General features: G+C 35.5%; 8 protein-coding genes and 1 pseudogene across 11 annotated transcripts; 7 read left to right on the top strand and 2 right to left on the bottom strand.

Annotated features, from left to right (window-relative positions):
* The first annotated feature begins 121 nt into the window (after positions 1-121).
* Positions 122-5,162, top strand: LOC108557199. The gene is given in 12 exon segments (XM_017913638.1): positions 122-312; positions 373-2,130; positions 2,498-2,670; positions 2,729-3,015; positions 3,180-3,418; positions 3,474-3,626; positions 3,685-4,015; positions 4,065-4,234; positions 4,292-4,370; positions 4,373-4,477; positions 4,538-4,729; positions 4,836-5,162. Coding segments are annotated over 12 exon segments (3,864 nt in total). The 5' UTR covers positions 122-243; the 3' UTR covers positions 5,144-5,162.
* On the bottom strand, positions 4,795-9,882 carry LOC108557200 (apyrase-like). Of its 2 annotated transcripts, none has more exons than XM_017913640.1 (9): positions 9,604-9,737; positions 9,336-9,549; positions 6,639-6,836; positions 6,367-6,574; positions 6,105-6,305; positions 5,885-6,042; positions 5,743-5,830; positions 5,533-5,691; positions 4,795-5,473 (listed from the first exon to the last, which is right to left on the bottom strand). In XM_017913640.1, the coding sequence occupies exons 1-9, from the start codon at positions 9,696-9,698 to the stop codon at positions 5,136-5,138; spliced, it is 1,659 nt and encodes a 552-aa protein (XP_017769129.1). In that variant the 5' UTR covers positions 9,699-9,737; the 3' UTR covers positions 4,795-5,135. The 2 variants fall into 2 exon arrangements, with proteins under 2 accessions (XP_017769129.1, XP_017769128.1); XM_017913639.1 differs by lacking the exons at positions 4,795-5,473; positions 5,533-5,691; positions 5,743-5,830; ... (2 more) ...; positions 6,367-6,574; positions 6,639-6,836 and adding exons at positions 7,431-7,764; positions 7,826-7,984; positions 8,210-8,288; ... (2 more) ...; positions 8,811-9,018; positions 9,075-9,272 and having other exon boundaries at positions 9,604-9,882.
* A 1,340-nt stretch (positions 9,883-11,222) lies between these two features.
* Positions 11,223-14,731, top strand: LOC108557201 (annotated as a pseudogene).
* A 794-nt stretch (positions 14,732-15,525) lies between these two features.
* LOC108557202 (uncharacterized protein CG3556) lies at positions 15,526-18,370 on the top strand. Of its 2 annotated transcripts, none has more exons than XM_017913641.1 (7): positions 15,526-15,785; positions 16,135-16,360; positions 16,421-16,987; positions 17,038-17,198; positions 17,372-17,573; positions 17,640-17,990; positions 18,103-18,370. In XM_017913641.1, exons 2-7 carry the CDS (start codon positions 16,249-16,251, stop codon positions 18,162-18,164), a joined length of 1,455 nt encoding a protein of 484 aa, XP_017769130.1. In that variant the 5' UTR covers positions 15,526-15,785; positions 16,135-16,248; the 3' UTR covers positions 18,165-18,370. The 2 variants fall into 2 exon arrangements, with proteins under 2 accessions (XP_017769130.1, XP_017769131.1); XM_017913642.1 differs by having other exon boundaries at positions 15,533-15,785; positions 16,135-16,351.
* A 1,867-nt stretch (positions 18,371-20,237) lies between these two features.
* On the bottom strand, positions 20,238-25,177 carry LOC108557197 (probable chitinase 2). Its single transcript, XM_017913636.1, has 7 exons — positions 25,070-25,177; positions 21,865-22,289; positions 21,631-21,795; positions 21,365-21,560; positions 20,996-21,302; positions 20,729-20,932; positions 20,238-20,666 (listed from the first exon to the last, which is right to left on the bottom strand). Exons 2-7 carry the CDS (start codon positions 21,938-21,940, stop codon positions 20,238-20,240), a joined length of 1,377 nt encoding a protein of 458 aa, XP_017769125.1. The 5' UTR covers positions 21,941-22,289; positions 25,070-25,177.
* On the top strand, positions 22,970-25,061 carry LOC108557203 (protein tamozhennic). Of its 2 annotated transcripts, XM_017913644.1 has the most exons (5): positions 22,970-23,104; positions 23,195-23,404; positions 23,469-23,668; positions 23,734-23,913; positions 23,970-25,061. In XM_017913644.1, exons 2-5 carry the CDS (start codon positions 23,275-23,277, stop codon positions 24,990-24,992), a joined length of 1,533 nt encoding a protein of 510 aa, XP_017769133.1. In that variant the 5' UTR covers positions 22,970-23,104; positions 23,195-23,274; the 3' UTR covers positions 24,993-25,061. The 2 variants fall into 2 exon arrangements, with proteins under 2 accessions (XP_017769133.1, XP_017769132.1); XM_017913643.1 differs by lacking the exon at positions 22,970-23,104 and having other exon boundaries at positions 23,111-23,404.
* A 52-nt stretch (positions 25,178-25,229) lies between the features above and the next one.
* LOC108557205 (glutathione S-transferase 1-like) lies at positions 25,230-26,224 on the top strand. The gene is made up of 4 exons (XM_017913646.1): positions 25,230-25,457; positions 25,523-25,723; positions 25,787-25,954; positions 26,024-26,224. The coding sequence occupies exons 1-4, from the start codon at positions 25,317-25,319 to the stop codon at positions 26,174-26,176; spliced, it is 663 nt and encodes a 220-aa protein (XP_017769135.1). The 5' UTR covers positions 25,230-25,316; the 3' UTR covers positions 26,177-26,224.
* Positions 26,225-26,950: 726 nt separating this feature from the next.
* On the top strand, positions 26,951-28,776 carry LOC108557204 (solute carrier family 35 member F5). Its single transcript, XM_017913645.1, has 6 exons — positions 26,951-27,064; positions 27,122-27,259; positions 27,314-27,370; positions 27,434-27,703; positions 27,763-27,945; positions 27,997-28,776. Exons 1-6 carry the CDS (start codon positions 26,951-26,953, stop codon positions 28,624-28,626), a joined length of 1,392 nt encoding a protein of 463 aa, XP_017769134.1. The 3' UTR covers positions 28,627-28,776.
* Positions 28,777-52,591: 23,815 nt separating this feature from the next.
* Positions 52,592-53,343, top strand: LOC108557198 (larval cuticle protein A3A-like). The gene is made up of 4 exons (XM_017913637.1): positions 52,592-52,597; positions 52,767-52,946; positions 53,047-53,133; positions 53,197-53,343. The coding sequence occupies exons 1-4, from the start codon at positions 52,592-52,594 to the stop codon at positions 53,341-53,343; spliced, it is 420 nt and encodes a 139-aa protein (XP_017769126.1).
* Positions 53,344-71,282: the final 17,939 nt, after the last annotated feature.

The raw sequence follows: 71,282 nt of genomic DNA on the forward strand, positions 1-71,282 counted from the left end.
AATATTTCTTGAAAAATTGTTTTTCTAGATAATAATTGCGTTTTGAAATATGCGAATTGTTAGTGTTTACATTTATAGAAGATGCAAGTGTTTACGATGATTAGTAGGACGGGACCTTTCGACCCGTTCTTTCCTCGAAACAGATAAGATTACCACTTATAATTGTGTCTTTTCAGTTACACCAGCAGATAGAGATTTATGCACGAAGAGGAAGCAATGCGAAACACTCATTAGAAGTTGTCGATGATCATGATCAAAATGATCTTGTCGATTCTCTTCGTTTTAACGTTGACAACCATCCAGATCTCATGCGTAAGTTAATAGTTGTTAACAGTGTTTGTTTGCATGAAGGTATAATTTGTTGATTCTCAGGTTTACGTGCCAAACGAAGGATCTGGAAAGTCGGCTTACGTGGTCAAGACTTCTCCAATTATACATCAGAACTACAGCAGCGTGAGGAAGCAGCAGTTCGAAAACGCTAACAACGTGGAGAGCATCCGCAGAGGTGGTAAACGTTTGGAGGAGGTGAAAGGGCATTACATCACGAAGATCAAAGTGGAGAAGCGGCCGAAACCGCAGAACTATTACGGAAATCCTCACGCGAATCAGATCCAGCACGATTTCTACAGGGTTTACTCGAAGTGTCCGGAAGGTGAGAGCGGACAGTTCATCTACGAATTCGCTTGCAATCAGTTCTTGAACTGCTGGACGGGAAGAGGTCTGGTGGAGAACTGTCCGGCCGGGACGCTCTTCAATCCTAACTCGTTGGAATGCGATCACGCTGACAAAGTCAAGTGCATTACTGGTCCGAAGAACCATAATCTCAGGTTCATCGATGAGGAGAAATCTGCGACGACCGAGGCGAAATGTCCGAGAGGTTTTTCGGGGATTATACCGCATTACGGAGATTGCGCAAAGTTCGTGAAATGCGGTAACGGCATTGCTCATGAGATGGATTGTCCTCCTGGTACCTTCTTCGATATCAAGACGAATATGTGCGATTATCCGCAGAAGGTGGACTGCTTCAATGGGCAGAATCTGAAGGAGTGCACTGATTGCAATACAAAGGCGAAGAGCGACGGCACCGGGCAGAATATGACCAAGTACGGTTCGTCTTCATCCTCCAACGTCTTGCAACAACAGCATCATCACGGAGCCAGCCCCAAGTGTTCACCAGGTTACAGCGGTTTGGAGAAGCACCCAGCAGACTGCGCGAAGTTCTTGAACTGCGCCAACGGTATAACTTACGTCCAAGATTGCGCGCCTGGTACACTCTTCAATCCCAACTCCAAAATCTGCGATTTCCCTTATAAAGTACGATGCGAATCCGGAAACAGCCAGGAAGATAATCACCAACACAACCATCAACATCAGCACCACGGACATCACCAACATCATGGAAATGATTATAACCAAGGTAGCAATCAAAACCATGGTAACTATCAAAATCAATACAATGGTAATAATCAAAACGGTGGTAGAAACCATGGTAACAATCAACATTCTGGATATGATTGGAACCAGTATTACGGACACAATCACCATGACTACGATCAGCAGAGGCACCACGATCATAGCGCGGGATTCCACGAGAATACTGGATATCAGCATCAAAATCAAAACCAGCATCAAAATCAAAACGAAATGACGGGAACGATAATCAGAAGCAACAGGACCTACGGAAACGCATGGAAACCGATGTACAATTACACGTACTCAATCGGACAGAACGGCGGCAGGATGAACTTCAGCAGACGTTACGGATCCGAAGACAATCAAAATCGGAACGGATATTTTCCTCACAGCGAACACTACGAGGTGACAACCACAGCCAGACCAACCTACAGACCAGCACCGGTCTACGTTCCACCTAAATCGACGACACCGAGGAGCTCTTGGATTCCCTATACGGAAAGAAGGACTGTCGAAGCGACGACGCCGAAGACGAAGCATTGGCCTCCACCGTTTCCATCCACCGACCCGAACGCCGATTACGTCTTCGAGTACGAGGATCTGGATACGACGGTTGACAAATCCAGAGACGTGCAGAACTGGTGCAACGACAACAAAGGATTCGAATGCGGGAACAAACTTTGCATTCCGCCTCATCAAGTGTGCGACGGAAAAAAGGTGAGCTAATCAATCATCAACTGGAAACCAATTAAAATAATGATTTGCATTCAATTTTTGTAATGCAAATCATTATTGATTACATTGAAATCATCAATAACAAATATACGCATAAATTTCAATAACATTTACTTGAGCAAATTCAACATAATTATGCAAGTTGGGTTGTATACGTTTTACTAAGCTTGTTTAATGCGAAAACAAAAGAGATTATCGGAAAGAGTAGGATGCGGTGAAAAACAAAATTTGTTTAGACATCAGTTAATAATAATTTCTTCATTGTCGTTTATCTGCTTAGGTAATTATTTCATTTAATTATTATTGAATATTTATATGTAAATTAATAGTTTAAAATTTGGTTTTTAAGCAATGCTTGAATGGTTGGGACGAGGTGGACTGCGGCTCGTACTTGCAGCAATTCCAGCTCACCGGTGGCACCAAATTGGCTGTAAGGGAAACGGAGAAGCACACGAACATCACGCTCAAATGGTGCTCCAAGATCTGCGCGCTGAAGAGCAATTGCAAGGCATTCAATTACAGGTGATTTTTCAATTGAAGATTTAATTTCTGTTTTATTATTAATTGTTGTTGTTGCCAGGACTTTGGATGGTTCCTGCTTCATCTTGAACAGTAACGTCGGTCAATCGGGAGCTCTGATATTGCTACCAAACCACGACTACTACGAAGCCAAGAAATATTCCATCAATTGTAATGGAGGCTACGAGTGCAGAAACAAGAAGTGCTTGAGCACTGCGCAACTCTGCGATGGTCACAACGATTGCGGAGACGGCGCCGACGAGAAGAACTGCAAGGCTGAAGCGTTTGGCTACAACCTGAACATCGTAGGTTTCCAAGAGAAGAACGCCGGGCTTTTAGAAGTTGAAGGTAAATCAATGGAGTTTAACTTATTTGATTATCGATGTCTACACAATTTAAATCACTGATAGTGAATCTATTTTTTAATCAATGGAACTGTTTATCAGTACGCTTTACTCCAGATAACAGATGATAATGTGACGTTTTTTTTATTGTTGTTGTTATTGTTTTAGCGTTCGGGAAGCGCGGATACGTTTGCGATGATATGTTCGGATTGCGCAACGCCGATGTCGCGTGCAGAGAGCTCGGATTTCCTCTGGGAGCGCTCGAGGTTAAGGGCAACTCGATGCTGGCGCCGAAGGCGAACACCTCCTTCTACATGATGGACGACGTGAGCTGCTTGGGAAACGAGACGTCCCTCAGGGACTGCGATTTCGCCGGCTGGGGTGTACACAATTGCGGCCCTTCGGAAGTACGGTAAAACGAACGCGATTACGTGATGGCAACTGAGCTTTTATAATTTTCAGGCTGTTGGGATCGTGTGTAAAACCCCGTTGGAGGTGTGCCCTAAAGGTCACTGGCAATGCAAAGGCGGCAAAGAGTGCGTTTCGTTGAAATTCATCTGCGATGGTGTTTACGATTGCTCCGATTATTCCGATGAAGATGATTCTCTTTGCGATGTATGTATTTCACTGGGAGTAGTAGTCTTTACGTTATGAAATTGTTATTTAATTCAAGGCTCCGGTGACGTTGCGTTTGGTGAATGGTACCAGCAGAAATGAAGGAAGGGTGGAGATCAAGTACCATGGGACGTGGGGAACCATCTGCGACGATGATTTCAATGACGATGCTGCGAAGATTGTTTGCAGGGAGCTGGGCTACAGGGGGTCGGCTTTTGTGGTGAAAGACGCTTACTTTGGGATGGGATCAGGACCTATATGGTTAGATCAGGTCTTCTGCAAGGGCAACGAAACGCAGCTCTCCGAATGCAGTCATTGGGACTGGGGAGAGCACAACTGCGAACACTCTGAGGATGTTGGCGTGATCTGCACTAACGAAAATTCGCCAGGTTAATATCACTGAAATCTTCCTACAGACGTATACTTATTTATTGGTAGTTCCAGGTACTGCTAGGCATTCCAACTTGCAGCCCAGCGAAATGGCTACAAGCGATTTACCAGAAAAGTGCGGATTAAGATCGGACGCTATATTTCAGGATGAGTTCTCCGATGTTCATTTTAGGGTTGTTAGGGGAAGCTTAGCTCGACCCGGAGAATATCCTTGGCAGGTAATTCGATAATATAATTTCGTAACTACAACTTTAAATTAATTGTATGATTTCTAGGCGAGTATTAGAGTGAAAGGTAAATTGAAGCCGACCCATTGGTGCGGAGCTATCGTGATCTCCTCATCATTTGTGCTGACTGCGCCCATTGTCTGGAGGGATTTACGAAAGGGGCTTACTTTGTAGTGGCAGGCGATTATAATGTGAATAGGAACGAAGGGACTGAACAGGAGGCGTATATCGAAGGTATTAATTATTGATTTTTATATGAAATTCCACTCTTCTTCATTTCATCGCCCTTTATAGATTTCATTCTGCATGAGGACTTTAAGAAGGTGAATAAAATGAATAACGATATCGCGTTGATAAAGCTGAAGGGTCGTGGCTTCAAATTGAACAAGGACGTGCAGGCCATTTGCCTGCCCGACTCCGATTTGGAATACGATAGGAGAAACTGCACGATTTCGGGCTTCGGATCGATAGAAACTGGAAAATCCAGTAAGTACTACAATTTTAGTTTAGTTTAGGTTATTAATGTTAAAAAAAAAATAATGAATTCGAAATAGTTTGCAAGATGTAAATAATAGTTTATTTTGTTTGCCAGAAGCCTCGCACGACCTTAGGGCAGGTTGGTTACCGATCCTACCGATGGACGTATGCAATATGGCCCACATCTACGGGTCAGCAATAACGCAGGGGATGTTCTGCGCGGGCAGTTTGGATGAGGGTGTGGACGCTTGCGACGGCGATAGCGGCGGACCTCTGGCATGTCTGAAGGACGGCGTGTACACCTTGTACGGCATCACCTCCTGGGGACAGCACTGCGGTCACGCCAATAAGCCCGGCGTTTACGTGAAGGTGTCGCATTACAAGGCTTGGATTGAGAGTACTATGAAGAAGATGATTAAATAAAGTAATTTATGTTGCGGTAGAGAATGGGTTTCTGGAAACGACCCTCGAACACCATCCTACCCTCCTTCCTTGTGGTCACGGGCGATTCGTTCTTCAGGTAGTGGGTGTAAACGTCCATGTCCACCGGTCCCACCTGCACGTTCCTCAAGTTTTCCGAGATCACTTTGAAGCCGTCCCCGCCCTTAGTGATGAAACTCGCAGTGATCAATTTGTAATCTTTGCTCGGATCAAGATCATGGTATTCCGGTTCCGGGCAATCGTTGCACAAGACTTTGATGGACTTGACGCGGCTTCCAATCGGATTGTTCAAGTTGTAGACAATTTTGAAACCTACAATTGAAAGGAAATCAGCAATGATTTACGACGAATTGAAGAAGTCATGGTAAAACCAGAATTTTGCAAGAGATTGACGTTTCTGCTGGATTCCTTGAAGTAGTAAGGAATGGCTGTTTGCTCGAAGAAGGCTTTAATGAAGTGGCCGCTGATGACGCTCACATCTATGGTATTCTCGAAAGGCTGACAGTTCGCCATATCGTTATAGGTAATATCTAAAATAACTCAAATTATCGAACTTCATCAGTTCTAAACGAAAAACTCACTTCCAATTGGAATCGAGGTGCGTATTCCGCCCACGTTGAAGATGGCCAATTTCGAAGAAGATCCACCAGTTTCCGACTTGTCCTTGTACTAGAAATACGAACCATTAGACTAAAGGAACGAAGATCGACGAGTGATACTTACGTAATATACCATGGCATCGGTTATGAAATTGCCGATGTTGCATTCACTGTATCTGCAATCGGATTGGTCCAAAAAGACTTTGGTCTCGCCCAAAACCTGGTTGCCTTTGGCAACAACGGCATCCTTGTAAGGTTGCATCTTCTTATTAACCGTTTCATCTGAAAAATGGAGATATGAATGGATATTTTCATACTTCCAATAAGTGACAAAAATTGTGTACCTTCAGGGATAGTGTGATCCAAGTAAATTGGATTCCCTTCGAACGATTCGACTTCTCCCAGATCATCATACTTGACTACAAGATCTCCTAAGTATTTGGTGTAGGAGGAAGCCTGCACCACCAAGACTTTTCCATCGTCGATTTCCCTTTTGATAACAGTCGGGTAAGGTCCTAAAGCTTTTGAACCATCAGGTGGAGTTCCTGGAAGTTATAACAATTAGTTAAACTATTTGTTTTCTTCTTCTGAAATATTATAACAAACCGGTGTAGAGTAAGGTGTGACTGTGAGCACCGACGATCAGTCCGATTCCTTTGACTGCTTTCTTCGCGATTTCCATCTCCTTATCGTAACCGCAATGCGAAATAACGATGACGGTGAAAACTTGTTCTTCGTGCAGCAACCGCAAAGCTTCGTTATTAACTGACTCAACCTCATCTAGGAATTTCAAATTTTCGGTATTTGATATTTGCTGCAAAGATTATAATTATCGTTTTACATTTACAAGGATTAGGGTTTTCGCTTGAAAACTTTACATTCGTAGTTGATAGAATCACTCCGACAATACCGATCCTTTTTCCTTCGACTTCAACAACGATGCTTTTGTTGTATAGGTTCTGCAGTTCCGGTACTTGAGAGTCGTCCAAGTTGGATACGACCAGTGGAGCCTTCATGGTTTTGATGAAAGGAACCACACCGGCTATTCCATCGTCGAATTCGTGATTGCCCAGCGTCTGAAAACATTCCAAAAATCTTTTGGTAACATCCATGAAGGTGAGTGAGTAAGTTTTACATATGCGGTAAATGGGAGTAAATTCATGAACTTCTGGACTGTCCTCCACTTGAACATATTGTACCAGAGAGTGCCTTGGAAGTTGTCGCCGCAATTCAACAGCAACGGATTCCTCCTCGTCTCCAGAAGCTCGGTAATCTTCGTGTACATCCTAGAAAATCCGCCGTGGCACAAACCGGCTTCCGGTTTGCAAACACCCGACGTTTTTGACTGCTCTTCGAACCTGCACATTATTAATTATACCAATATTCAATATAGTTTATCTTCACTTACCTAGCATGGAAATCGTTCATGTGAATTACGGATAACTCGAGGCAATCCGCCGCGACGAACGCGATGCCCACCAGTAAAAACACGATCTTCATGACAGCAACAACAGCTTTACACCCATCCACCTTTCCGTCAACTCCGTTTTATAATCGGTGACCTATCTTATCTGCCTATCGACAATATCTGTCTCTGTTTAATTAGTGTATGTTTATTTTGGGATCATTTTCTTTACGAAGTGCATTGCAATATTTTTATCGATAAGGACAAAACTTTAAACGCTTTTATTTCGACAAGAAACAAATAACAAAACTTTTATCACTCGAACACCAATCGACCCTCCTTGCCGATCCTCACTGGAGATGATGTACCTCTTAGATAATCGGCAACGACGTCCACGTCTACAGAACCCTTCTCAGTATTCCTCAGGTTATCCGTGATCACCTGAAACCCATCTCCGCCGCGCGTCACGTAGCTAGCCGTGATCACCTTATACTCCTTGCTGGAATCTAATTCTTCGTATTTCCCATCACCTCTCAACACCTGGATTGATTTCACACGATTCCCTATCGGATTCTTCAGATTGTAAACGACTTTGCAACCTGCAAACGATTTCTATTACATTATTTTTAAAACGCGATAATTAAGGCGAGAAGAGGTCACCGGATACTTGTACCAGGTTGACGTTCGGCGAGGTGACGCTCTTGTAGTGCGGAATCGTAGTTTGCTCGAAGAAGGATTTAATGAATTCTCCGCGGACGTCGCTCAGATCGAAAGTATTGCTGAACGGAAGAGTACCTATCAAATCGTTGTACGTGATGTCTGCATGAAAACATTAAATTCTCTCTGTTAGATCTACAATTCATTGCAAATACTATCAATATCTATTTTTGATAATTCATATTTAAATTTATTTTTAAATTGACCATCCGCCGCTTACAATATAAACTAGATTAGATTAGATTTCGCAAGTACTTTTAAGCACTATTCTTTAAACTGATATAGTTTTATAAATTCATTAGGAAAATTTTTATTGTAAATGCTTACTTCCTATTGGAATCGAAGTTCTTAATCCGCCCACGTGCATCAAAGACAAAGCTCCGTAAATGTTCGAGCAGTTTTTGCACTGGAAAATGAAAGTAGAATATCTTGTAGTTAATGTAATTAGTGAGGTTTACGTGATGGAGCATTGCATCAGCGATGAAATTTCCGATGTTGCATTCGGCGTATCGACAATCGGAAATGTCGAGGTGAACTTCGGTTGAACCAACGATTACTTCGCCTTTAGCAGCAACTAACTCTTTGTACGGTCTCAATAGGTCATCCACTGCTTTATCTGACAATTGCATACAATACAAAATAGGTTTTAGCGAAGTTAATGAAATCACCTTTTGGCAATGAATGGTCTAAATATATTGAATTTCCTTTGTAGGTGGTGATTCCTCCGAAATCATCGTAGTTAACTACGAGATCTCCTATATACTTGGTGTAACATGAAGATTGAACTACCAGCACTGTTCCATTATCAACTTCCCTATTAATTACAGTCGGATAAGGTCCTCTGGCTGTTGTGTTGTCTGGAGGAATTCCTGTAAGAATCTACTTGCATTAATTGAGAAGATCAATTTGGAGGTGATGTTTAAATAACCGTTGTACAGTAAGGAATGGCTGTGTCCACCGACGATGACGCTGATTCCTTTGGCTGCTTTCTTCGCGATTTCCATCTCCTTCTCGTAACCGGAATGAGAAAGAACGATAACAGAAAACACGCCTTCCTTTTCCATCAACCTTTCCGCCTCGGCGTTCACAGATTCTATCTCATCCAAGAATTTCAGTTTTTCAGTGAGAGACATTTTCTGAAAATTAACAAAAACATTATGGGAAAGTCAATTGAAGCGAAGCTGAAATGCACGTTTGCTGTGGATAAGATGACACCGATGACGCCAATCCGTTTGCCTTCCACCTCGACGATGATGCTTTTGTTGTATAAAGCCTGGAAATCAGGTTCCAAAGAATCGTCGACGTTTGCTAGGACAAGTGGAGCTTTCATGGTCTTGATGAAGGGCACCACACCGGCAATTCCATCATCGAACTCGTGGTTTCCCAACGTCTGCAGTAAACAGAGTGTTTTATCAACAGATATTTTTTTGTTGGTATCGTTAAAGTAAGTTACGTAAGCGGTGAACGGAAGGAGATTCATGAAACGTTGAGTGACGTTCCATTTGTGAATGCTGTACCAAAGAGTTCCTTTGAAGTTATCGCCGGCGTTCAGGAGAAGAGGATTCTTCCTGGTCTTCATCAAATCCTGGATTTTCGAGTACATCCTCGAGAAACCTCCGTGGCATCTGTTCCTGCATATTCCCGAAGTTTCCGATTGCTCTTCGAATCTACGACGATCAATTCCAAGTTACGTTTGTTTCAAGAAGATGATGTAATCTCACCGATCGTGGAAATCGTTGATGTGTATGATGGAAATCTCGAGGCAATCGATCGCTAAAAACGCGATTGCCGTTAACACGAAGACACACTTCTTCATTTCCTGACGAAAATCGCGCTACTAATAATAATCGATTATCGCATATTTCACATACGCGTTGATAAACTATCAACTTTCCTGAAAAATAATCCATATCCGAAGGTCAAGTATCAAGATCATAAAACAGATGGTTTTCGTGGAAATGGAGTAAAGTGGGGAAAATACGAAATGTCGCGTTTAATGGATCGCGAAAACCGGTGACATTTTATTTTGCCCGGAAAATGTCACCTCCAAAGGTCAATATTCTTTTGTTGTTGTAAATATTTCACGTGCAGGAAAGTGCAGATTAACGCAATTCATCGATACGAAAAAAAAAGGAAAATTTGAATATAATGGAATATCGGTGGGAGTTCCGAGTGCATTGTACATAGAAATATGCATAACCTCTCGTGCTCATGAATTATGCACGACGAAACATGTAGATTTGTGCGCAAAAATAACGCAGATTACAACAATTAAAACGATAGAAATTAGAAGGAGAACACAAGGAGAAAAGACGAGAACGTCAAAGCAATCAATTTAATGTGTAACATTAAGTTGTCTTTACGCAGGCAAAGCTTGATGAAATGCAGTTTGAATTGTCTGCTGTGTCAAAGGTTCTGACTCGATCCAACAGCTCAGTTGCATTGTATTTGAAGCCAGAAACTTGAAACAATGAAGAGAAAACGAATGGGAAACAACAGAGAGAAGACAACAGCAAAAAAAATCAACCTTCGGAACGTTTTTCATTTATTCATGTATCTTTCTAGAATCGAGATGTGTCGAATGTAATAACGTTTGTCTGGTGATGACGATTCGTTTTCCAAATCGTGATTGTGCAAATCGAACCTGCTGACTGCTGTTTCGGCCGATCGGGTCTTTACTCTTTCCCCGTACCAAAGGTTACTAATTGAAAATCATTACATATGTGTTTGTTTTACAGCATGAACCTTGACGTCTGCACTTAATGATTTATAATTTTTTTTTCCTCCTTTATTCATAGGAATATTGACAATAACAAAAATTTAAACGTTTCAATTAAAAAAAAAAACGTAAATAATTAAATTAAATGCTGAGCAATTCTCAGAGGAAGAAGAAAAAAATATAAATTAAATGCTGAGCAATTTTCAGAGGAAGAAGAAAAAAATCTAAATTAAATGCGGAGCAATTTTCAGAGGAAGAAGAAAAAAATCTAAATTAAATGCGGAGCAATTTTCAGAGGAAGAAGAAAAAAATTTAAACTGAATTGAGATTTCTCAAGATTGATTTCTGTAAATGTTGTTGATGATGATGAATAATGGTAATTAGTGATGTGATCTATGCTTTTCGATGCTCTTCGAAGACGTTACCGTGGTAACGGCATTCGTTGGGGCAATGGCAGCAGCAACAGTTGCCATAGAGATAAGTAGGATATGACGTCGAGCGTTTGCGCAATTGGTCACCAGGTGTATACTGTTATTTTGTTTATATATATATATAGATAAATAGTAATAACAAATTAAAAGGTGCATAATATTGAAATAAACTCATTGGTATTTGTTGCAGACTACAACGTGGAAACGTGCGCAGCGAGGACAGTGTGCTGATGTTTATGGTTCTCCTCTTCTGTGCGAATTAAGTTTCAAAGTGCTGCATGTGAGTGAGTAGTGAATAGGAATAAGTAACATCGCATATGAATAACAAAGCAAAACACAATTGTTTTTGAAAGCGAAATCGAAAACAGAACTAAGAACAAAGGAAGAGCCCGTTCCAGAAAAATAAAAAGTGGACAGACACTGTTATGTTTATGAGACAGAGACGGTAGAAGTAGAAACTTGCTGCGGATTGCGCAACGGTTTCTTTTGCAAATAATCAACTGAATATTGGCTGACATCTCGTCACCAGTATTTCCTTTCTTCGTCGTTTTCGTATCCCACGCGCGGCTCGTGGAACGTAACAAACATTTAGCGGCGACGATTGTCGTCCGCGGAAACGGCTTAAACTTAAACGCGTCCGTAATTTACATACACAATCAGTTCACCTTTGCCGACCAAACGGACAAGTTCAAAGAATCGTCTCCTTTGATCTTCACACACTTCGCTGCTACAGTTAACAGCAACCTTTGGTATAGATTTTTTGGATTACCACGAGGCTCCGCACTTTGTTTCCCCATTTTTTTATTAATTCCTATTTGCAGAATCATGTCTCTTCTGGATCGAATCGATGAGACTCCAATTCAGAATTTCTACAGGGATTGCAATATCTTCATCACAGGAGGGACCGGATTCCTAGGTAAATAAACAACATTTAAATAATTGTGAGAAGTTGTCTTACTTTGTCGTGTATTTTCAGGAAGGATTCTGATCGAGAAGTTGCTGCGATCATGTCCGGATATTCGCATGATCTATTTGCTGGTCAGGAACAAGAAGGATAAGGGCATCGAGTTGCGGTTGAACGAGCTCTTCGACGATGAGATCTTCAACTGTTTGCGCGAAGCTCGACCGGATTTCCGGAAGAAAGTGCGAGGTGTCGCCGGGGATTGCAGCGAAACCGATATCGGATTGAGCGAAACGGATAAAGAGATACTTTGCAACGAGGTAATTGAGTAAATAATTGGTATTGGTTATCAATAATCTTGCGATTAGATCAACATAGTGTTCCATGTGGCGGCGACGGTGAACTTTGACGAGAAGCTGCAGAAAGCGACGTTCATCAATATCAGAGGTACGAGGGATGTGTTGAAGTTGTGCAGCAGATGAGGAAACTGAAATTCGTGACGCACGTGTCGACGGCGTATGCACATTGCACGTACAAGAAACTGGAGGAGAAGTTCTACGTGGAAAAGTACAGCAGCGAAGCGGTGATCGCTCTGGCCGAGAACCTGCAGGAGGACGCCATGGAGAGCATCAAAGATACGTGAGTCTACACAACTACTTGTATTAGTAATAAGAATGATGATAATGATAACACGTTTTGTTTCTTGTAGATTGATGGAAAAGTTTCCCAACAGCTACGTGTTCACCAAATCGATTTCCGAAGATTTGATCGAAAAGAACAGCGATCTTCCCATCGCTTTGTACAGACCAGCAATCAGTAAGTTTATAATTTCATAGTTCTTCTAGAAATTATAAGAATTTTAGTTGTATGATTGTGACAAGTATGAAACAGCAAGTATTGATCTTGAAAGTTTTAGAAACCCTTCCTTTTTTTTCCCACAGTTCTAGTCTCTTCTGTTCTCTTTTCTTTTCTATACCACCGAATGTGTGTGTAATAAAATTGGGTGCCGGCTGCAAGTAACGCGATTACCGTCTGGGAATGGATCCCATTTCAAGATCATTGCCACGTCACGCCAGGACCGGAATCGAAATTTATCCCATCTCATCCTCCCTTTTTCCACACTTTCCCTTTAAATCCAGCCGCATAAAAAAAAGTTCCCAAGTCCTCCTCATAGGGTAGCTGAAATATTCATGATGCCGTCAGCGTAGATAGAAAGAAGAAAAATAAAGGAACATTCGAAAATGTTTTATCGATATGGAAAATACCTCGTTGCATAGTTTCGCGTCCATTCCAAAACCTTTAGAGAGAAAATTGCACCTATTCTATTTTTATTCCAGTGGAATCTGCAAAATTAGATGATTCATTCGTTCAATTGATCATTTCTTTTTATTGTTTAATGACAGGTTGTCAAAGTTAATTAGTATTAATTGCTCGATTAAAACGCACGTACAAACGATAAAATAAAAGTCCAATCGAGTCGAAATTATCTGAAAGAAGAGTAAAAGGGAATCGGAATTGTATTTTACGGCCTTCGAACGAATTGGCTCTACGCTTCTCTTACATATAATTATTATTTTTATGTTTTCTCTCTTAGTTTTTATTGATCATGTAACACGCAAACGTTAATCAAACACTTGTACAAATATTGGTACATATGAAACGTGTGCGGTGTTACATCCTGGTTGGCTGTTGTTGCTTGGAGCAATTCCAATTGGAAATTAAGCGCAAACAGACGAAGGTCGAGATGGTCGTTAATACCCCGAGGATCGGTTCTGCGTCCTAAACATTATTGACGTTTGTTTGTTTGTTGGTTGTAGTCGTTTCGACGTACAAGGAACCGGTGCCCGGTTGGATAAACAATTTCTACGGGCCACAGGGTGTGAGCACCGCGGCGATGATTGGATTGCTGAGAAGTCTCCACTGCGATGAAGATTTGAATGCAAACATAGTCCCGGTGGATATGTGCGTTAACGCTTTGATCACCATCCCCTGGCAAGCTAGACGCAAATACGATGAAGCCCAAGAGAAGAAGAAGGTACGACGATCGAGATGTATAAGTTGTGTAGCAGTGTTTCTAAAGTACGTTTGTAGGAGAGCGTCGAGAAGTACAAACCGCCAATCTACTACTACGAATCCGACACCAATCAGCCAATCGATTGGAAGCTCTTCAAGATATTAACGAAACAGTACGGCATCGAATACATCTCCTCGAAAATGTTGGGCGTCTACTTCTTTCATCTGAGGAAGAACAAGCTCAACCACAATATAGCCATCATTTTCATGCACTATCTGCCCGCTATAGTGCTGGATGGCATCTGCATGATCATCGGAAAGAAACCGATGTAAAATATTGATATTAAGCTGTGCGCGCGTTTTTCAACCACGCTGATGATGTTTGTTTGTTCGATGCAGGTTGTGGAAGGCGTACAACAAGATTCACAGATTCACCGACGTCATATCGTATTTCGCCACCGTCAAATGGCAGTTCTCGTCGGTGAACATGAGGAATCTCTGGACGGAGATGTCGGACAGGGACAAGGATTTGTTCCCGTGCGATTTGGGTCGTCTCGATTGGAACGAGTTCTTCCGGACGTATCTGAAAGGATGCAAGCTTTATCTGCTGAAGGAGAGTCTGGATTCAGTGGAAGAGGCCAAAACGAGGTATTTCAAGCTGCAGGTATACACGGCCATCGGCATCTCCGTTGTCGTCCTACTCTTATTAGGTCTCCTGTGGCTTCTGTGGCGTTTGATCTGTTGAAACGCCAAGAACGAAATAATAAAGGAATTACTATGCTGTGTTTACTCGTTAAGTAAATCCACCCGTCTCCGTCCCTCACTCGACATCCCATCCCGAAATTGAAAATCGGCTTTGAGTCAGCGGTGAGTAATGCATGTTTCCGGTTTCCTTCCGCCGTCGCCCGCTTTATGAATGGACGTGTCTCTGTCGTTGCCAGAGAGGTGGAAAGTGGAATGGAGTGCAGTGTGGGGCGTCAGAACCGCAGCAGTGGGTGTAGTAAGGGGGGGCGGCACAGAAGACCAATCTAGTACACAGCAAATGAGTCAGACTGCTCCTGCCTCCAAATGCTCACTCATACAGATAATCAAGATTAGTAACTATAAATAGGAACAATTGGATTTGTCTCTAATCAATCGTTACTTAACTAGAAAACATTAAATATTGGATGAATACAGTTTAGATAACATTGAAATACATCGGACAATCATTCAATTACTACATTAAATACACGTTGCTTTTTATTTTCAAGTTATCTACTTTGGAACAACTTTAAAATATGTAAATGGACATTAAAATATTCATAGTCTTCATGAATTATTGTTCGAGAACGAAAAAGATAACTAGAGGTTGTGAGAGCCCTTCTTAACATTCATGAAGTTTTCTTATACCGTTATGAATGTATAATTTACAAACAAACAGATTCGCACCAGAGAGCAGAGTCTACGCACTCTACAGAGTGAAGAAGAAAAAGAACAAGCTTAGTTTGGGGGATGGATCGAGTCCTGAATTAATGGTGAGGGGTTTTGTATGTTATAGGAGTAGGAGAAGGTGACTTCAGCTCAGATCGGCGGGTGTCGACTCTGTTCAATGGAGGCAAGCAGCAAGCAAACGGCAGATCGATAGTGGCAGCACGATCGCCCTTCTCCCTTTCCACCCAAAAAGTCCACCCTTTTTCCCCGTCGTCTGCTGCTACTGCTCGACGCGAGAGAGTCCTCAGCTCGAGCCAGTTTCATCCGCCAGAAGCGGAAGAGAGGAGACGCGACGACCGAAGAGGGAACTGATACAACTATCTGCTATATTCAATACCAAAAGGAAAAATAGGAAGAGATTTGCAGGTAAGCATTGACGATTCTAACTTGATTATTGAATTGTTGGATTTGGAAATGGGAAATGAATGGGCGAAACAGAGGAGACGTTGAGAAGACGGAATCAAATGCGGGGTTGTATTATCGACCACCCCCCAACAAAAATTGCTTTAACCTATTTCCTCTTTACTTCTTTTTCTCTCTTGTTTCATTCCATGGTTATATGTTTTATAATAAGCTATCGATTAATGAATGAGAGAGAGTTTGGGTCAATGGATTTCTCTGATTGCGGTTTTGGTTACGCGTTATTTCCTGAACGTGTGGAACTGCTGCAGGAAGCCAATAATAACGATGTTAATTGTTATTTTTTTTTTGTTAGTTTAGTGCGACCAAGGACTTTCTCTCCCGTCATCCTCCTCCTCTCGGTCGTCTCTGCATGCGTGTGTGCGGCATCTTCTCAATTGGCAGTAGCAGTAGAGCGTAAGCAGCGACGATGCTTTACGTCCCGTTGATCGTCGGCTTCTCGCTGGTCGCCTTCGGATACACCCAGGATCTGGAGCTGCAACCGGCCTACAATCAATCAATTGGAACTAAACGTAATACAAGTTGCCCTTCTTTATTACCCTGTTTAGAGAAATCTTATTTCCTTTTTCGCTTTCCCCCAGAGTTGACGACGGAGGCGGCTGCGATGACGCCACCTCAGATGATGATGATGATCACCACCACGACAACGACCACCACCGATTTCAATTTCAACACATCCGCACCCGTCGAATACGAAACGAGCATGCAGCGTGCGCTAGCTTGGTTGGTGACCCAAAGGAATCAGGATTACGGCTGGAACAACGATACGGCCAAGGTGCTGATGGCGCTGCAGCTGGTGCAGCTCGAGGAGGCGACCATTGCTTCCATCGTGCCCGCGCAGCTCGAGATGCAGCTCTCCATGAAACAGCTGGAAGTGGAGATCGTCATCCTTCTGTGGAGGCACCACGAGATTCCTATCACACCGCCGAAGTTGGCGCAGTACACGTTGGCGTTGAACAGCCTCTGCCAAGATCCGAGGCAGTTCCACGGGCACGATCTTATCGGTACGCTGCAGCACCACGAACCTCCTCACGACCTGGACTTTGCGTACGCCACTTTGGCGGCGTGCTCCTCGAAGGCGCACGTCCGCAAGAAGCAGATCCGCAGGTTGCTGGACATCGCAAACACCGCTAACGATCACAACATTGGTAATACTTGCAGTATAAAAATGTGAAAGCGATAATTATTTCTCTTACAGATACTGTATCAATGACGATAATCGCTCTGAAATGCATCGTGAAGGATCACAGACATCGTAACCTGCAGCATTCCATTCGAAGGCCGTGCATCAGCTTGGGAAGGCAACAGATGCCCGACGGCGGTTTCGGAAACGTCTACAATACGGCCCTGGCTTTGCAGGTACAGTTACTTTATACAAATCCTGTAGATTCCTTTATATAGGTCATTCCACTTTTGTTTTACAAGATGACCTTTTTTTCTAAATAGGTCACAAGGATAGATGTTTACTCGAATGCAATTATAGCTGAATCTGTAATGAATCTAATAGTTTTCAATTGATGTACTTTTCGTAGGCGCTGCAGGATGTCTCCGATATTGGAGCTTATTGGAACAGGACAGCTGCGATCCTTTATTTGGAGAGCAAACAGGATCCAGATGGAGCGTTCACCGATGCAGGACTTACGGCCGACGTGGTTCTGGCTCTCAACTCGAAGGGTTTGGGAAACATCCGCAGTTTGGAGTGTGATGGACACGAGTCGGACCTGGAGAATCACGGTTGGTGGTTTTTGATTGATTGTTGCTGAAAGAGTCAACAATGATGATCGTCGTGTTGTGTTTCAGTGGAATTGGATGGCATCACCAAATCTATAGCCTCGCACATGTACAACGACTCCGACCCGAGGAACATCACCGTCTCTTACACCCTCTGGGTGGGCACCAACGTCTCGGAGAACTACACCGTCTGGTTGACAGCCCTCAGGAACACCTCCTTCTACAGCATCATGCAGATGGCAGCCGACGCGGATCCCCATTACAACTTCGAAGCATCCGAATGGCCCAACGGTCACTACGTGCACACCCTGGCCGGATACAAGGAGGAACCCATGGGATATCATTACTGGTTGCTGTACAGGCTGCCCGAACTACCCGACCCCCAGACGCCACCTGCCAATCAACTCGTTGCTCCAGTCGGTAAGTACACCTCACCTCCCACAACAAACCACCAACCTTTGCCCCACCTCACACATTAAAATATCCGCAAATATTAACAACAACCCTAACACTGTAACCTGTTATTTCTCAGGAGTGGACGATCTGCTAATCGAAGAAGGCGACCACTACCTCTTTTGGTACAAGAAGTTGTAAACGCAAGCAACGGCACTAAAGAAACGAATAGCTGCTTCTAAAAATAATCGCAAACCGCAAAAAAAAACAACTTTAAAATACCAAAAAAAATAATTAAACAGCTCTAACGCAAAATGCACACAAGGAGGCATTGAAAACCGGAAGCGGAAAGGCATTTTGTTTCCACTTCACGTTCTAGAGTATTCGCTTCGAACCTAACTAACTTTTAAAAAAAAACGGCCTTTTTCTCCGACTCAATAATCAATCAATCTCGATCTTCTCTTCGGAACGATTTCGTTTCCTTCTCCGAGGATAATTAATCATCAATCACTGTGATTCAACTGTTGTTCAGTATTTGCGGAAATGGGGAGGGATAATCATTACAGAAACACACACACGCAAACACCACATCTCTGCCAAGGAAGAGAGAGAAAGAGGAGATGTATGTAGAATGAGAGAGAGATTCACAAAAGTTGCGTAAGGTTTACTTTATTACTTACGCACATTTACAACAGCAAGAATTATGTTTTTCGTGTGCGTGCGTGTATATATAATATATATACGATATTTAAAAAGAAAACAAAAAAAAAGCATATTTATAATGATAATAATATATAATAAAAAAAGAAAACTATATTACGTATACATATATTGATTACATATGTATAAAATATGTATAGTGACAGGTTTTCAGGCAATCTGTAAACAATCACCATCATCAGACCTGTAAATCCGTCACTATAGCAACAAAACCAAAATGAAACAAAGAAAGGAAGGTATCCATGTATAAATAATAACAACAACAACAACAAAAGAAAAAAAGCAAAGCGTGTATTATTTTGTATGTATACATTATTTTTTAAGAAATGTTTTTTCATGAATGCGACAATACGATTTTCTTCTGTTTCGAGTTGTTGTTACGCGAGGCTTCAAAATTTAGTTTTTCGTTTTTCTTTTGTCTTCGAAATAATATTATTAATAATAATATTCGGAGGAGAACAACAAAAATAATGAACAAAAAAAAAGTTATGTTACACGAGAATTGTTACCAAAGTATGAAATAAATAAATAAATGATTAATGATAAAATATGATAAAATATAAGTGAATAACATAACTGAATATTTTTGTTAATATTTGGCTTGAAATAAAATAAAATTGATACAAAAAAAAATAATAATAATATAATATTAATGTTGCGTTGTTCTTTTCACCCCATTTCCAATCCTTTAATTGTTTATTTAATTATTGTTTTGTTCAGGAAATTACATGGAAACCTGAAAAGTTACCTGAAACGATGACGTTAGAAAGTAACGATGGCAACCAAGTGTACACGCTCCATTTTTATTTGGTAAGTATTGAAGAAGTTTAATATTGTACAGGAAGACAGAGATTCGCTGATGAGACTCTTGAATGATTTGGATGAGAAGAAAGAGATGGCTCTTCGATTGGCGTTGTACGTTCAAGTCAAACAGGATTTCGGGTCGATATTCGGGTTGCTGTTGTCAGGATCGTTTGCGTTTCTGGCTCCGCCCATGGGAAAGACGATTATGGATTGGAGGTGCTTGTGAATGTGGGCGGAGTTTGGAAGGACAGTCTGACGGAAATGAGCGGAGATCAACGATTGTTCTCTCGCAAACACTCAGAATATCAGTTTAGATTAGTTATTAATCACAACTACAACAATTTACTTAAGCCTATGTTTCAGTTCATTGTCGTCTCGTTGAAAGAGGAAATGTTCAATAATGCCAATGTACTCTTCAAGACTCGATTCATAGATGGTACTTCGAGCGTCATTGGAACTGTCAAGGCGAATTGAAATATTTGCAACTACAAAAAGTGCAAAGGTAGGTAGTTAGCATAGATAATTACAATCAATAGAAAACACGTAATCAGTATTACTAACAACGTTTTGAAAGTTTCTCAAAAACATAATGAATCAATTCAGAAAGTGTTTTCAAATTAATTTTGGGAAAGAAACTTGTGGATTGGAAGGATAATTAATTATGGTCGTTTTATAATATGACTGTTGTTGTTTTTCGATTAAATTATTATGTAACTAGAAATAGAATTAAAAAATATAAAAACTTGAAACTTAAAAATGAACGACCAGCGACAGAAGAAGCAGGCCTATTGCGGAGAAATCGCGCGTCAATGAGACGGCAGACGAAGTCTTCGTCTTTTTGTCCTCGTTCACTGGAATCTCGTTCTCCTTGTTCCTCTTGATCTCCTCGAGCGTCAGTTCGATGGCCCTGTTTATCGATCGCATCAGCGGGAAGTTCGTGTACCTGCTGGGATTCGTCTGCGGATCATCGGCGCAATCACCTTGGAAGTCGTCGGTGTCCATCGACCAGACCATCGCACCGGCCAGACCCTTCTCCATCGCCAACTTCACCTTCTCCCCAATTGATCTCTCATCGTCGTACGAGATGACGCGATCCTCGCTGACGGCGAACGGAGTACGCGTCTCCTCGTCCCAGTGCTTCTGGTAACCAGCAGAAGAGTTCTTCAGTACCAAGCAGATCTACGCAAAAGATAATGTAGTGTTATATGAACGGCAGACAGGCAGGAGAATGGATAATTCACCTCGTTGTAACCCATGAAACCGTTCTCTTTGGTGAACGGACCACGGAATCCGACCGTTTGCGCGGCTTCGCCCAATTTACGTGTGCGAGCGCCCATCACCGAATCCGGATCTGTCAGCAGGAACGTCCTACCATAGAGCGGAAGACCCACGACCAATTTGTTCGCCGGAGTTCCCAATTTCAACATGTAATCAATTGTGTATTCCTGTAATTCATTCGAGACAATTCAATTTATATATCTAGTTTTCATCCATTTCTATATACTTACGACGTTCAGGACGTCGGCGCTCTTCAGGGGCGCATTAGCTCCGGTCATCTTGTCCCAAGATCCGTGGTAATCGTAGCACATCATGTGCACGTAATCCAAGTAATAGGAGAGTCCGGCCACGTCGTAGGCGATGTCGATCGTATCTTTTCCAGCGCCGAAAGCCGCAGTCAGCAGCAGGTTGAACTTGTTGAAGGCCGCCCGCAGCTCCTTGACGAACAGCAGGAAATTCCTCTTGTCCATCTGGGGATTACCGCCGCGCTTCCCGGGGAACTCCCAATCCAGATCCAGACCATCGAACTTGTACTTTCTGCGCAAAGTAATTGGAAAGAAAGATGAAGAAATTTACAAAAAAAAATAATGAAGACTAACTGTAAAAAGTCGACGGCGTTCGCGATGAATCTGCCGCGTTTTCCTGGATCCGCAACCAGAGTCGAATAGTTCGCGGATCCTTCGTTCCATCCGCCGATGGCCAGAGTCACCTTCAGATGCGGATATCTGTCTTTGAGACCGACGAGACGGCTGTAACCGCCTTTACCGTAATCATCCTTCAAATCCTGCCAAGGATCTGCGAATTATAATAATGATGCGGTCACATTATTATTATTATGGTTTCGAAGGAAAAGAATGTTAATCACCTAAAGACCTAATGGCGTCGTGCGTAACGTTCAGACCAGCGAAAGAGTAGACCAAGTGCGTGCAGACGTTGGGGTCGATGTTCTCAATCGCGAACGATCCTCGGCCCGGCCTGTACACCGCCCATGTTCCCACATAACACACCACGACCTTTCCATGTACGGGACCTATCGTAACACATATTCATCATCATTACCGTCATCATCATCATCAACACAAAGAACCGTTTCACTCACCCGTAAAGTCTCCGGCTTCTGCAAACTGCCAGAGCACCAGGACTCCGGCGAAGAGTCTCAGCAGGAGGCCGCTCATCTTCGCGCTTCTTGCACACGCACACACAAACAGATTGAAAAATACCAGTTTAGGAGCGGAAATTTGGAACGTCGAACGTGGCTGTTGCTGCTGCTGCTTGCGGTCACTCTTTCGCACCTTTCTCTACCGACAACAGGTCAACAGCAAAGGTGGGGGACAACGCGGACCAAGGTGAAACGGTTGTCGCCGCCGCTTCTTTAACAACATACGTACAGACCTATTGGTGAAGGCCGTCTTTCACCTCTGCCCCACTACCACATCACATCCACCGCCACTCGTTCTTTTTGTTGTTATATGGTCATAGAAATGCTCTTTAATTCCGCATTACTCATTCATTTTCACCGGAAACCTACGATAACATAACATTAATTTCATTAAAATATTTGCATCCTCTTACATGCAATAAAATTCAAATTTCTTCCTGACAAGAATCAAAATCAATCGATTATAATATTAATAGGTCATTATATAGTCCTTAGTCATTCATTTTCAGCGGAAATCTAGAAACTCATGTAAAATTTTTCAAACGCTCCTCAAGACTTGCATTCTGGAATGCAACAAAATTGACATCCTACGATTCCTATTGATTACATTTCCAAAATACAACATTTAAAATAGAAATTATATCAAAGTTTGAAACATTTTACACAAATTCGTTTAAACTTGCGGTGATTAAAGTGATAATAGAACATTGAAACAACAGTATTTAAGTAGTCCGAAATGCACTATCTCTATTTATTGATGAAATTTGTTCCATTAATAATGATAAGAATATGAATAATATAAGTTTACAATTAGTCATCGAATTCAAAGTTTTTGCGTGCACATATTTGAAAAACATAGGTGAAGTTTGCCACGGAACGCGTAGAGGCCTAATGTATTATAAACTTTAAATTATCACATTCAGGTCCGAATTGGAACGCTCATTCAACTATAGTAAATGATGTATTAATGCCAGTTGGATTCGTTGCGGTGAGGCTTCATAATTAAATATCTTTTTAGCTAATTATTTATGTAACGGTGACTGTTGTATTAGGCAACAGTGGTCGGTTATTATAAGGAATCTGGTGTAATCATATCTGACAGTTGTTGTTGGCTGAAACTGGTTGAAAACGTTATAACAACAAATAGTTGTTGTTTTTCTTTGTGCAAGTTAATTTCCAGGTTCGTTGACATTGATGTTATTGTTGTTGTTGGCTGCTCGATTGATACAGTGCAGCAGGTGCACAGTTGAAAAATGAAATTTTGTTATAGCTATAAATAGCTTTGACCCCAAGAGGAATTAAGAGTAGCAGTAGCAGAAGTTCTAGGGAAACAGTGTGCTATGATAAATAATGGTAATGGACAAATATTACCAACAAAACCAACTGCACGAGCTGTGGGACAAGATGAGAGCACTGCACCTCAGCTACCTCCAATTGGATGAGTGCCAGCAGAAAGTCGACCAGAGGCACAAGCTTCAAGGTATTTACTCCATCGAGGATTCCATTAATATATAAATATAATGTAATTGATTTATCGTCTGTAGAATGCATCAACAAGTTCCTGTGCCAGGCGCCTCATAATCAGAAATTTTTTATGAAGGAGACGTCGGACGTGCTGCACAGGTCGGCGAGCAGCAAGAAGGATTTCAGCGGATATAAAGCGGCGCTCGGATTCAACGCGATCAGCATGTACGCTGCGAATTTGCTGTCTCAGCCGTGGAGGAGAGAATACAAGCAGATCAAAGTAACTGAATGCATCCGGATGTGTGTGTGTGTGTTTAACTGTGCAGTTATTACTATTTATTGCAGATGTATTCTGGTTATTACAAGCATCAAATTGAATCGAATCTGCTGGGTGCTGAAACGCTCTTTGAAGCGATGGGGTACAGGCAGAACGGGCAAGGGGTGCTTATTTTGGATGAGCCGATTTGCCCCGATCGGCTGTCGAACGTCTCGCAAGATACTTTGGTTGCCTACGTCGAGTGTCAGGTGCGTGCTTGATTTATTTTTTTGAAACAGAGGAAGTATCTTTTTGGTATTTGTAGATCTTGAACACGATTTGGGAGGAGGTTTGCGCCGTCTACAACGTCAAATGGTTGGACGTGCTGAAGTTCCGCGAAGAGTATCTGTGCAGTCCGAAGCAATCGGTGAACGCTCTAATTTACAACTACCATCAGAAGCAGTGGGCGGTCGAACCGTCGTCACCGCTCGAAGCTCCGCCCAAGTATTACTATCATAGGGCGGTGCCAGCACCGTCGTCTCCTCCACCACCCACCTACATCTACGCTGCCCCGCCTCCCGTCTGTTACGCCACCAATTACATGCCGCATCACTACCAAGCCAAGTACGCGCCGCCGCCCCCTGTGCAAATGGTTCAGCCGCAGTACGCCTATAACGGCGTGCCGACAGCGCAACTCATCGAGCTGGACGCATGCAATCAGCCTGTGAATCAGTACTACGATGTGCTCGAGAAGAGGATGAAAACTTTGCACGTTGCGGACGAGAGCAGGAAGACGACGCCGAACGACGACAAGAACTCCGACGTTAATTCGGAGGGTAACGAGAATTGGGATTACGTCTATCGCAATCTGGAGAGCAAAGGTTATTACAACGAGATGCTGCACTCGTCGCAGCCGCCCGTAGAGGACACGAAGAGCCGACGCTCGAGAAACAAGGAAACTTTGCACGCCACGTACAAGGAGAAAGAGAAGAAGCGCGAAAGCTATTACGATAACGTTGCCAGTCCGGAGGTGGCGACCAAGAAGAAGAGCAAGAGCAGCAAAACGACAACGAGTAACGGCAATTACAAGGAGGACACGGTGAAGCCGCAAAAAAAGACCTCTTCGTCGTCGACAACTGCGGGATGGCACTGCACGAGCTGCACCTTCCTGAACAAGAGCGAAGCGACAATTTGCGAGATGTGCAACAAGAGCAGGATGGCGCCCGAACTGGAGGAGATCGCAGTCGGCGGTTCAGAGTGCACGAACTGCACGTACGTGAACGCGAAGGACAAGAAGATTTGCGACGTCTGCGGTTGCAGTCTGGACAATTCACCCACGTACATTTGAACCAACCCATCCATCCATTCACTAATAATAATACATTTGTTAAAGAAAAAGAAAACGAGAAAAAAAAATTAACTTACCTTAACGAAGCTCTTCGTATTTCTTATCCAAAAAACCTACAGAAATGAACAGCATAATTTAATGATTTTAAACGAGTTTTTCGATTAGGTAATATACTTCTTCGGTTCACGGTCAACCGGTTCGTGCGGACATAACGTGCGCCACGTAGAGCAGGTTGCATATGTATTGCGTAATTTCACTGTAAACTCACTTGTTGCCAGATACCGCAGTAGAGTACAGGTGTTTCTGATTTCGATTGAAAAAAAAATGGGTATCACATTGTATCATTTTCCGCCGAGCGCTCCCTCCCGGTGCGCTCTGCTCGTCTGCAAGGCTCTCGGCTTGGACGTAGACGTGCAGATCGTGGACCTCTTCGCCAAGGAGCAACTTAAACCGGACTTCGTGCAGGTTTGAGGTTAATCACAAAAACTATTTCCCCCTATCATCTGTTTACGTTTCCATCGCACGCTTAGATCAACCCTCAGCATTGCGTGCCAACCCTAACCGATGGTGATTGCACGATCTGGGAGAGCCGAGCCATCGCTTCGTATCTGGTCAACGTTTACGGAAAGGACGATAGTCTCTATCCGAAAGACCCCAAGCAGAGAGCCATCGTCGATCAGCGTTTGCACTTCGATTGCGGCACTCTCTACCCTCGCATTCGAGCGATCTGCGTAAACATTACCATCTTAATTTCTTGAAATTTCTCACCTCGCTAACGTTTTATCTGCATACAGTTCCCAGTGTTGTTCTTGGGCGAAGTCGAGATTGACGAGGACAAGAAGGCGTCTCTGGAGGAAGCCATCGGATTCCTGGACATCTTCCTCGAGGGAAACAACTTTATGGCCGGCACCAATTTGACCATCGCCGATATTTCAATTGCAGCCTCACTGTCCAGCATCATCGTAATTTCATCTATCTATTCATAAAGAAAAGAACGGATTAATTGTCTATAATTGCAAACATTCTTTCAGGCTGTTGGTTGGGACATTTCCGCCTACTCTAACGTGGCTGCATGGTTCGCCAAGTGCTCTTTGGAAATCCCTGGATACGTGGAGGCCAATCAAACAGGCGCTGATCAATTTGGAAAGGCCGTCAAGAGCAAATTGGCTCCAGGACAAATTTAAAAATCTTCCATATTCTTTTTGTTACTTTTCAATAAAATTTCAATAGCATTTTGCATTTGCTACTATCATCCGAATAACACTGTTGGTTTGGTTGCATATATAGAAGTTTACGTTGAACTTATGGCAACAGGTCCAATTTTTCAAATGCTGCAAAGTTTTATTACAATGTAGAATGCAATGAAGGAAATGTGTTACAAGTTCATTAAAGCAATTGAATTCAAAGAATTCAGAAAATATTGATTATTAAAGCTGTGAATTAAGTCTAAATTATGGATTTTTAATCATTCATAATTGTTCGACCAATGAACGCAGCTCGCGCTTGACGTTCCGAAGAACTGAGTGGGAGTAAACGTCATCATCATCTGTCAAAACCGTGGCCGGACGACGTGCGCTCTGTGTGTATGGTGGGATGTTCGTTGTTTTGTTTATTTGTTAACGATTGAGAAAGAGAGAAAGAATTTAGGGAAAGGCATGAGGATTACCTTGGATTCGTACGGATGATTAGATCCTAATGAGAATTCTGTTATCGGTTTCTTCCTCCTCCACCTCCTCCTCCTCCTACTCCAACATCATAATCACCAACAACCCTCCCGTTTCGGCCGGCTGTGCAAACAAAACAAAAACAAAATCGTAATCAACAATCCAAAGCACACTCTGTCCCATACGTTCAGTTTAATTTACGCATTCCATTTGTTAGATTCAGCATTAGAATCATTCATAACAAAAAATAATGTTTATGTTGAGTGAAGAAAACTAAGGTTATCCGTGTGAAAGATGGATGGAGAGAGCATAGGCTCGAGCCTGACAAAGCCACAGAGGCTGGTGCTGGGGTGTTTTGTGTTGTTTTTAGTTGACGTGATATGGGTTTCATCATCAGAGCTCACAAAAGTTTGTATATTCAATACTTGCACACTTATCATCATCTGTACTAATGTTATTTTTCAGTACATCTATCACAATGAGCAGTTCGAGAAGCCGTTTTTCTGCACGTACGTTAAAACGTCCATGTTCACAATGTATCTACTCGGATTCTGCTTTTGGCCGCCGTGGAGGGATTACTGCAGCAAACCCAATAACTACATGGTAAACTATACAAACTATAATCATTCAAGTCTTGTTATTTTCGTGTTGTTTTAGTTCATTGACCCTGAGCAGGAGGATGAGAACTTCTACTCTGAAGCCAACACAAGTTTGGTAAAGTTATCCAAAGTTCTTCATGGATTTGTGGATTAATTAATTTTTTTTTTGTTGGATCAGAGCAATCCGGTTTACGTTCCGGTGAAGACGCCCGAACGCGAAACGGTGGATCTGTCGAGCGGCACGGAGAGCGACGACTCCTCGACCAGATCGGTACGATTCAACAAGTTGGCCGAGGTCCGACACATGTCCGAGCTGGAGGCGACGGAAGCGCTGCTGGCGAGGCTCTCGTATCAAGCGAGCGTTAGGGCTGGGGAGATGGCCAAAAGGGCCGCCACCAAATTGCCCGTCTTCAAGGTGGCCAAGGTGGCGTTGATCTTCTGTTTGCTGGTAACTATCATCGATCGTCGTAGCTACGAAAACAAAATCAAACTAACTTTTTCCTTCAGTGGTTCTTCGCCAACTACACGTTTCAGGTGGCTTTGGCGCAGACGGAAGCCGGAATGGTCACAGTCCTTTCCACGATGTCGAGCTTCTTCACGTTGGTTTTGGCCGCGCTCTTTCCTTCCAGCCAGATGGACAAGTTCACGCTTTCCAAACTGCTGGCCATCGTCTTCAGCATCGCCGGAGTGGTATGCAACTTCATCAACATTTTTCTCTTAATTACTTACATCAATTTGCAGATAATGGTGAGCCTCTCGGATATAGGCAAGGAATCCCACGTGCCGCTCGGCGTCGTCCTTTCACTGTTCAGCGCCTTCTTTTACGCGGCGTACATAGTTTTCCTGAAGCGTCACGTCGATCACGAAGACAAAATGGACATCCCACTGTTCTTCGGTTTCGTCGGCTTCTTCAACCTCGTCCTCCTCTGGCCTCTGTTCTTCTTCCTTCACATGCAGCAATGGGAGAAGTTCGAGTGGCCCAGCAAGCACCAGCTCCTCTTCCTGCTGCTGAACGGCCTCCTCGGCACCGTCATCTCCGAGGCGCTGTGGCTGTGGGGCTGCTTCCTCACCTCTTCGTTGCTGGCCACCGTCGCCATCAGTCTGACCATTCCGCTGACGATGCTCGTCGACGTCCTCCTCAAGAAGGTCACCTATCCGTGCATGTTCTACGCGGGCACCTTCCCCATGATCGTCGCGTTCGTCTCGGTGTGCGTGCTCTCGCACTACGAAACCTGGGACCCGGCGCTGGACGCCATCCGGTACGTCTACCACGCCTTCTGCCGGCGAAATCGTTTCCGCTTCCGGTTTCCCGAGATGCAATCGGAACAGACGGAAGCACTCATCGGCATCAACTGCGAGCACGAGGCCTGATCCCCCCCTGCAAATCAAACAAAATCAACATTTATTTTTTTCCAAAACCTACTCAATTCTTTCATTATTATGATTATAATTTTCCATGAGAATTCCGTGAAAGTGGAAACTGTGATTTCGATTCTTTCAGTTATTATTACTAAATAATATTGTGATTTTTATGATTATATATATATACATATACTATTATTACTTGTATAAGAGAAAAAAAGAGAAAAGATAATATTGTGGCCCACATGTTTAATATTTTAATCTATATACATACATTATATATATATACAGAAGAAGTTGATACTATAATCAGAAACTACATGTCTTTCCAATCCACAAAGTCGATGTTCAAAACGTTCCAAGTGTTCTTAAAGGTCTCTTCAAGAAAATATCTACAATTATTTTAATCTAGAGCAGACTGTGTGTGCGTGTATATTTAGGATTTAGTAGCGAAATAGATTGGTGAAAAGATTCTACAATTTCAATTTAAAACCCGTTCCATTAAAAAAAAACAATTAAAACCCTCATTTGAATCCGACAATCAAAACGTCACAAGACAAATTTGATGATAATTGAGTTGCCTATATAACAAATATTGTGATAATTAAGATCAAAGGGAATTTAATGATTATCGTAATTTGCTTCCAACAAGCAAAATATTTAAACAGCAATTTACGCCCGAAACGATAATCAAACTACAATTTCGCTTCGTCAGACAATGAAAACAACGCCGAATTCACCAAATATTGGTGTAAAGATAATTTAATGATTGCATAAGTAAATTTATACAATAAATACTTATGTTGTTTGTATATGGAAAAACGACTGATATTAAATTAAGGAGAATTTAATGAGCGTAAACAAAACTAAATCATTTGTTTTCGTACGCAATAAAATAATTGCGTTTTGCCGTTGCCAATGGAAACGGAAATTTTCATGTGTATCCGGAGGCGGCTGCGACTGGCAGCAGGTTTGAAGCGACACGGCCGTCGGCGCACTCTATGCAATTATTCGACGGTAATGTGTTTTTAATATATTTTGCGAAGTCGCAGATGTTGGTGGCGGCGGCAGCGACCACCCCCGGCGGTGGTGGGCGGATGGCGGCGGCACAGCGGGTTCGAAGCAGCCGCCACCGCCGAACGTGCACAAAAACCGCCGCCTAGATTGAAAGAGACAGCAAAAAACAAAAAGCAACAAACATTGTATAAAACAAAACATATCGTAACATCGACAGCTTGATTCATATCGCGCCTAGTGTGCACGCAGCTTTTTTTTTTCTAAGGGCGCCGTTTTTTGAATGAACAAATTTAACGAGAATTTAGTGAGAGTCTAGGTATACAGTCGTTTGTATGCAAATACGCGCACCTCGTTTAGATTCAAAATGAACCCAAAGATTCTTCGTTTCATTTTATTTTTCCATTATGTATGTTATTTTAATCAAGATCGAATTTTCTCTTTTTCGTTTATGTATTTTATGTATGAAATATATGAAAAAGGAAGGGAGCGAAAAGCATGGAAGCGTTTAAAGGTGGATGAGAAGGGGGCGAAGTCCATTAAAGTTTCATCGGTTCAAGTGTTATCGTATTTATACATCGGAGGCGGCGGTGGCGACGATAAAGGGCGACTGGAACACGACTGAGAGATAGAAACGAATTACGTGATACTTGTCAAGTGGAAACTACGCAACCATGATCAAAACATGATTATAAACAAAAGAACAATACTTGCCAAGTAAAAAGTACTTTATACTATTGTTTATAAAATAAAAACAGTCATACTTGTCAAGTGGAAACTACGCAACTATAATCAAATCATGATTATATAAAAAAAGAGAAATACTTGTCAAGTAAAATGTACTTTATACTATTGTTTATAAAATACTTGTCAAGTGGAAACTACGCAACTATGATCAAATCATGATTATAAAGAAAAGAGCAATACTTGCCAAGTAAAAAGTATTTTATACTATTGTTTATAAAAAACAGTCATACTTGTCAAGTGGAAACTACGCAACTATGATCAAATCATGATTATATAAAAAAAGAGCAATACTTGCCAAGTAAAAAGTACTTTATACTATTGTTTATAAAAAAAAACAGTCATAGTTGTCAAGTGGAAACTACGCAACTATGATCAAATCATGATTATATAAAAAAAAGAGCAATATTTGCCAAGTAAAAAGTACTTTATACTATTGTTCATAAAATAAAAAACAGTCATACTTGTCAAGTGGAAACTACGCAACTATGATCAAATCATGATTATATAAAAAAAGAGCAATATTTGCCAAGTAAAAAGTACGTTATACTATTGTTCATAAAATAAAAAACAGTCATACTTGTCAAGTGGAAACTACGCAACTATGATCAAATAATAATTATATAAAAAAAGAGCAATATTTGCCAAGTAAAAAGTACTTTATACTATTGTTTATAAAAATAAACAAAGCTTTACTTGGTTTTCAATTAATTTTAGTTTTGATGAAAGTCTGGGATGTAGGAAGCAGAAGTGTAGTAAGTAAGTTCTAATAATAAAGTGTACGTAATGAAATGAGAAAATAAGCAAAAATAAAAACGTGAGTTTGGATTTTCAATTTGCGGAGAGAAAACGGGTGGATGGCGGCCCCCCGCTTTTTTTCCCCACCGTCGGTGGCTGGTGGCGGCGAACAAACGAAGCCCGGGCGGCTCCCCTGAAGTTGTTGAAGTTGTCAGCGGCAGGAGAGCGCTTTGTGAGGGCGCCCACCGCTCTTTGAGACATCTAGCGGCTGTCAGCAGCAAAGCGCGGCTGCAATTTGTTTTCCAATATGGCGACCGACGCTACCGCCGCCACCGCCTCCTACGCTTCCACCGACGCTACCGTCGCCTTCAAACGCAGCAGCACGGCCGCCCCCGCTTCACCTCTACCCAAACACTCCTTGTATCCCTTAAAAGGGATCACTCACACGCGTACTCGACAGATGTTAGGAAAACGAAAAAAAAAACAAGATTAAGAAAGGAAAAACAACAACAACAAAGTAGAAGTAGAAAGAAGAAGTGTAAAGAAAAGTATAATTCTAAATAGTCACACATTCAAAAATGAAATTTTGGAAAAATTAACACTCGAATAAAACTAAAAATGAAGTTATAATAGTATTAACACATTTGAGATGAAGATTGCGTTGGGATGTGAGATTTTCGTAAAAGTTTTGCTGGAGATGACGGAATAATGGAGTCTAGACTAATTCAATTTTGGCGCTTTTGTTAAATGTATGTGTGTGTGTATAGGTTTTGGGTTTGACGTGTTCGAGGTGACGGCGGAGGCGACGGTGGCGTGAAGAGGTGATTTTTCACCTGTCACCGCCAGAAGGACCGGAGCACCTCTCGAACGCGTCCTCGAAGGTCCGGCCCGTAGGCCTCGAGGCCCTTCCGAAAAACTCACTTTCATATACACACACACACACACATACAAGTATATCGACGTGGAAAAACCCGCACGCAAAAAAAATTAAAAGTACCCTCATCATTTCGAATCCAAATCTAATATCCTGATTACCGCCTCCAACATTTATCGTTTTGTTTCTACCTCCAGGAAAAACGAAATAAAAATGACACATGTCAAACAAACCATTGACGTTTGACATGTGTCAAATTTGTTTACCCATTCATGAAGAAATTAACAAAATAACACGATTTCAATATTGCCAAATGTCAAAAAAAAAAGTTATTAACAAAAGAACAATAATAACAAATTGTGAATGCGCCGGGTAAATCTTATTTTAACTATAGGAGAAAAAGATGTTGTGTTTTACATAATAATGTAGAATGGTTAATTTTATTTGTAAGTAAAATATTTATACTGTCCATTTAGTTGGGGGATCAATGTAGTACGTATTAGGTATTCATTAACAGTACTTTCGCGTTTCCGATACTAGGGCTCTCCCTCATCGTGAGAACGATATTCTCTCTTGGCCAATTTCCAGATTCGCGTGTGTGCAAAATTTATATTCAATTCAAATTTAATACGAAATCGATAAGTTCGGACTAAGTGGACTAAATTGCACGGAAAGGATTTTTTTCATTTCAAATTGGAAAGAAATCATCAAAAATTGACAGTAATGACGTTTATAATGTCAGCTTGTCAAAGTTAAATTTTACTCTTTCTGTCATTAGTAGTAATAAATGAAGTTTATAATACGATTTTTTTTTCTTGCTTTTGTGCGAATAAAACCAATAGAGTTCATCAATTTTCTCGGCGATCTCAAGAAAAAAAATGTCATCATTATTGACAGTGACGTTTATAGTGTCAATTTCGTCGGTTGTTGCGTGCGGGTTTTTTTCTTTTGTTTTGATCCGCGTTCGTAGATGCGCAGGCGCGCGCTCGTCTGTTTGGTTTGGTGAGGCGTCCCGATGCCGCCGTCGTCATCGTTTCCGCACTGTGTCAAAGGCGCCGCGACGTTGATCGCACGTGCGAGCAGAGACGCGTCCCGACGCTCACCGGAAGAGCATCCGCCGCGTGTTTTCTTCCCTCCACAGAGAGTGAAAAAAAAAACAACGAGAATACAGATAGTTGCCAGAACGAGAGTGTTGCAAACATTCAAAATATATTTGTTGTTGTTCGAAGAATTAGAAGAAATGATGTAACGTGGTGTAAAATAGTAATAGCAAATCAGATGGACGAAGTGCAGACAATAATAACATGTGCCACGATTGTTGTACGTTGATGGGTCGAAGACGAAACTGAATTTTGCACTGGAGAATTCTATTTCCGGCCGGAAGTTAACAGCAAACATTGCACGAATGAAAAGGGTAATTATTTTTTTAAATATACATACAAAAAAAAAATACAAATATTGATCATATAGATTGACTTAGAAACAAAAATCACATTGGGAAAATTTTCAAATTCAATTAAGTGTACTTTTTTTTTTTTTAGCAAGAGCTACAGGTTACACATTGCGTAACAGCTTCACACTTATTAAAAAACAAAAAACGAAATACTCAAAACTTTGTATAAAATAACAAATTTTCGTTTGAAAATAATAATAATTTCATATTGATTATCAATTCTTTTTTGTCTCTAAATTATTTTTATGATATCTCAATGATGTATTTGTTTCTTAGTATTTGTCTTTTCGTAAATAGTATTCTATTATTTGTTGACACCTGTTAAAATTAAAGGTTATAAAAATTGGACATTTATGTGATTTTTTTTTGACACATGTCAAATTAAAAATTGTCCATTTATTTGACGTTCATCGAAACCGTTATTTGTTGACATCTGTCAAATGTGTACATGTACATTTCTTTATCGTTTCTGCGGTTTCTTTCGGTTTTGTTATTGTTGGAAGTCGTTTGTAATTAAACCATTGCGTTTGGGCATCGGTAATCTGTGTGAGCGATGTTCAAAGGTTCAAAGGTTTTCAGGTATATCTATAGATGTATAGCGAGTGTGTGAGTGAGAGTGTGTGTGTAGGGAATGGATGGATGTAGACAGCGAGAAGGGGGATGGTGGGTGCAGGGGGGCGGCGGCAGAAACACCTGGCAAAATTACATCCACCTGCGCGCACTCACCCACACACGTCCACCTAATCCCCTACGGTTGTTCTCCCCCTTCCTTCCTTCCTTCCTTCCACAGCCGCCTCTTACAAACCATCCACCTCCGCCGCCCGCAGCGCGCGTATCGGATTACGGTCAACAAACGATCGTCAATTTTTCTGAAAAAAAAAAAAAACGAACAAGGAACAGAAGAAGAAAGAAAGAAACAGAAGAAAAAAAAACAAAAGAACACGATAAAGATAATTGACGATCGGGCGTGGGAAAACGCGCGGATGATAAAAACAGACGAATGAATGAGTAATGGGTGACGTACGTTTGCGGAGAGGGTTGGAAAGTGGAGGCGGCGGCGGCGTCATAATGGCACACGTAAAGTGATTTGAAAGTTTCACATGATTGCCTAATTATAGTTTTAGTCGGGGGCATTTTCCCCCCTCATCATCAATAAATTATGCAATCACTCTTTCAACGTTCAACATCACGTGAAGATATTCGAAACATCGAAACATGCAGATCGTGAACCGTGTTTACTTTCGCTTCCCTTCGAAATTTCACCGAAAAGGACGGACCACCTGAAAAAACAAGGGCGCCCTTGGCTGAAACAACAACTCTCCCCTCTCTCTCACTCTCTCGCGATTATAAAACAACATCGAAGCGCACCCCCCACACATAATTATCACAAAACGTAACAATCGCACGTGCCTTGACATAAATTTCGATTTTCCTACGCACTAGGGATTTTCGAATAAATTCGTAATAATTATTCAACAACCGAGTTTTTCATAAAATATAAAAATTGAAAACGTAAACGAAATTAGTAAACTTTAATAAAATAGTAAACACACTAATTATTAAGTACTTAATAATAATTAGATAATTTCGAAAACTTCATGAAATGTAAAAATTGAAAACGTAAACGAAATTAGTAAAATTAAATAAAATAGTAAACACACTAATTATTAAGTACTTAATAATAATTAGATAATTGCGAAAACTTGTTTTGATTGGCTATGTCTGTGTCATAACGACGAATCACAGGCTACTATGAAAGTTTAAACAATTCTTATTGGACCACGAAAAGAAAGAAATATAATAAGATAAGAAAGTAATAGAAATTTGGATGATTTCAATAGGAAAACGTTTTTGCGTGTCGATGATAAAAATCAGCAGTTGCAGCTGCAAATCACATCGCTAAATGCTAAACGGGGGATCGGTTATCCCCGTCTCTTTTCGTTCTTAACAATTCTATTGGTTCTAATGATCAGATAGACCCTGCCTGCACAAACTATTGGTGGTTTATCATTAAAAAAAATTTGTTTTATCCAAATCTAAACCAATAATTAATAAGTACTTAATAATAATTAGATAATTTCGAAAAATTGTCTTGATTGGCTATGTCTGTGTCATAACGACGAATCACAGGTTGCTATGAAAGTTTAAACAATTCTTATTGGGCTAAGAAAAGAAAGAAATATAATAAGATAAGAAAGTAATAGAAATTTTGGTCGATTTCTATAGGAAAACGTTTTTGCGTGTCGATGATAAAAAAATCAGCAGTTGCAGCTGCAAATCACCTCGCTAAATGCTGAACGAGGGATCGGTTATCCCCGTCTCTTTTCGTTCTTAACAATTCTATTGGTTCTAATGATCAGATAGGCTCTGCCTGCATAAACTATTGGTGGCGCTCATCACTAAATATTTTTTGTTTCATCCAAATCTAAACCAATCCAAAATGGGCACGCAATTCCTCTTTCAAACTTATCTAAAATTTGTCGAATCCAATTAGTTATGATAAATGCATTACTTGCCAAGTATAATTTACGTGTAGCGATCATACCTACGATAGAGGACGGTAAATACAGAAGCAGAAACTAATTCATATTATAAAATGGAAAATCTAAACATTACTTGAATGAACTAAGGAAAAAGCTAAAAAGTTTGAAAATTATTATTATATAAAATAGTAAATCGAAACTGTCTACTTTTTGCTTTGTTACTGTCGTGTTCCAGGGATGATTTTCTGGACACTGTGGGATATCTTCGTATGTTGTCTGTTGTGGAGCCTTAGGTTTGGTAAATAATGAATTGAACGACTTTTACTTTCGGTTTATTATTAAAATATTCTTCAAAGTGTTTGCTTTATTGTGGTTCTTCACCCAGTAGTTGATTCTTTAGCGTTCTTCCTAAGACTAATTACAAATCCTTACTCTACGTATAAAGTTAACTAAGCAAGGGGTGTGAGTTTGAGGAGTAAGCACAATTTTTATAAGACTGCTCCTATACGAATTTTGCCAATTCTGCATCTGATTGAAAATATGAGCGATGTTCTTTCAGTAGCTGGTCTCCATGAAGGCTACCTTTATGCTGATGTATATATTTATTATGGCGACTAAGAGACACTATAGTAACAATAATAATTGTAATAATAACGGTTGGACACAACAATATAATACACTGTGGTCAATTGCATATTGAAATGGTCCATAATTATTATGAATCTTTTATATGTTCATGATAATTAATTAAAAAAAACATGTGTTGTTGGATTTTTTTGAAGATATAGAAAGTATGAAAATTGTGTCATAATTTTCATCTAAGAACTGGGTGCCGCAATTATTCAGCGCAGAATAACTACCTTTGCTCTAGTATTGTGCTTCATAATTGAATTATTTGAACGACAAAATCAATATCAAAAGGGAGAAGATCGAACAAAAAATGGAACATAGCAAAAGTCGACTATGCTAAAACTGCATTACTATATAAAAGAACTTTATATTTTTATCAAAAAAAATTGGAATAAAATAAATTTTCATCAACTCATAAAAATCTGAAATTGTATTGTATTGCGTATGTATCAAACCTTGTAATAGTCTAGTATTATGCTTCATAATTGCATTATTTGAACGACAAAATCAATATCAAAAGGAAGAAGTTCGAACAAAAAATTGGAACATCGACTATGCAAAAACTGCATTAGTATAGGGTTTCCCAAAATTAACGAAATATTTGAATTTACTGTCATTTGTGCAGAAAAGTATTGGCAACCCCAAAAAATAAACAATTTGGTAGCTGAGAAGTTAAAGTTAGTAAAAATGGCACTGTTTGGTGCGGATTTTGGGCTGGAGGTATCATTGGACCATACTTTTTTGAAAATGAGGCTGGCCAAGCAGTGACTGTTACTGGTGCTCGATATCACGAAATGATAACACACTTGTTTCTGCCCCAGTTGGATGATATTGATATAGAAGACATGTTTCAACTAGATGGTGCCACATGCCATACAGCCCGTGAAACAATTCAATTAATGCATGAGACATTTTCTAGTCGAGTACTTTTTCGTTTCGGTGATCAGAATTGTCCCCCTAGATCTTGTAATTTAACATCATAAGATTTCTTTTTATGGGGTTATTTGAAGTCAAAGGTCTATGTCAACAAGCCCACAACCACCCGTGCATTACAGGAGGAAATTAAACGCTGCATCAACGATATTTAGCCACATTTATTCCAAATGGTCATGGAAATTTTCGATAAAAGAGTGCGTATGTGCCAGCAAAGCTGTGGAGACCATTTACCCGACGTGTTATTCCATAAATAAACCTAACCTATGTATTGTATGATTCAATAAAAATATCACAACTTGAAGACTAAAAACTGTGTCTATTTAATTCAAATCTATCGTTAATTTTGGGGCACCCTTTATATAAAAAAACTTAAAAAATATTTTTTTTATTTAAAAAATATCATTAAAATCAATTTCCACCAACTAATAAAAATTTGAAAGTGAACATTTTTCTAATAAATATGTATTGATTTAAATTTGTATCGATCTTGATTAATTTTATCACAACGGTTAAACCGAAATAGATTGTAAATTAATTAAATATTTGTAATTTATTATTTTTAATAAACAAGTCATCGATTCTGACTAAAATAAATGCAAGGCTCATTGTTTATAATAATTGTTTGATTTTGCTATAAGGAACTATATACAATATACACTAAAAGTCTTTATCATAAATGCAGATCGAAATTACGGTGAACAATTAGAAATTTAAATGAATGTAAATATAGTGAGCGGTCTTTGTACTGAAATTATTGATGTAGCCTTGACTATAAATACTATTGAGGCTATTACAAAACAATTAATAATTAGGGTGGAAAGTCCTTGGTCATAATTGTAGTCATAATTGTAGTCAGTTTAAAGATAAAAAAATAATAATCGTATTACACAGGACGATACATTCATGATCAACAGCCCTTAATTATTTTGTATTTTATACTCATTATATAAATATTTTTGTATGTTTAACTGTTTAGATTTTTTAATAAAATGTTTGCGAAATAATACATCCATTTAATTTTTAATAAATATAATACACTTTTTATTTAAATAAGGCAAAACATATTTTTTTTTATAATTAAAATAATTTTTTATTGATTATTTATGAATTAATCCCATAACAAACATATGTAATTAAATTTCGATTAAATGAAACTATTTTATACAGGATACATATTTATTATTTCCAGTTTATTGGAAAGGTCAACTTAGGTAACGTGTTTTCCTGCACATTGCAAGAAGTAATAAACATTACGAAATTACCATACGTATACCAATATTCTTTACGTTATATCAGCATTATCATAATATTGACTTTTACTGTTTTCATTATCCACATATTTAAATAAGAGCTGAATCCCACGCAAATCTAAATAACAAAAACATTACAAATATATATACTAATAAATTATATAGACGTTCATTATATACATGGAATAGTTACAGGTTCTATTTTTAATGGAAAAATATGTCCCTTATCCCTTATATAAGATTTTATTTGTTTTCTAACTATAAAAAAAAATTATTATATAAAAAATATACTTTTATAACACGGTATCACTCTTAGACTATTCATTAATAAGTGTCCAATAAACTTGCAATCCGTAGTTATTAATAGTTATAATTATCATTATATTATCTTATTATTGTTTTATTTTTGATTTTAGTTAGTGCAATAAGTACTATTATTATTGCATAATTAATTACGTAACGTCTTTCAACAGATTATGTTTGTTAACTAATCACCAAATGTATATTTAAACATACATCTTCTATTGAAAATGATACGAGTTTTTGTAATTGAAATAAATATACACGTTTCTCTTTTTTGAGATTACTTCAATATTTAATTTAACAATAAATTATTTATGATTCTGATCGCAACGAGACGGACTAAAATTCATAAAATGTTTGAGATGTGCTATATTTCGTACATATAACTTGTAGTAAAGTAATTTTCGTAAAACTAGTAACATAAACTTTGGAAACCACTAAATTTCGACATTCATACATTACCTTAGGTTAAATTTGCTTCCAACGTTATTCAATTTTAAATAATAAATATGTCTATTTTAAAATTGCAACTTGTAAAAATTAAACTATTCATTGAACACTTCCTAGTTTGTTTTAATAAAAGTATATAGACTTTATATTTCCTGTATTATGTTTGGGACTATATTAGGAATTTGTAACATGTTAATTAATTAAAGTGGCTATTGTTGTGCATAGTAATTTGGATAATTGCAGCAGCATTGAAAGCGGACAAGAAAATAATTATAAAAAATGTGAAGATAAACACGCAGTTTGAGCGATGAATCAATAATACTAATTAAGCAATAGTTAACACCTAGGAGCACCTGAATAGCGCGCGTGCCGGGACGCATAGATTAACTAAATTGTGTATCAGCTAATAAATTAACCCACGGCCAAATGGATAGTGAGACTAGTCAGGATATGTATGTAGATCAGTCCTAATTCGAGCAACCGGAATCGGTGACACGCATTACCAATTCTCCTCCGCGTCGTATATAAATGCTATTATACCGAGCATATTATATCGTCTGATTGATTCGGCCCATCCTCAAAGTGTTGTACCAATTAATTCCCCATCAAGTATTCCATATGAAATTAGGGACAATATCAAAGGACGGATTTCCAACTAATCAATTCGGCTAAATTCAATTTCGCGCGACTTTGCATATTACATTATGTAATATTGGCCATTTCGTTTACACAGAGCGACGGCTTTGAAAAGGACCAGGAACTGGCGTCGACCAATATCAATTATTATTACGTTTCTGGTATGCCGACACGAAATGTATACATTTGTTTAGAAAATCCGATTGTTCCTCCCACGACGAAGGAGACGACAAGTCGGGTTCATTATATGCCACGGCCTCTCATGCATCCATTATTAATACACGGGATCAGCGACAGCTAATGCCGTTTTACGTAATCGCGCGTTTCGCAAACGCTCATTTTGCGATCGTTTTTGCCATTGATTCCCATTCCGCAATCGTTTCCTAATTTCATACCTAATACCTTATCCACGCGGATTTCTTCTGCGACGTTGCGAAAGTACAAACCTAATTACGTATTCGAAAACTACAAGACAAATGATCAAAAAAATAAATAAAAAATAAACATGGATGGAGAAACGCGTTACATTTTAAAATGCGATTAGTTTCGCTCCAAATTAGGTTCAATTATTATCTCCTTTTAGTTGGAGAATGGATTGTTCGCTCGTAAAAATATATAATGGTTACTTAAAATCAATGTCTGGAATGTAATTATTGCAGCTATCTTAATTAAGTATTTGAAACATTAATTTTATGTAAATTTAATTGCCGTCTTCGAATAATTCCTTGTTTGATCAATAAAGTTTATGCTATCTTATAATTTAAATCTAAAATTTAATTAAATTTATAATCATTTCGTTAGTCTTTTAACTATGCAATCTAATTAGATACCAATATTGAAAAACTTTGAATCCATATTCTTTTTTTCTATCATAATATCATTATTAAAATTATGTGCAATTTATTTTATGCGGTAATGTTCTTTACATTTTTTATTAATGAATAATATAATTAGTAGCAGTAAGTATATCTATATTAGTTATCTTCAATCAACTTATGAAAATTTCATTCATACATTATTATTTTGTTATGACTAATAAACATTGTTTAATAATGAATAAACTGCAGATTTCAAATGTAATATCATTTGTATAATAAACAAAATGATTCAAAACAATAATTGAAGGTAAAAGTAACTCGTATACATTTTCATTTTAATTAACATCAGACTTGAGTCTTTCTACTAAGACCTTTCATTCAATAAGCCTTAGGCGATTAAACGCCGTTCCATGTATTTTACACTAAAAACATTGTAAATCCTAAAATCAGAATCAAACTACTTTCAAGTGAACTGCAAGTGAAAGTATCTGGTTTGGTTGTTACCTCTATATTTTTATAAATTCTGTAAACTTATTTACTCTATCTCCGGAATAAAACTGAAAGAAAACCCGACCGGTAGTTGATTCGAGCACGATATCGGATTTATAATAAAGGATCGTATGTATCTGTAACGAATCGAATGCAATCTTCAGTCGCTATGAGGAGGTTATGAATTGCATCATTGATCCACGAAATTAAACTGAGTATCGAGCTTGCAAAAAATAAAACACAGGAAAGAGGATAATTGGGTTTTGTATACACATATATAGAATGTAATACAAGGAGACATTTGCTTCTTGTTAAAAATTCGTGTTGAATTTCAACCCTTCAGTGGGTGCGAAATGGATAGAGAGAGGTTGTGTGGTGGTGGTGTCACTGGGGGGAGGGAGGCTGAGGTCGAGCGTTTGGAGAGGCTGCATCATATCGTCGTCGGCGCCGGCACCCCATTCAGTCGGGGTGCTGAAATTTGGTCCCAATGAAAACACGACACGACAAGCGCACACATTTAGCACTTCCGGTTTGACCGCAACCCCCCATATAAGTACCCCCGGTGCCGCATTAACCTTTTCACAGACGCACATTCATTGCTGATTAAATCCTTCCAAACCTCATTTACTTATAACATGTATTACAAGCGTTCTTTTTAACATGAATTTCTAATTCAAACATATTATTCTATGTAAAAATATTATTGCATTGTAATGAGAATTTCACTATGATTCTAATTTAATATTTTATTATTATACAATACATTGATAGGTTATAGAAACAACTTTAAAATTACGCTAGAAACATATAAAATTTGATATAGATTGAAATTGTATATACAATTGTTTTAAAATTTGTGACTAATAGAACTTCTGAGTGGGTCGCATCTGTTTAATACTATTTATATCATTTATAAGCCTATAATATTACTAACTAATTGGTTTTTAACTAACGATAGAAAATACCTCGCTTAACGAGTTTAATACGTTCCAAAATTTCCGGATTTTTACTCGTGTAGTGAAATACGTTTTCCCATATAAAATAATGTAAATTACGATAATGCGTTCCATGCCGGAAAAAGAAAGTATAACTTGGTTTCAATCACTTTTTTTCATATATATGGTTCTGTTTATTCGGAGACATGCAAGTGTTATAAAATTTTGCAAAAAAAAAAACACAAATAACATGTCTGAACTTAAGTTTGGAAATTTTATGATCACAAACAACACTAAGATGCAACTATAATGACTACTAACACCAGGAACTGTTTTCCAATTCACACACGGTGAAGTGAGATTATATTGTTTATATTACTTGTATTTATTTGGGGACTTGGTGAAAGTCTCTTTATACTTTTAATATTTGTTTATTTACAAAAAAGCGTATATAGTGTGTTTATATATTATAATAATGGTTGGACACAATACATTTGTGTTTTGCATTAACAGCAAACACAAATTATAATTGCAAATTATAGTCCGCTATAAACAAAGACACCAAGGAAAATCGAAGATGTATACATACACATAATAACGATGTAGAAGGCGCGCAATCCGGGACATCCCTTATCATAGTCACTCGTTATGCGAAACGTTACTCGTTAAGCGAGTCATTTTTCTTACAATTAATTTTGCTCGTTAAGCGAAATGCTCGTTATGCGAGGTGATCGTTAAGCGAGGTTCCACTGTAAATAATTTTATAATTAAAAAATGCTGATATGAATGTTTAAACATAAATAGCATTTAATACCTTAATATAGAACCACATTCATTTCTCTCATATTTAGAGATATTAGTTGTTATTATTACATAATTTGATAATATTAATTAAATTAGCTATTAAGTAGGAATTCTGTCTTACTGAAATGTATTTTATAATAAAAAATGTGAAAAATACATAAGCTTAAAATATATATAAACATTTAAAAAATAGATAGATCATAATATAGGTTTATGTTATTCCATTATAGAAAGGAGTTTGCTATCTAATTATATTGGTAATTGCTTCAATTGAAGATTCAAGAAATAATTAGTTTTATAATTAATAAACACTCTTTAACAAATTGTAATGGAAACTGCAAATACTGAAGAATTTTATGGTCAATAAACAGTTAAGAGTAAAACTCTTAATAAATGAGAATATCATAAAATATAGAATGAGCAAATGGCTTGCAACATTTTTTTCATTATACATCATTGAATTTTTATTATTATTGGTCTTCCATAGTAATTTAAATATTAATTAGTCCAAATATTGCATACATGAAAATAAATTAATATTTATTGTCATGTTTTATTTAATTAAATACATCATAAACTTAAACATACTATGATTTTACTTGAAATGTCGAAATTATGACAGAATATGTGTCGTATGAAATTTAATGTCTAATAGTTAATAGGTAATTTAGCTTTCGAAAAGAAATAATGTTATTAAAAAAATATCAAAAGCAAACTAGAAAAAAACGTATGATGCTCGTGTCCTATGACAAAGTGTAGATACTGATTATCGTGGCATTGAAGTAACACATGTGTATGAGATGACCAGATTTTAATTTTGGTAATGCTAGACAACATTGGGACAAAAGGCAGGATAAAATCTCAACAAAAAACGACTTCTAGCATATTCAATTCTTTGTAGTTTTTACTTTACCATACATGTTCAGTATTTTTTCATTAACTAAGTAAAAAGTTCAAGGCATAAAAATTTAACATTCATATTCCAAATACCTCCGATTTATATTATAAAATAGTATACATTTTTCGTTATCGTTTAGTTCAAAATGAATAGTCTATATTGGATTTATATTGTTATGAAAAAAAATCCATTGAGTTATTGTTCCTCTCAATGCTATTATGAGAATAGTATTTGCTGGCAGTTTGTGGCAGATTGCAAATAAAAATGAAAAAAAATAATCAATATACATTTGAAATTTATTATTAAAAACGCGAGTGAAAGTAACTCATAGTTAAAAATAAATGTATTATGAAATATTGCAAAAATAGCATTTTAATTTAATGAACATAATTTGAATATATTTTTTTTAAAGGTTGAGATTGTTAATTATAATGTCATGAATTTTTTCAATTATATTGTATTACTTAAAGTTTACTCATAATAAGTATTTTATTGTCTCAATACTGTCTCGTCAACCGCCAAAAGAAATCTTAATTGCATGGCAATTTATTGAATGATTTATTCGCTTAGCGTACGGATGTTAGTGTACAAATTAAGTACGTTAACTGAGCGCTGACTATAATTCATTTCCTAAAAAAATATAATTGAAGATAATCGTGAATCAGTTATCTTTCTTTCGTAAAGATGTCTAGAAGAATTATTGTTTGCAAAAAAAAAGAAGATTTTATCTTTGGACAATTAGTGGAGTCTCCAAAGAGAAACTTCTGTTTGCCCGTGGCCGAGATGATTAATTATACCCCTTGGCGCGCAAGTAATTTAATCTTCATAAAATCGCTTTTGTTGTTCAATCAAAGTTTAAAACTATTCCAGCAACAGTAATTTGTATACAGCTCCTCTATTTTGCTGTTGCCTTTCCGCTCATTTTTTCATCTCTCCGCGCTGCAACAGGGAAAGAGTTGCTGATGAGTTTGAGCGGCGGAGGGCTAAATGAAAGAAGGGGCCATGTTTTTGTCCTTGTTGTTTTTTTTTTTGCTTGCACGTGGATAGGTGCCGGCACTAAAACAATGTCGAGTTAATATTTTTATGGCGACGGGAAGTTACATACGTAATAAATTCTAGTCGGCGGTATTTTTTGGTCGAAAAGTTGGAAAGTCGTTTCGGCGTTGGTGGTGGCACGGGAGTATAGGAGTATGGGGACGACGACGAGGAGGGAGACAGTGACTTATTGAACATTCTGTTTAATATAATGGTCCCCGCATAGAAATCCATTTTCGCACATTATGTGCCCGTGGAAATCTGTTTTATCTATACCGCTTGACCCCTGAACAATTTACGATATGCCACCGACAGCACCGTCCTATTCCACCGAAACCTTCCGGTCGTCCACAATATTTCCCCATTCACACACACTCACAACCACACCGAGCCCTGTCCAAAAACAAACAGCTACCAATTATTTCCTCTTTGTTTATTCATTTATTTATTTTTTATACCAAATTTCCCTCTAATTTAATTCAAAATAAAAAAAAACAACCACTAAATGAAATTTATTTCACACAATATAATGATGACATCTTTTTTTTAAATAATTGTTTTAATTAGTAAAAACACTTTATTATTGGATTTCATACTATATAATGATAACTGTTAATTAAAAACCTAGTTGACTATAGTTAAACAACAATTACATGAAAAAAAGAATGAAATTTCTGTCACTCAATATAATGTCATATTTTTAAACAGATGTGTTAATGATACAGTTTTTATTTTTGGATTTAATCAATAACCAATTTTTATAATTTCCTTCTGGATTCAATCAATAATTATTTGATTCAGTTATTTTGTTGAAAATTATCTATATAATATTATAGTTTCTGTAATAAAATGTTTTTATTTTTACAACGTTTGCAAAGTATTCAATACATCAACAAAAAAAAATCAGAAAAATAAAACGATGGTTCACTACAAATCTTTATATTATGTACAATATTTAGTCCCTCTGTACCCAAATAAGTATCCGATTTAGGAATATTATTTGTTCCAAAACAAGTGTCCAATTTCATAAAAAATATGCAGGGATATTTAACGTGTATTTTCATAACTAAACAATAACATAAAATGGAAAACATTTGAAAATTAATACTTATGACTAACATTTGGCAAATTAGTAACTATAGACGGTCAAGTTCCCTGCAAACACAGTTTGTCCTTGCTCATGTGATGAAGCTTATCGTTGCCTCCTTTTTGAAGCATGGTCAATCTTAAACAAATTATCAGCAAGTAAATAACCAAACTAACAATTGTTACAAAATATTACCTCTTTACTACGAGAACTATTCAGACAAATGTCAGACTTTAGACGGCTACTAGAGTCCATTCTTAACTAAAATAAATTACTACTGATTAATTTACTTTTATTATTTCAATAATCCATTAAAAAACTAAAATCGGACACTTATTTTGGAACGGAGTCAGTATTTATTTCTAAAAATTGTAAAATAATATTTGAAAAAAGCTTTGTAATAGATTTTTTTTTAAATATATATAATTAAAGAAATAAGCATGAAAATATTAATAATTAGAGTTAGCATATGTATTTATTTTTAATTAAATTTATAAATTGCACTATTATACATATATAAAAAAATATGTACAGTAGAACCTCGCTTAACAAGCATAATTCGTTCCAGAATCTTACTTCTAACGTGAAACAATTTTTTTCATATAAATTAATGTAAAATACGGTTCATGCCGAAAAAAATACTCAATAAAATTCAAAGAAAATTATATATATATACTTTGTTGAGAAGCATGAATCAGATTCATCTTTTCTTCTATCGCGGAATGAATGCGAATGCGAATTCGATTTCAGAAAACAAAAAATTACACATAATATGTCACAATATAATATTTTTTTTATAATAATCTAATTATATAAATGTTAATAATATTTTTAATACTACACATTTTTATAAAATTTACAGAAAGTTGTATGTTATAATTAATATTAGTTATAATTATTTTTTTTATAATATAATTAAATAAAAACTTCCGGTGAGTTCATCGCCACATGACAAAGCTTGTTTTTTTTCCTAATATGAAATAAAATATTTAAAAAAAAACGATCTGCGCGCTTTCAAACATTTTCTCGAATAAGCCATTTTAATGTAATGTGAAAACTTGCAACGAACACACATATATCGCGTAATGTGTTTTTGACCATTGTCAAATGTAAATGGAAAGTATGTATATATATTTGAATGCGCGAGTTTATTGTGTGATCATGTTATTTATACTTTTACGAAACAAACTTCACGTCGAAATTTATAATTACACACGGTCCTGAACTACAAAACTTTATCTCATTACACGTTTGTCCATTATTATTTGCATAAATAAAACACGACAGAATAAGATACAGATGGAATACATTATAAGTTTTATAAAACAACAAGTTACAAATAATTCTTCATTATTTTTTTGTTGATCTAAAATTAGAAAAACCTTGAAATTGAAGATATAAATATGAAAATATATGTTTACACATTGATATAACAAGAATAAACTTCATAATTGTAAATATTACTGTAGTATTATGTAATAACTGGTTATAATATAAAAATAAATTAGTTTTATACAAGCGTTAGATTTTTAATTTAGAATCTTACATCAATTATCACCATAGACTTCTTACAATAGCTACACAAAACACACACACAAAAATCATAATAATAATTGTAACTATAATCATCTCTCGGTTAACGTTACCTTTGATAAGGAAGCTTCTAAACAAAGATCGCAATTTCAAGCATAGAACTTCAAATATTCTAAATTTAGAGAAAAACCGTCAATCATTTGACAAAATATTATATATATTTTATATGTTATACAAGGAAATAACATAAAAAAATATAAAAAAGTTAAAATTAATAAAGATTTTCCCGAATAAATGTTAAGAAAGCTTTTAAAAGGTGCTAAAAGACAGTGAAATGGTTTTTAAGTGAAAATTATTCAAATTTAGAAAGAAGATAAAAAAAAGCACCAACAACTTATTTAATTAAAAAAATATATGTTCAAACGAAAACAACTCTTTAATAAAGAATGTATTTCCATTCTAACCGTAGTATGTTTATTTCTGAAAACGAAGTTTCATTTGATGAAGAAATTTAATGGAAATACTTTAATCGAAGTACGACTGTATTATTAACTATTGCAAGACTAGACGTCATAAAAGTGTGTTTTGCAATATTTCTAAAGCACGTACGAAAAGTAAATTGCAGTTTGTTTCCCAATACGTACTTTCTTTGCAGACAAAGGAAAAACTTATTGTCTCTTTGTTTCGTGCACTTGAATTACATTAATTTATTATACGGACACGAAGTAATTACAAATTGCAACTCCGAATGATAATGATTCTCGCTTCGATACGTTTAGTCTTGCAATTTGATGTAATAACTTCCTTGTATATGAAAGTCCGAAGAAAGTGCATTTACTCCGTTGCATGTTTTGATGGTGCGGAGATATAATTGTTGCAATTATGCAGATCACTCGTTCGCAGCTCGTTAATCTTATATAACAATTATGTTCGAAGTTATGTACAGTTATAGCATACTATATATTTTGGACTCTCTGCTAAATTAAACAAATTACTGATTTGGTAACTATAATTAAACAATATAAATCAGCACTGTTTTGGAATTTATTCAATTTATACAAAAATTGATATTATGTATTATTTCTAAATATTATTTAATAGATTTAAAAGGTATGAAAATTGTTCAATTTTCTAAAGATCTATGTAAGAAATATTTATATTATAAGTAAAAACAATATATAATATGTTAATCACAAATTATATTTCTAAATAAAAATAACTATTATTATATTTGTATGTAAAAGTAGTTGTAGTTAATTATACTATATTTCCAGGGCTATCTTACCTATTAAGTACAGTGCCTAAGCCCACGGCATTTTGAGGTACCATGAAAAATATTATAATTATGATTTAAGATTTTATATTTTATATTTTCATGTTAGATTATGTAAAAGATGCTAAAGGGTAGGTCTGGTGTCTACGATATTAATTACTTATAAAGTTCTAAACAAGATTTTTATTGTAAGACACTCAAAAAAGTCAATATATTGTTTATTAAAACAAAACAAAAATTAACGAGTATATTTTAATTCATGAAATATTTAATTACTTATATTGTGTTTTATAGGCCTTAAAAATATAAAATTATTGATTCAATAAATTAAAAAAAAAAATATAAAATATTTATTCTTTTTAATCAAAATAAATGACAAATTATATAATAGACCTAATCCTAATATATATTCAATAAATTAGTTGGTAATGATTTATTTATTAAAGAATAGAATATATTCATATTTACTAAGATTTAAATTTTTAACTTTCGTATCGTTAGAGTATCAACATTTATTATAACAACCATAAAATTATATATAAAAGATGCATGCATAAGTTATCGAACAAATTAAAAACTGATATATGTCATTTAACGAATTTAACATATCTATATATAATAGTAAACTATTTCATAATTCGAATTAATGTGACATTTGGCACCTATGGTCAGTAGCCCTTTGCAACAATTTAATTTAGTTCTATTTTTCTTATGTTATTTTGCTAAGGTTGTACTATGGTTGTTGAAATAAATATTATTATGTGATATTGCCATTGATTATTTAAATTACAATGCACTTTCTATTTCCTTGTTATGATATAAATTTGTTTATTATTAATTTATTTTTAATTTTTATCACATTTATTGTATTGACATTAAATTCAATTAAATTTATACTCAGTGGCGCCTGGTAACAATAGAAACAGGGGAAGCTGGGTGCCTCAGACCTTGTATTAAATTGCATTATATAATATTTCTACAAAATGTTATAGTATTTTTTAATAAATAAAATATGTGTTGGAAATATACTTAGGTAGATACGTCCTGGAAAGCCGTAGAAAAAATCAATTATCTTACAAACAAACTTTGTTTTCTGCTTCTATAGTTCTTTAAAAAAAAGTATATCTTTGAAAACTACAATTATTGGGCTAATTATAAAATACTGTAGATACCTGCAGGGCCACATTAATATTGTCATGGGCTCTAGGCATTACTTAAGAAAATGATGACAGGATTTTATCGTAGATCAGCAAATAGTAACGAATTCTAATTCCAATATTTTTCATGGATCCCCAATATTGTCGTTTGTGGATCCTAGGCGTTGTGTGTAGTTTGCCTAATGGATAAGACATTCTTAGATACCAGGCTCCTATATACGAGCCGCCCCTGGTTATACTATGTAGCAATCTTATCTCATCTATCCGATCTATATTACGTAAACGCGCGGTTAAGAGATTCTTTCTAATTGCAAATGTTGAGTGCATAAAGTTTAATGGATACCTTGTGGCAGATCGAAATAATTCCGGGTCCGATTTAAATGTAAATCCAGGCCATTAGCATGCAAAATATATAGATTACATAAATCCGAAACGATTCGAAAATTTTATTAGAGAGAAAGTACGTCGACGGGTTTGCACGCATACAGACACACATTGCATTCGCGTAGCCACAAAACCCTGGATGCATTCAAGTGAAAATTGGATTATTATGAATATTACACGTTCCGCATTTGCATCTGCAAAACGGTATTTATGGCAAAACCTATTTTCCAATCATCGGACTATTAAATTCCCTAACCACTGGCTGCAATCTAATTAACGCGAACCCCAAAAAGTCACCACACACAGGAAAAAAAGGAGAGAGAATCATTTCTCTTCCTGCTGTGCAAACTCTCGCAGCAGTTGCCAAAAATGTGATTGATTATAATGGTCGTCGCTGAAATTCCCATTGGGATTAATCGAACAACAAAACGTAAGAAACAGAACAAAAGGACGGAAAAGGAAGGTCATGGAGAAGACAAAAAAAAAGTACACGATCGAAGAGGAATATTATCACCATCGAACAGTCGTAAAACTTTAATTGGGGAATTAAATTTTCGCACCGAAACCAATAATGACTTAGTTTCATGGGCTAGATTTTTCAACAAAAACGAGAAAAAAACAAACTTTTGGCACTTAAATTAGGGCCGGCCTCCGTTGCCCAAAAGGACATAAAGCTCTATTGCCCGAATAAAAATCGACTTTAAATATTCATTGGCGCGTAATAACAATGGCTTTTGTCGTCGTTTCTGGTGTCACCCGTGCTGACCGAAAACGTAAAAATTGTATTTGCTTTAAAGCGAATGGTGTGGTGTGAGCAGTTTTACAGCACCGGTCGCTCCATAATTGGATCATAAAATTATTATATATTCGCCGTATCCGTAAACACAACAATCTAAAAACCGAATATTTCCTGGATTAATTTTCCTCAAACCACGTGAACTACATACAGTTATTTTAATCTTTTGTAGATTCTAACTACAGTATGATAATAAATACAAACTGATGGTTTAACCCAAAACACTTCTATATAACACACCTAAAACAATCTTTTTTTAACACAACCTTAATATATTAAGGTAAGGTAATGATGAATCTACTAAGTATACAGTTTCTTTATAAGATTTATAAATAAATATATTTTATTACACATATGCTATTTTCTACACATAGTATTATCGACTGAAGTCTTTTTTTTTATCAATATTTATAATAATTATTCAATTAATAATTTTATATAAAAAAAATCCATACTTAAATATATACCAAATATTAAGTTAAAAAAAATAAATAAGCTTTAATTTATCTATAAACATTCCGTAATGGTTATATCATCAAAAACAATAATAACACAATATTCAACATTACATTATTATTGGAAAGTCCTGGTTTCCAATTTTTCTTAGTTACGTAATAAGATTTAATCATTTGGGCGGAAATACCTACTGTCAATAAGTTGTTGCAATAATGCATGTGGTTTGCATACGATTATTCCTAGTATTATATAATAAATATTCTTATACAGAGAAAACGTTTATTCGTTTGTAGAAATTAATGAAATTTCACATCTTTAGATTTGATTAGAATTATTAATTTAGAAAACCGACATTATAAAAGTCTATAATCGTATTACCATTCATTATTTTCTGTTTCATACATAATTAATTTATCAATGTAAAAATATTTACAATACCTTGTATAGTGCGGATTTACTATAGTAGGTATTGAAAGTTTTAAAAGAAACTACAATTTAGTTCAGCAAATTACAAATGTGACACTGCTAATATGCGTCCAGAATCATTTCTAATGAAACATTGATCATTTCTTAAAGTAATAAATCTATATTAAAACGCAAAAAAATATGTTAAATAATGCGTTTTAGTTAAAGTACAATTTTCACATGTAAATAATGAAATGTATAGATAATGATGGTTTAAATTATATTCAAACTTTGAAAATTATTATACAATGTTTTTTACATTTCCATTTTGAATGCATCATTATAAATAAATATATATATTATTTATCTCATACAGCAAATGTTCATTAGCAAATGCATGTATGTATTTATTTTGTTTAAATTTAGATTAATTAACATGCGATATTTCGAAACAATAATCTAGTTTTAATTAAATTTTAATTCAAATGTATTTATTAATTAAAATCGAAATAATGAAAAGGAAATATGACCAGCGGCGTTCATTAATGTGTAATATTCCATTTCGCAGAACGATTCGTCGTACCAGTTCGGTTTCGACGTGAAGGACGACCTCTACACGAACTATCAGAACCGCAAGGAGCAAAGGGAAGGCGGCAAGATATCCGGAAGTTATTCAGTCGTGGATTCGGATGGTTACATCAGGACCGTAACTTACACGGCCGACCCAAAGGACGGTTTCAAAGCTGAGGTAAAATAGCTCTACTTTTCAAACTTTAAGCCGCAATAAATATTTAATAAAGTCTGATGTTCCGCGTTGGTTGCGTAATTAACTTGAATCTGTCTGTCAGGTCGTCAGAGAGCCAACCGATATCGTCGTTAAAGTTCCGAAACCAAGGGTACAAGAAGCTCAGCAACCCCAGCAGCATTACATTCAAGTACGAGACTTATAGAAAAGCAGCGACTCGAAGCATTGACACTTTAATGTTGATTGATTTCAGGATGTTCCGGTGCAACGATACCAGCCACAGCAGCAGCCGATCTTGCAGCAGCAACAGCAGCAACATATCCTGCAGCAGCAACAACATCTCCAACAGCAGCCGCAACAGCAGCAACAGCAACCGAAGATAGTCTATCAATATCAATAAGTGATATTGAATAGATCTAGATATTGCTTTTGTTCCAGTTGGGGATGGAACATAAATTGTCTCAGAAGATTTATGAGATCCGATTCTCTCTCATTGACCCCAAATCGAAATATTTAAATAAAAGTTTTTTTTACGTAAATTTATGTATCATTTCAATATTTACCTATCCATAAATTATTTTTTATTTATTCTTAAATACTTCCTAATTAACACTAATCTACCACGCGGGGTCTAATGACCGTTTTTGAAATTTCATTTAGAATTTCCTACATACAACGTTACTGTAAAATAGTGTAATTTCTAAAAAATGATATTATGCATGCATGTTTGAAAATAAAAGAAAATTGGCTAAAATCTCAATCAATATTAAGATATATGTTTTTTTTGAAGAAGTAATTTGACCGCTCACGGTATTAATAGGTATACATAAAGTATCGGTCGGTTTAGTGTTGAAATATATTTAATTCTTTACAAGATTTTTTAATCAAGCGCTTATAGTGATAAAAATTTAAATCAAAGCTGAATTGACAGCTATATTTGTATACTACAAACATAGTAGTTAGTACGTTTGATATAAATTTATTTTTCATTGTTTTGTTACTTTTTATATACTATAGTAAAAACAATAGCATTTATTTTAACAGAAAAAATAGAACACTAGTACTATTTTTTATATTGTATTGGTTTCAGTTCTGTCAGCTAAAAGACTTTATTGCATTTACATTTTAATTGAATTATTATATTTCCTACTTATTTATTTCTAATTTTAGTATCAAAGTATAAAGTTACTCTTAATAAATAGTAATATTAATTTCTGATATAGTCACCTTAATATGTTTATTAAGTTCATTTTATCCTTATTCGTACTTACCGTAATTTGGATATAATTTAATAATTTTCTGTCAATAGTGCATACCAAAAATATTATAAGTATATATAAATATATAAAAAAAATTATAAAATCAGAATAATTTAAAAATATTTAACTGTTACAGAGGGACAATAAGTATTTATAATACATAATTCTTGCAGACGTGTACACAACAATGATAAATTTAATTGGAGTGCTACAACAAGCAAAGAGCAAATGAAGTATGAGTTTGAAAGGCACAATCGAAGCTCATACATTTTTTTTCTAAAAATATTCTTTATAATGAGATAAAAATATTATAAACGCAATGTTGTTTTATTATCTATATTTTCAAAGCTGGAAAGATCTTAAATGCAAAACAAATATACGAACATTTACCGAATTTACTTCTTTTCTTTGTCCTACATTATTTTAAATTGATTGAATCATATAAAGAATAGCTAATTCCTACCACAAAAAAATCTTCATAAATTAGCGCTCAGTATTTGAAAATATCGTTTATAGCAAATATTTGGGAAGGAACAGAGGAAATTATTAAACTTGACACTATATGACTTATGGAATTACGTCATTAAATACATGCAAATAGCTAATCCTATAGAAAAATAAGACAAAATAAATTTAAATAAAAACTTCCACAAAATACTAAGACTTTACTTATAAATATTTCTATTTAAAAAAAAATATAAATTTGAGAGGAAATTGATGTTGGATGTTTTGTTTACATCGACAGAAGTCTTTCAAATTGGGGTACGTATATATAAGAAACATTTTTTAGAAAAAATGTATTATATAAAACATTTTGGATCATGAGACACAACTCAATACTAATTAAATTACTCTAAGTAAATAAGTTATAAGTAGTTATTACCTAGTTATTCTGTAAAATGTCATTAAGGAATTAGAGAAGTTTATGTACTTAGTAACTAATTAATATAATTTTTGAGGAAGTAATAAAAAATAAATGTGAAATTTTCGTATATAAAATACCAAAGCAAGAGTTTAACTTTTTATTTCACTTCTTTTCATGGTAATATATTATTTATGTATCAAATAAGGAAACTCTTTTATAATTTAAATACTGCAGTATTTTATAAAATAACCTGTAATCTCATAGGTAATATTTGTTATAATAGAATAATGATAGATTAATTGTACTAAATAATTAAATAGATATGTATAGAGAAGCAAGTTTATATTAAATTAATGTTGAAATTGGATTGTTTGTGTGTGCCGTTTTGGTTTACAAACGGGGCACAATTTCTGCAATGTATTTGCAAATAGATTCACAATGCTGTTTGTGCGCATTTTTCTTTCAGACAAATGAACGTTAAATGTTGACAGTTTGGAGTGTGAAATTCTATAAAGACCGCTACAAAGCGCCCTTTCGGACGGTATGCAAAGCAGCAAACAGCGAAATAATCTTTTTGAGGTTTGCAACACTTTAATTTAAACTACTACACTTTGATCTTCTGGCCTAATTGGAATTCATGCAAGACTTTCCACGCATATTCACATACGCTCCCCAAACACATGAGCAGACAGCGTATATTTGTTTTAAATTAATTGCTCTCAAGCTGAAACACATTAAATTTTATTTCATCACATCAACAATTTTATTGAATTGAATGAGTAGATTCTTCGATTTCATCGAACTTGTTGAGAGTTTTTTGTTTTACTTTTTCTACTTGAAAAGTAGTACATTATTCAATGTGCCAACTTTTTATATGTTGATTCCCACATCCATTATTCACGACTAATGTATAAAAGCTCCACGTCCAGAGACAACAATCGACTGGATTCTTTTTTTTTTCTGCTCTTCTCCTTCATCTTCTTGGATATCGTGGAGAAAGGAAATACACATTTCTCAATCAATGAAATTTTCCAAATCATCGGATCGGACAGGAAGATAGAACAACGTTTTATATCGTAACGACAGTATGAAAAACCGCCGTAGTTAACAATCGACAGCGACGATTTGTCACATTGGTGGCTCCTCCTAGAGGCGAAATCGATCCTCGGAACCGCGCTGAAAATAAGATGCAGATTTATATACCGGGGTGATATTTCCACTCCTGCGGGGATGGTTGGAAGATGCGTGCGCGAATTTTTAAGTGCCCAAATTATCAAAGTGCAGTAAAATCTGTCCAAAAAAAATTCACACTACATTTACTCCGTTCCCCGGGCGAGGATCCACCCCTCAATCCGCAAAATGGTGTGACAGCGCCCTTCCGCCACTGTATAAATTTTACCCGAGATTGGTGAAACTTTTCAAACTGTAATGATGTGAGAAGAAGGGAAAGGAAAAAAAATCGACTCGAATTCTATCATATTTCATATTTTTTTTTCTTCAACAACTCTACACGAGAAAATGCGAAGGTGTACGATTTCAGCCAATATTTATTAAATTATTTCCGACGCACTTAACGGAAATGTCAAAACGTCTAGAAAAATAAAACGATTCTCATAATTCTATCTTAAATTATATCACACCATTCAGTGTATATACAATTCATTTTTTCTAAATAAGATATTTAGTTTTATTTTGTTAAGATTCTAAATTCTAATTGGTTCCTATTAGATGAGTCATAATTATTAGTCAATGGACGTTTAAAAATAGAAGTGTAATAAAATATAAAAAATAATTTATTTGAAATATTGTATAGTACGACTTCGATCAGTTCATATTCATTATAGCCCGGTTTGTAAATTTAAAAAAAAATATAATTCAGAAAAACAAAAATAAATTCTAAAAAATTAGTATAAAAAATATTTTTTTATAAAAAAATAATTTATTTATTTCACAATATTTATTGGCTCTTAAATGATTAGTTTTTTCTTTCATTTATACAGTCAAGTCTTGTTTTGTGCGGTTTTTGATTCATTAATTAGTTCGGTTACAAACGATTACCCGGATTATGCGAAGCATTCGTTGTAATTGCAAATAAATATTTGTAACAACAATATTATTTTGTTGCAAATAATATTTTAGAAATTTTATATTTTAACTAATAATGTGTAACAAAAATGTGTATATTTATTGGTATAATTTATTTAAAAAAAAATCTGAATGTTAGATTGTTTGAAATCAATTCATTACTAATATATTACAAAGTGTAAAGTGCCACGTATACAGGAAAAATGCGTTGAATATAGCGAGCGTATACAATGGTTTAGTTCCTAGTTTATAGCTCAAACAGTATAACAAATGGTGTTGTTAATGCCATACATTTCCCTCAACAGAAATTCGATATTTGAAGATGCATGGTATTGCCTGTTATAGTGTGCAGATACATCTTGACCTTCTTCTGGTATTTTGAAATGCAAATGCAATATTTATGAATCGGCAGAGTTGATGCTGCTGGAACAGGCACCACCGATCCCCAAACACTCACTCTCCCACATACATACATCGTAATCATAAATAGCGCAATGTTTATGTTTAAAATATCTCAACATTGACAGTGGCGGATACATGCCACAAAGATGGCTCCCAAGGCACCCAAAATCAATATATCCACCACACGCGAGGATGATTATTATTGGAAGCTTAGAAAAATATTTTCGCTACCAGACTCGAATGCAGTCCAGATACGAAGGCCCTTTTGGTCCATAGCGCATTTCATCCTACCAATCGATGGGGAACCTCCGCAAATTACCGTTACTTCGATACGCGTTCATTACACCAATTTAAAATTCAGCTTGCAGTGCAAGAATCAATCGTCTGCATATTATTCACGGTGATATACACGTTTATTTCAAAATACCTTATTTTTCAGATTGCAAGCCGAATAAAAAAATCGACTTATTTATAGATGCGTCTTCATTTTTTTTGTATATATATTTTTAAATCAATTTGAAACACTATAAGTCTGTGTGTCCTCAAGTACAAATTTATTGTCATATCAACTTGCCTGTTTACTCTTTTATACATTTATTTTGTTACAGCCGACAATAGGAGACTGCACCAAGACTTAGGAATAAAAGCAGTGGAAGAGGTTACCAAAGTCTTGTCCAAAAAAAGCACAGGATTGATTCACATGTGAATCCTTATGTACAACGGAATGACTACAATAAGATTGAAGCGTTTCAAGCCATTGGATCTTCAATTTAGATTTGACGGAAGAAATATGATATATAAATGTAGACGAAAAAAAAATTATTGTAACAATTACTGGAAATGTATTAACTTCTTGAACAAAATATATTTCTAATTATGAAAAATGAAGTCACATAAATTTACCTATGTACTCTATTATTTATTTGTTTTGTTACAATAACTACATTGCCAATATGAGACTCAACCAGGACTTCGGAATAAAAGCAGGGAAAGATGTTACTAAAGTCTTATCCAAAAAATACACGGGCTTATTTACATGTGAATCCTTCTGCACAACGGAATGACTACAAGAAGATTGAAGCGTTTCAAACCCTTGTATATTCAAATCAGATTTGACTAAAGAAATATAATATATAAACGTCGAAGAATAAAAATGTATTGTAACAATTACTGGAAATATTAACTTATTGTACAAAACATATTTATAATTATAAAAAATGAAGTCACATCAATTTACATGTTTAGTCTTTTATTTATTTGTTTTGTAACAATAACATTGCTAATAGTAGACTGAATGAGGACTTTGAAATAAAAGCAGTGAAAGAGGTTAACAAAAAAATACTCGGGCTTAATTCTCATGTGAATCCTTCTAGACAACGAAATAAATATAAGAAGATTTAAACGTTTCAAGCCGTTGGATTTTCAATTGAGATTTGACTAAACATAATATTATATATAAACATCAAGGAATCGAGGAACTAAATAAAATTGAAATAAATCGAATACAAAATAATAAATACAAATAAAATTTAGTTTGTACTGAATTTAAAAAAATCGGACTGATCGAAGTCGCACTAAACAATGTATTACTGGACTATTAAATATGAACAATAATAGACAATATAAGATTATTCATTTATTATAGAACATATCCAAAATTACACCAAAGACGTGTAAAAACAGATGCTATTCCATTTCATGCATTTAATATATTGGTTAATGAAAATGCTTGCAAATTCATTTCATATTAAAATAATGCTGATAATAATTTACATTGTGCTTCGATAATAATTTGAGTTAAAACTTGTAAACTTTCAAATTTATTAGTTGGACATTTTCTCTAAAAATTTTCTAAATATAATCGTTTTATTTCCGGTTAATGTGTATTTTTTTATCATTTATTTCATTATACATATAGATTCTGCAGAGAAACCGATACCTAAAAAGTTTTGTTTTTATAAAAAATATACATAATTTTGTATACAAATTTTATTGTATATGAGTGGGCACACAGGAGGCAAAAGAGAGTCCTAATCAGGTTGTTTATATTTCAAAAAGGGCCACACGTAGATACACAAATTAGAATTTTTTTTATTTAATGAAATTGCATATTTTACAAATTACATATAAAAAAGAGAATAATTATTTCAATATACTAGTAATAAAATTAAAATTTAAAAATAAAACTAATGAAAGCCGCACTTGACCCAACAATGAGACGCATGCAACTCTCGGAGCCGCATTTGCCCAGAGTAGGTATATACTTTGCTTAATTAAAATTTAATTTTTTTTAACATTTTCAAACAGGACTAATTTTCATAATTAATTAATATAATTCACTTTTTATTATATATACATTCACATATATTTCTTTTCAATTGATTTACTACTTGAAACAAATCCAAGCACTCGAATCTATCTATATATAAAAAATAAATAAATAAATATCAGTGATGATAAAGTTTACCACAATAATAAAGTCTTCATCTTAATCATTAATTTGCGGCAGAGGGAGAAAAACTCGAACAAACAATAATAATAAGGGAGAACTTGTTAATAAATGTTTGCAATAAATTGGATTGGTCAGAAAGTGTTCGGTTAATCGGAAACAGGCGCAAAAAGTTTTCGTTCCCTTGATTGACTTTGGTTGTATGTGTGAGACCAATCGTATTGAAACACACACACACATAGAGAAACGCACATACATACACACAGAGTTTTATATATTTTTTTTTCCTGTAGTTTCATCCAGCTTCTCGGCTATTCCTTACGGGTTGGCTGGCACGAACAGAAGAACCCCCCTTTTCGATTCTTGTATTCGAATTCGCCGCTTTACCCTGACCGGACATAAAATAGATGGGATGAACTCGGCCGGTAAATATATAATTTATAGCGACGTGCTGACCCGCTGGAAATCTCATTGGGCGATGTCGTAGATTCATGTCTCACTTATCTTGAACCTCTACTACAGATTTGTAGATTCAACGATCTTACACCACAGAGAATTATTGATTTGTACCATGGAAAAATACTTAATATTTCATATAATTTTCTAATTAAACATTTATGCTCATTTTTTATTTATTTATTGTATACAAAATTATTTTCTATAAAACTGTTTTTTCAAGAATGGAATATTTTTGGAATTCAAGAAGTACCATTTCAATACTTCTAGTAAAAATAGGAGTTTCAAAATTAGAGAATATTAAAACAATAATTCTTTATAAACGTAGTTCACTAGTAAATAGTTTAGGTCTCATTATCCTTACTGCTTATTTATAAGTAAAATTTTCAAAGTTTTCGTAGAGTTTCTGAGAGTAGATGTAAATAATCTAAAACATGATTATTTTTTAAGTTTAATTCTTAGCATTATATAAAACTTTAACTTGCAGTTAAAAATATATGTTGATATATTCCAATAATAATGTTGAAAACGATTGCAAATGAGCACAAACAAATTTTGAAAATTCAGACATTTTTTATGTCGTATAATTTTATTCACAATGTAAACAGTAAATATAAGTCGCGGTTGACATTAGATTTCTCGGTGCATAGTTACCATTATGATGACTTTTAATTTTTAAATTTGTTGGTTGGCTGTCGTCTTGTAGGTTAACTTCAGTAGTATATTGATGCTCTGCGATTCTACTATTTCCTTTGACTGTGATTCTGTTGCTATTCTTAACACTGTCATTTTCCATCGACTTGGCTGAATGTCCATATGCTGAACTTCATTAATTTGACTGTCCAGTTGTGATGAACCATGGCCCTATTGCTGCAAGCACAAAATCGTGGGTAGGTAGACTTAATCATTCGGCTATTAGTCACCCAAAAATCCAGACATTGAAATTGAATTTTTTATAGAATTGTTTTACCTATGTCAAAAAGATGCAACAATATTTCATAAGGCTTTTGGCCTTATTATTCTCCTGGGATTGAAAAAATCTGTGTCAATAGTTCTCACTTTATGAAATCCATTGTATTTTAGAATAGAACAAGAAAATGAGAATTTATAGAAAATGGAGACTAGTATTATGTGTAAATAATCTCTTTATGCCCTCATAAAACGCAATATTACCATTTTATTAATAATATTTGCAAATTCAATTTAAATTTAATTTTATTTTTTAGATTATTATATGTAAAATGTAATATCATTATTATGGACAGTTAAAATATGAAGTTTTCGTGGCTAATTGGATGTGAAATGTGTGTTCATACAGTTCGAGTAAAATTTATCTGACAGTTCAATTGAATAATAATGCTAACAATATTAAAAACTGACCTGCACGTACATTTCAATGATGTTATTACTGAATATGGGTTAGAACGTTGTATGGTCGACATTTGTTGAATTATTTCGAAACATAATGGTAATTATAATCCCGTACAATACGAACAAACGCAAAAGCAAAACCGGAGCACAGACGCATACAGGAAATTGCTGAATGAAAATAATCCCTTAATTAATTTAAATTAATATATACAATGAAATTCGCAACGCGTGGATTAGATTAATTCAATCTGTCCTGCATTTATTTTAATTGAATATTTTGAATGAATTTAAATGATATTCTATTTCGGAATTATATAAAATAAAAATAGAGAATTACAAAATTATTCTATACAAAATTTGTTTGGTTTATTTAACAAAAAGACAAATTTTGTATAGAGCAAATTTCGAACTGAAGGAAAACTTTTAACAACTGTATGAAATGAAACTTAGTACAAGAGAAGTTTAAAGATAATTTACTGCTAAATAACAGATAAATCTTAAACTCATTGAACTTATTAAACCCGTTCATAATTCAAGTCGCAATCCAGGAAGTTTGGAAAGTTATTAAAATATAATTACAAAATTATTTAATAATAAAAATTCACTTATCATCGGTATAAATTTTACTTTATTCGATATGAATAATTTTCTGAAATCAATTTAATACAAAAAATAAATTGATGATTTATTTGAATGAAAATGTGATTTATCTACAAGTTTAATAATATTTTATATACGTAACAAATAATAGTTATTTTAATGATTTGTATTACATTTCAGTGAAAATCTCTGATATTTGCTCAATTTATCATAAGAAGTTCATCACATTTCAATTCGCATACTTTCATAATAAATGTTACTATATTTTTATATAGGAGTTGGCATGTCAAAGGATCCGTATCTGTTGTTTGCTTTTCTTTACAGAATGTTATTGTTAGAATTTCATAAATAATATTTGAACAATGCGCGGACTAGACGTGCGCTTCTAGCAATTCATGAAATATTTCAGTACGTCTGAACGACATTTAAAAATACGTGAAAAGCATGTAACCGTAGCAAAGGAGACGGAATTCTTTACATTTATTGCTTGTTAACGTGACACCCGCGAGAGCAAAAGGGGAGCCGTATCTACGTACCGCCAGCAATCTGCCAGACATAAATAGAAACTGATTTTTATTTATTTACTTTCTTGCTGCTTTATTCGTTTACTCCGATGTGCACGTAATTTGAATTTCCCGGCGACAACATTCACTTACGAGTCGAGAAAATAATTTTAATAAGAACGAGGTCGAAATCAATCAATCGTCATTCTTTAATAACTTTATATTATTTATTTTCAATACTCGATATTTAATAAACCTTATAAATCTATGTAGATGTAGTAATTTTTTTTCATATCCATAACGAAAACACTATTATCTTAAACACTTATTCCCAATGTCATTTAGCAAAAGTTACAAGCTGTACATATTAAATGGAGTACTAACAGAAATGTTTATAAAATCAGATATGTCGGATTTAATTGTGAAATGAAACAGAAATTATGATTTAATTGGATTTTTTTTATTGATTTATAAAGTAGACATGCTGGCATTGCAAAGCAGATGGCTCAATTTCTGAAATAACGCGTTGGATCTCTGTTTTCGGTTCAGGAATTGTTTGTGGTTTGTTAGCATAGATCTTGGACTTTACAAAACCCCCAAAGAAGCAATTAGCATTTCTGGAATTCACACGACCAGGAAAATGTTATCTTAACAAATCGATGGTTTCTCTTACTGTGTGGCATGTCATCATCCTGTTGATCCCACAAAAGGATAGATTATTCTCAAAAAAAGCCCATAATCCGCACCAAACAGTGACTCTTTATGGGTTCATCGTTTTTTCATTAATAACTCGAGGATTTTCAATGCCCAAAATTCGACAATTCTGCGTATTAACAAAACCATCCAAATGGAAATGAGCTCCATCGCTAAAGATGATGTTTAAAAAAAAGTTTAACAAAAAACTCTTCGAACAGTCTCCGCAAAACTATGGACACGTCTAGATTTTAACTGTATGGCGTATTTTGTATATAATACATAGAGGACATTGGCTTTGGGGGTATGGCAGAAAACATTTTGAGAACCACTGTTTTAGTGGGTAAAAATAGTACTATATGACCCCACTCGTTTTCTCAAGGTATTTTCTCTATCTACAAAAATAAAGACAAGAAACTACAGCATTACCATGCAGATTCATTTAATATAGGGTAATATGAAACTTTCAAAACGAACTGAATTTGAATTCAGCAAAATTAAAAGAAATTTTAGAACTTAGTACATAATATTATTTTTATAAATAATACTTCGCGATCAGTCCAGTTTCAAACAATCCAATATAATCTGAAATTATTATAAAGCTGTACTATAAATGACGAACTTATAATGGAATATGCTGCAACCAACAAAGTTTTATTCTTGTATTTATTTAAATGTAAAAGGTGTTTAATGTAATCAAATACAAATATTCATTTTTTTTTAATTTTATATTTATCTACACTTATTCATTATTTATATCACAAAATGTGATACAAAGATTAAGCCAACTAAATTAATTTAAAGTAAATGAGAATTTTAATTAAAACTATTTGGTAGCAAAAATAGGATGATAATCATGAAAAAATGTGGAAGTAATATCGAAAGAAGAATGTACATATTTGCCTTGTAAGACACTACGTAGCTAGACAAATCTGAATTTTATAAACGATATATAGTTAGTAACAAATAACCTTTTATTTTTAGAAAATATATTTTTTATAATAATGTCTATTCACAATCTGTTTATGAATGTGAACATTGAGTAAATTTAAGATCGCGGTTGACATTAAATAGACAATCTTTCCCGGTGGATAATTTGTTGGTTGGCTCTCGTCTTGTAGGTTAACTTCAATAGTATATTCATTCTCTGCGATTCCACTATTGCCTTTGACTGTGAATCTGCTGCTATTCTTAACACTGTCCATCAACTTGGCTAAAGGTCCATATGCTGAACTTCATTCATTTGCATTTGAACGATGGCCTTATTGCTGCAAGCACCAAGAGGGCCTGGCTTGACCAGGATTCGAACGGGCGCCGTTTCGATCATGAGTAGGGCGACTTAGCCATTCGGCTATTAGTCGCCCTTTTGGAAAATATGGTACTATTAATATCAATATAATAACTACTATAATTTAAAGGTTTAGTAATTAAACATTATTAAAAGCACTACTAATCGTTATTTCTCTAAAGATTAACTACTGCAAATAACATTTATTTATATCTATGTGTGCAGTCATCATCCATCTTCGAAAGAGAACGGGTATCAATTATTTATTTATGTTGGTGCAAATAAAATATGATGGCCGTATTAAAATTTTATGCTGATAATTCCAGGCTGCGAAGGAGATTCGTCTTATATTTTTTTATAGTATCGAGAGTGGTGCGGAATGAAGAGAGAGAGAGCCACATTTCCTAAGCGGCTATAGGGGTGGATGGTCTGTAATGTATTGCAGCAATTTACCAATGGCTTTTTATTGCCTCTAAAATACAGACGTTTATAATAATTTGCCCGATAATATTTCGATCGTTTCGAGAGGCGTGCATTTCACTTCGATTACGTCCGAATGCGGATTATATTATGAAAATTTCAACAACATAAAACCAGCAATGGACGTAAATTGACGCATAATCATTTCCACTATAAATGGATGGGGCTTTAGTTTATTTAGTTTGTAGTTAATGACTAAAATGCGGCTTCGCAATTGATGGAATACATAGCGAAATTTATAAATACAATCATGATAATTCGAGTGTTTTATATGAATAAAATTTTATATTTTAATCTCAGTTTTATAACTATTACATATTACTAAACAAGTACTAATTATATTCTTCTATTCTATTCTATTAATTAATTAATTTTAATGTTAAGCAATGTACATAAATTATGACTGTGATTTTCAATCCTAAATTATCTGTTATTAAGTTTATTATATAAATCTCCTCCTCTAGTGAAGAATCTCTAAGATCTTTCCCTATAGGATAGAAAAAGGGTAGGCGACTCCGCATCAATGGCTATGTTGGAAAATTTATTTTACTACTAAAAATTACTCAAAAAAGGATGTCTACCTTAGGGGTAGAGACTAACTAGGATTATTTTTTGCATCATGAAATAGTATAGATTAGTTTATATTTCACAGGTGGTAATCTATGTTCTTTATACTAAACTTCACTATATGAAATTGAACTACACTAATTTAATTTAAACTAATCTCAACTGCCATAAACTAACCGCAAGCTAACCTACATTACTTGATAAGTTTTTAACCTAATCTTAATATAAGACATATTTTAAATGTTTTCTACGATATATTATATAAATTATTGAGTCATTTAAAAAATTAGTATATGACTGCTTTATTACTCGCATAGTGCGGATTCAGTGAGTCAGGATTCACTATAATCCGGTTTGAAATAAATGTAAATTATTACGAACTAAGTCAGGTTACTTTAGAATAATCGAACATAAATTAATGTAAACTAAGCTTGATATATATTTTTATGTAAGATATATAATATTATTATGTTATGTATATTTTTTCTTTAAATGAAGTAAATGAACACAGCGAATGATTAATATTTATAAACCCTCTTTGCAAATCGGGGACTAAGTAGTCTAAATTGCAGAGGCTGATATTTCCTTTTGTCTTGAAATTGCAAGAAAATCAAATCACTCATCGTCGTAATTTCTTTCTGTGTTATCTCACCAGTAGCTTTGTATGACGTAATTCCCTAACGCAGAGGAAATTAAATGTAATTAATTTAATGGTAATATGATTTATACCGGGACAACTGAAAGGGACAATAAAATTGAAAGCTTAAGAGATCAAGTAATAATAGCCTCGTAACAATGCAACGCTACCGTCAACTCAGGATAAAAAAGAAGATACAGCAGAAAGTGATTCTGTATTGTAAGTCAACCGTGAAGAGATTTAATAATTAAGGATTCGTAGACGACGAGGGAGTGCTGAAGAAAAGTGTCTGACGAGAGGAATGGAATAACAATAATAAATATGAACAAATGACCCGGTAATAAATCATCTTGGCTGAGGGGTTGGTGTTTTTGGGGATGAGGGGTGGTTGGTCCGCTTGAAATGTTGCGGTGGCGGGATTTGAATGATCGCACTGTGCGCAACTATTTATCCACTATTTGCATTGTAAACAAGTGAAATTAATGACGAAAAGTTTTCCCGAGGAAAGCGCAACCTCGTTAATGGTCTTGGAGCACGACGGGCTCCCTGTTTACACCGATTCCAAGCCTCCCCCAGAAACGAAACTCCAATCGATTATGTTGATCGCCCTCCGGCAAGGCCTTCGAACCACCCTCCTCCACGTCCCTCTTGTCCTTTCATCCTTTGTAGATTTTCTTTGAGATATGCGCGGCAGCATCCATTTAGGATTGAGACGAATGACTGACTGGGCTCAAATTACACTGCAGTCGAAATCCATTTTACATTGGATTTCACCCTACCGTCTCCCCTTTTTCCGCCCAAACTTTCCACCCTTTTCATTTTATTCCAGGCGAGTAAGAAAATAATCTTGAACCTAATATTAAAAAAATATATATATATCGGCTGTTTATGGTTTCTTCGGAGAAGTTCTACGCTTGGATTTGTAACCAGATACATTACATAAATATTATATTTTCTCTGCTCATCGGATCGTTTACTGTAAAGTTTATTTCTTCATTTTTCTTTTGAAATTACAAAGAAAATATAGGTTGGAAAAGTAAAACCTAAGAGAAAAATATTGAAAAATATTTTTTATTTATTTTGTATTTGAAATATTTTATTACATATGTATTATATCATATCAAAGATGATTTTTACAGCAAATATTACAAAACTAAATATTATTTAATCATGTTTCTTCCATATTAAATTATTATTACATTTACTCAAATATTGGAAAACGTATTTAAATAAAGTTTGAAACTTAATGATGATCACAAATAATAAATTACAAAATAAAATAGTTTGTAATTAACTTCAATGTTATTTATATTAATAACATTTAAATTAATTGACAATACTTGTGATGTATAAGTATTGATAAATAATTTAAATGGTGATATAATAATATAAAGTTACTAAAATTATTTCAATTTTCATAATTATTGAAGATGTATTTTGTTTAAATAAAGCCCAAAGTGGAAAATGGAAATAATTATATAAGTAAATCAATATTCTTACTTTCTTGAAAATAATGTAAATATTTGAACTTTAAATATATTTATTTACAATATCATTGTTTGTATTAATTTATTTAATATTAAATGCGAGTGTCTCATTTTTATTAATATTTTTCACATTTCCTGCTTAAATCGATTGATTTTGTGCTGTGATAGCATCTTAAATTAAATGTTCTATAGAGTAAGCAATAATAATTAACTTTTTTTTATGTCGTGTAATTTTATTTACAGTCTGTTCATCAATGTAAAAATTGAGTAAATTTAAGATCGCGGTTGACATTAGGTGGGTAATCCTTCCCGGTGGATAGTTACCGTTATGATGTTTTTTTATTTTAAATTTGAAGGTTGGCTGTCTTCTTATAGGTTAACTTAAGTAGTATATTGATGCTATGCGATTCCACTATTTACTTTAACAATGAATCTGCTCCTATTCTTAACACTGTAATTGTCCATCGACTTGGCTGAAGGTCCATATGCTGAACCTCATTCATTTCACTGTCTATATATGATGAACGATGGCCCTATTGCTGCAAGCACTGGCACGTGGGAAGGGCGACTTAATCATTCGGCTATTAATCGCCCATAATTAAAAAATAAGAAAGTTTATAGAATGCGCAGTAATTATTTCATACTACAGTAAACGTACTGAAACTTATATCAAATTCATTTGCATCTTATCGAAAATACGATTTATGAAAAAACACAACAGTGATAAATATCGTAGGGAAATGAAGATAATTTAAGGAATCATCAAGTTACTAGAAGAATATGAACAGGGATGAAGCAAATGGAAGTTATTCGTTTTACCAAAATCACGATTTACATAAATTTTGCATATTCAATTTGGGAAGGAAATTATGACGATTTTAACGAAAACGTTAGAAATTTATTAATGGCGCAATTTGTGTGCTCCGTGCAAACATTTTGGAGCTCCGGCGAAGTAAATACCGGGAATGTAATTTGCAGCACTCCGCCCTTAGGTTAAAAAGCTGTCATCCTGCTTTTACATCGCGAATTAGAATGATAAAGAACTGCGAAGCCGGAAGTGCAAATACGTATGTAAAATATATATAAATAAATGTCGCATTAAAATAATATTGCTACCACAAAAGATTTATCCGACTGTAAATATGTCTGGCAATAAGAATGCAATTACGACTGAGCTTTTACACGGCGCGTCAAAGAGACGTAGACAAATGGATGTGATGCATTGAAAATTGGAATTTTACCTCTCTCCACGAATATATATGTATATATAAATAAATATATATATATATATAAAAAAGAGAAGCCATCACTTAAAAAGTAATTGGTTTTTCTTTTGGCGTTCCCTCCGTTCGAGAACCTTTATTTTTAGTTTTGTCGCTCACTGTATTTTATTGAATTAATGTGATGTCTACGATCGGAGCAGACAACCTAACCAATAAATTTAAACGGGTGGAAACTGCTGCCCTTCACGGCTTCGGGTATAAAGGAAATATTCAATGGAGTATGAAATGATACTTTCAGGGTCCAATTAAATTCAGACCGAGTCGACTTTTTGTTCCCCATCTTGTAGTGAGCGTTTCTATTCTTTTTCCATTTTCCACTTTGGGCTTTATTTAAACAAAAATTGTAGGTAGGATTGGAAGGGTGCAGCGGAGAGGAGAATCAGGGGGTTCGGGGGTAGGAAGAAGAGTTTATTTGTCGAGGCTTTAAATAAATATAGTGCTTCGTTGATAAGTGCACTAGGGATATACAGGACTGTCTTCGGATCTCAAGACGGAATATATACATAATATGAGTAGACGGATTCATGGGGAAAATATGCGCTCCGGTTGTGGGCCCACTTCAGGGAGTTATCCGTTAAATATAATACAAATATAGTCGGTCGAAATCAAGATTTATCCGAGCACGATATTTTCTTTTTTATTTTCTCTTCTCTTCGTCGGAGAGAAGGGCCCACGGCACGGAATAAAATTGCATTTAATAGAAGTTTATGTAGGTTAGCTGCTTTGGGAATTTTAATTTGGCTCCCCGGATTAAATTATTTCCCAGTTTATTAAACACTTATATTATGCTGCGGTAAACCTGCAACAACAAAATAAAAGGATAAAAACTACCGCTGCTTCTTGAAACATTTCATCCATTCATTCATAAGCATTTCAGGAGAATTAATGTTAATTTTACTCACCGCAAACATAATTTTTTTTTATTAGCAAGTTTTTCTCATCGACTAAATGATTCTTCAGCTCAGTATTTTGTATGGGTTTCTATAGTAACCCAATAAAAAAAAATATTTAGTTTTACCTGAAAAACTTTTTTTCATTCTGTCTTGTCAAGTACGGTTAACTGAATGTCAACAAATACCGCACCAAATTATCGTAACCACGACAAATGTTCAAGCTTTTGATTTAAACTTGTATCCATCTAGACTTTTACATACAAAGTGTACTCTTCAAAGTCATTCCCTATAATTCTATAATATATAATTAGAATTTATAAATGATTATATTTATCTTGCCTCGCAGTAATTCCTTCTTCTCATTCATAATAATTTTATTTAAATTACATTTTTTAAATAACAACTATTTTTTATAACCTATAAATAGAAGAACAATAAGTAAATTTATAATGTATAAATATTATGAAGATGGGGAACTCAACAGTATCCATCTGTATAAATTTGCACAATGTCATTTAATTAAATTTAGAATGTTGCAATTTTTGAGTCGATATGTTTGTGTTAGATACATTAGATAACACTAGGATTTTATACTGACATGATTTGTTATAACTCAATATTCCTTCTTCAATCGTTTTGACACAAATTGTATCACCATCTGTTATTATGACGTGATATCCAGTAGCGGATTGTAAGAATTTATCCTAGTGGGGCTGCATCGATAAATCTAAAAAATCAATTTAAAATATTTAATATAAATTTCAGTCTAAGTTTGTTTCTACAATCAAATTTCACAATAGTATTAATAAAACAAGAACTTTTATTTTATACTGGAGGGGCTGAATGGCTGCAGCCCTTATGGGTGAGCTGCCACTGGTAATATGACAATTGAAATATAATTTATAATGCAATCAAGGAATGCAGAATGAAACAAAAAATAACTTCAAAAATAATAATCTACACGTCAAAGAGATGTCGGTATTATACTTGCATTCCGTGTTCCGCGAAGACAAATCTATAT

This window comes from Nicrophorus vespilloides, unplaced genomic scaffold, assembly GCF_001412225.1.
Source record: "Nicrophorus vespilloides isolate i.1.1-1 unplaced genomic scaffold, Nicve_v1.0, whole genome shotgun sequence".
Lineage (NCBI taxonomy): Eukaryota > Metazoa > Arthropoda > Insecta > Coleoptera > Silphidae > Nicrophorus > Nicrophorus vespilloides.

Bases quoted from the DNA above. Each gene is read 5' to 3' on its own strand.
- LOC108557200 (XM_017913640.1), bottom strand. From the start codon at position 9,698: ATGAAGAAGTGTGTCTTCGTGTTAACGGCAATCGCGTTTTTAGCGATC. The intron at 6,043-6,104 runs GTACACAATTTT...TCCATTTTTCAG, and splicing joins GGATCACACTATCCCTGAAG to ATGAAACGGTTAATAAGAAG. The intron at 5,831-5,884 runs GTAAGTATCACT...TCGTATTTCTAG, and splicing joins CCGATGCCATGGTATATTAC to TACAAGGACAAGTCGGAAAC.
- LOC108557202 (XM_017913641.1), top strand. From the start codon at position 16,249: ATGCTTTACGTCCCGTTGATCGTCGGCTTCTCGCTGGTCGCCTTCGGA. The intron at 16,988-17,037 runs GTAATACTTGCA...TTTCTCTTACAG, and splicing joins CGCTAACGATCACAACATTG to ATACTGTATCAATGACGATA. The intron at 17,199-17,371 runs GTACAGTTACTT...TACTTTTCGTAG, and splicing joins ATACGGCCCTGGCTTTGCAG to GCGCTGCAGGATGTCTCCGA.
- LOC108557197 (XM_017913636.1), bottom strand. From the start codon at position 21,940: ATGAGCGGCCTCCTGCTGAGACTCTTCGCCGGAGTCCTGGTGCTCTGG. The intron at 21,796-21,864 runs GTGAGTGAAACG...GTGTTACGATAG, and splicing joins AGAAGCCGGAGACTTTACGG to GTCCCGTACATGGAAAGGTC. The intron at 20,667-20,728 runs GTGAATTATCCA...TCTTTTGCGTAG, and splicing joins GTTTCATGGGTTACAACGAG to ATCTGCTTGGTACTGAAGAA.
- LOC108557203 (XM_017913644.1), top strand. From the start codon at position 23,275: ATGGTAATGGACAAATATTACCAACAAAACCAACTGCACGAGCTGTGG. The intron at 23,405-23,468 runs GTATTTACTCCA...TATCGTCTGTAG, and splicing joins CCAGAGGCACAAGCTTCAAG to AATGCATCAACAAGTTCCTG. The intron at 23,669-23,733 runs GTAACTGAATGC...TATTTATTGCAG, and splicing joins GAGAATACAAGCAGATCAAA to ATGTATTCTGGTTATTACAA.
- LOC108557205 (XM_017913646.1), top strand. From the start codon at position 25,317: ATGGGTATCACATTGTATCATTTTCCGCCGAGCGCTCCCTCCCGGTGC. The intron at 25,458-25,522 runs GTTTGAGGTTAA...TCGCACGCTTAG, and splicing joins TTAAACCGGACTTCGTGCAG to ATCAACCCTCAGCATTGCGT. The intron at 25,955-26,023 runs GTAATTTCATCT...ACATTCTTTCAG, and splicing joins CCTCACTGTCCAGCATCATC to GCTGTTGGTTGGGACATTTC.
- LOC108557204 (XM_017913645.1), top strand. From the start codon at position 26,951: ATGGATGGAGAGAGCATAGGCTCGAGCCTGACAAAGCCACAGAGGCTG. The intron at 27,260-27,313 runs GTAAACTATACA...GTGTTGTTTTAG, and splicing joins GCAAACCCAATAACTACATG to TTCATTGACCCTGAGCAGGA. The intron at 27,371-27,433 runs GTAAAGTTATCC...TTGTTGGATCAG, and splicing joins CTGAAGCCAACACAAGTTTG to AGCAATCCGGTTTACGTTCC.
- LOC108557198 (XM_017913637.1), top strand. The intron at 52,947-53,046 runs GTAAAATAGCTC...TCTGTCTGTCAG, and splicing joins AGGACGGTTTCAAAGCTGAG to GTCGTCAGAGAGCCAACCGA. The intron at 53,134-53,196 runs GTACGAGACTTA...GATTGATTTCAG, and splicing joins CCCAGCAGCATTACATTCAA to GATGTTCCGGTGCAACGATA.